Genomic DNA, 72,089 nt, shown 5'->3' with positions numbered 1-72,089 from the left:
TGAGGCAGGTGAGGCTCTGATCATAGGACCTGGGCTTGTGGTTAGACTTCTTTAACATGGCTCCTGGGCAGTCTCATGCTGTAGTGGCCATTGTACAGTTTGGAGAACATGGCCTCTTCCTATTTTCCATGTTTATTTTCTTTTAACAGAGTCCAGAAAGCTCTTCCCTCTTTGCTTGCTTCTATTCCTCACTCACATTTGATAGCAAAGATGTGGCAATCCACTGGGGATTGCAGAACTGTTAATTCAGCAAGTAATCTCCAAATCTTTATCCTTTTTCTTGGGAGAAAAGTCTGACTAACATGTATTTGTCTTAGTATATGTGGTAGGCTCAGGGATAATGTTTGGGGAGGTCTACAGTTACAAATTGGAGGGGAAGCTGGTTTTGTGAGGAATTTATTGTGAAAATGCCCATGCCTGTTTAGAAACAAACAGCCTTGTTTCAGTATTAACTTCATCAGAATCAAGTCGATACTCTGTGTCTTTTCGGCTTGTCTCATTATGTTTGACAACTTTTTCAGAGCCACAGGGAGGAGGGGTGTTACTCGCTGAGTCTGCTGGTCCTGTGTCCTGGTGTTGCACCCTCCAGTGTACCATCATGCACCCAGAAAACATGCTAGTGCCATCGGTGACACTGGATTTGGTCAGAGTTAACAAATCAAGGAAAGGTGTTAGAACAATTGCTAGAGTTTGAGATTCTAACCTGGAGCTAGTTGGATTCTGGAAAAGACTGCTCTCACTGTTGAGACCCATGCTCAAAATGACACACAGGTGATTCCTCAACATAAACACATTTTCTCCCTTCAAAGTACCATCCACAGTAGACTGAATGATAAAATATAGCTCGTGTTTGTGATAAGGTAGGTTATTATTATTATTATTTAAAATAAAATATTATTTAAAATAAAACATAAGTGTCCCCATGTCCTAAAAAACAAAACAACGCTCCCCCCCATATCCAACGACTGTGGCCTTGCAAAGATTGTGACCTGAGGAACAATAACACAAGAGAGCATCCCTGTCTTCCTCTCATGTAGAAGATGCTGTTCTGATTGATAAAACTGGGACAAATAACAAATGAAACCTTGTTCCAGATGTGGGATGGGGAATACCATGAATGTCTGTGCTGATGTGAGAACTTGGGTGGCTAAAAGCTCTAATGTCCGAGAGACCAGTCTTAAGGAGGCAAGTGTTGATAGTGGTCTCAGGTCTATGACATCTAGTTTCTTTACTAAGTGGTACTGGGGAAATCCATTTGAGCAATTTCTCTTCTGATATGCGAACATAACAATATATGATATCTTAGTTGGATGTCCTCCAAATAAACTCTGAAGCAAACAAAATTTGGGTTCAAGTGGTTTATTTAGAAGTTATATAGATAGAATACCAAAAAAAGTGGAGAAGTGAGTTGGAGAATGCGTAAACTATCTTTGAAATCTTGTAAAACATGGACATTCCATGAGGAGAATTAGGAACCATAGGCAGGATGGCATCTACTGTTAGAGGATTAAGCCTAATGATGGTCCTGAGAATGAATGAATCTATTCAGTCCAGTTGGTCCTCAAGTTGAGAGACAAATCTGATAAGGTTGGGCCTGTGTAACAGCTATATATATGATTTGTGACTTGGCAGCTTTGACAGGAGGCTGAAGCACAGTTCTGTCCTTGTTTATAACTCAGTGCTTCATCCCCAGTATCTTTGCAACAGCTGATAGTTGAATTGAAGGGAGGTTGAGAAGACCACCCCATGACAAATTTTATCATTGCTTTCTTTCTTGTTTCTTTTAAAAGATTTATTTATTTATTCTGTATACAGTGTTCTTTCTGCATTGTCTGCACACAAGAAGAGGGCATCAGATCTCATTATAGATGGTTGTGAGCCACCATGTGGTTGTTGGGTATTGAACTCGGGACTCCTGGAAGAGCAGTCAGTATTCTTAAACTATGAGCTATCTCTCCAGCCCTTATCATTGCTTTCTAAGTTCACAAACTATGCAAGGTTTCCTTTGAAGTTTGTGGGCATTTGGAAAACAGGATGTTTAATAAATATTGAAAAATCAAAATGAGATAATTTGTGAATTTCCTGCCATCTGGAAGTTTTCATGCTAATACTGAGTTTTCATGTTCTTATTCATCTTTATCTATTTAATTATAGCCATTGTACCAACATAAATAATTCCTTCCACTGACAGAAGTTATTAACTATTTTCATTCTTTATTTTTAATCTTCACAGTCTGAATTATATAATCTAATGATCTGAGATGATTCACTCTGACTTTTATATCAGTTTCCTAGTTTCACATCATCACATTGACCAGATGAGATTTAATGTTAGTGAGAAACATAATCATGTTGATGGTTAATATTTTGCTTACAGTATACTGTATCTAGTTCATATATAGTATATATGCACCCCCACACGTGTGTGTGTGTGTTGGTATTTAGCTTTGTACATACTCCTCCTGGTTCTAAGTCAATTCTGACCCATATACCAAAGATTTTAAAAAGTTCTTGGTATATTTCTTGACATTGAATTCAGATTTTTTGTTTTAAGCACTGGCAACAGAGGTGCTTGTACCCCTGGGGGTGTCACAAGATAGTGTTCAGAGAGGCTGTGAAGATTCACATGTGGCTGCAACTGTGCAGAGTGAAAGTTTGTGAACGATAACTTATGGTTATGGGGAATTTTGATAATGTGAAAGAAGACTTAGAGGTTTGTGAAGACTCGGGTAAGCCATGACCTAGCAGGCTCTCAGGACCTGCCCATTCTCTCTCCCTGCCTTGATGCACTTCTCAGGTTTCCTCCTTTGAGCTATCTACAGGCTGTAGGAGCTTTAGTTACATCTCTACTTCATTTTTCTGGCTGAGGACCACATCCCTACCACTTCTCTACCTCCTTCTAGTCAGTCCCACTGTGGCTCACCAAGTCTTCAAGAGGCATCCCTCCCCCATCATTTTCATTTCAGTTCAGGTGTCATTCCTAAAAATGTTTTCCTAACTGTCCCCCTTTTACATTTGCCCAGTTGTTTCCTGTCCCATGATACTAGCTTGATCCTTTTATTACACTAATATGAAGTAGGTGTTTGTGTTTTTATTGGGGGGCGGGGGTTGTTATTTACCTCTTTCTGCTGGCATACCTAATTGAGGGACTGGCTGCATCTGTAAGGGCCTGTCTTAAATGACAGTTGATATGAGAAGACCCAGCCCACTCTGGGCGGCATCATCCCTATTTAAGGGAGCCTGGGTTGTATGAGGAAGCTGCCTGAGTATGAGCCTGTGTGGGTAAGCCAGAGAGTGAAGCATCAAGCACTGTTTCTCATCCAGGGTCTTGCCTTCAGCTCCAGCCCTGGCTTCTTTCCATGATGGGCTGGGTTGGAAGTGTAAGAAGAAATGAATCCATCCCTCCTCAAGATGCTTTTGGTCATAGTGCTTTTTATCACAGTAACAGAACAGTGAGCTGGAATAGTAAACTACATAGCAAACTAAAGCAGTTTATTTTGACACAGAATCTCTTTCATCACACCCCAAAAAGAAGGGCTTTTATCATTCATATACTAGGGTTGATCCGTAGTGGGTGGCATAGAAATCCCTCAGATTTTCTTCTGATTATCTCAGGCTTTCTAAAGTCAAGACTTACATGATACATTTGAAGCAGCTGTCTATATTTAACAGCTGTCTATATTTCATTAGTCAGAAAAGACCCTCAAGTCCCCTATTTTGGCTACGAGAATTAAATATAATAACTATGTCAGGGCCTGGCAGGGGTGAATTAGCATTCTCAACCACTAGTGGAACAGGGACATGTTACTGTCCCTGATGGTTGCATCTGTAATTCCAGGGATGTTGAGTCAGGAGGATGGGCTGCTTGGGCTACAGACTGACTTTAAGCTTAGCCTCAGGAATTAAGTGAGGCCCTGTCTCAAAAATGGAAAAGAGATCTGGGATTCACTGGTACAGCCCTTTTCTGACAAGCGCAAAGTCCATTTCTAAACTCCTACCCACCCCTCTAAAAGAGGAAGAAAATAAATGAAGACAAGTCAAGGAATAAACTCTACTATCCAGAGGGAACAGGTAGACCCCACAGTGGGAAACTGCCCATAAACCATGAATTGCAGGCTGCTGTTGCTAATATGTATGTATGCATGTGTAAATATATGTATAAATTTTATATTATTGTTAGAAATATATAATATTTAAATAAAAAGGTATCTACCTTAGAGGGACAATCTTGCAGCCAACTTCCCAATTGGCAAGGAGGGATTGGTGGGAGGTAACAAGATTTCTCAGAACTTTCCTAAATTTTAAATGTGGAATATAAAATCAAAATTTAAAGCAATCAGACTCCAAGGCTCTTTGTTTTTTTTTTTTTTTTTTAGCTGCAAATGAAAAGGCAATGAGCATATCTCTGAACTCTATAGTAATTCCTTTTTGAAAGAAGAAATCCCTATGGCTCACAGGTGGTGGGAAAGGGTGTTCCAGAATCCCTGCTTGCTGTCATTGCTCGACTTCATTTCCTTTCAATGAAAAGGCTCTGAAACCTTGACCAAGACTTTGGAAAAAAATCCGTGAAGTCATTTTAGAAGGTCAATCATAGTTTGATCATTTTGAAATCTACAATATAAATTAATTATTAGAACAATGTCTAGGTGGTGAGAGGAGGTGATGGTAATTTCATATTACAGTCTTTTTTCAGCATGTCTTGTCCAATAAGGAGCAGGAACACATTTTAGATAGTAACTCACATGCCTTCTGGCAAAGGTAGCTGACACAGATGCCATTCTGTGTGGTTTACAACTTTATTACAATCTGTCCTGCCTGGATGCTGGACACTGAGTGTTCATACTCCCTACACATTCATGTGAAAACCTGATGTCTGGCAGAGTGGCTAACCAGAGAGAGAGAAAGAGAGAGAGAGAGAGAGAGAGAGAGAGAGAGAGAGAGAGAGAGAGAGAGAGAGAGAATTATGAAGTCAGGCTGAGCCTTCATAATGAAATTAGTGCCTTAAATAGGGACCCAGTCATCTCCCCCCATCCCACCTTGAGTTACATTGTATGAAAGGAGATTTCACTATACATGAGACTTGCTGCCAGCTTCATCTTTGACTTCCCACTCAAATAAGAGTAAATTTATTATAACTTACACATCTTAAATTATATAAATAATTTTATTTCTTATAATTACTATTACAAATAGAAAATTATATTTATAAACAATTTTTGTAATAAACTGTACATTTCTGTTATGTAGAATTCATTGTAGATGTATAGTTACATGTATACCAAATTATATATACAATTAATATACACACACACACATACACACACACACACACACACACACACACACACACACACACACTGTGTATAAGTGTTTCATGCATGCCAAACACTTATACACAGAAACTAAATATTTAAAGCAGTAAAATGCATCTTAAGGTTTTCATAGTCTTCTGTGAGCTTCTGTGAGAAAGTCCAGTATCATCAGCATTCTGAAAGCCAACCCCATGAACTCTAGGTGTAAGGAATTGTGTACCCATTTAAGCTTGTGGAAATTTGCAAAAGCCCTTCCCCTAATGTCTCCTCAGTGCTACATTGTTCTAATTACAATCTAAAAGTCCCGTAAATAAGCTTGCACTAAATCCCTCCTCTCTTTGTCTGAGAACTGGGGTCAGCCTGCAATCGCTCCTTCCATAGTAAGACTTTTTCTGTCATACATCAAGTCAAACTGTAGACATTTATGCTTTGCTTGATGCCATCTACATTGCCATGAGGTCCATCTAAAATATGAGTTCAGAATTTACAATGTCTGTGAAAAGGAAACTGAAATTTTGGAAACAGAAACAAAGGAAGATGATCATGCTATTATTACCTTCTGCTTCCTGGGTGGGACTACTTCCTTCTTGCCCCTGACCTGCCTCAGTCTGCCTCATCCACCAGGGCCTCCACATCACCTGCAGACCATCACCATGGTCTCCACCCCATCTCCAGGGATTCGGAACTCTCCTTCCAAGAGCGCCTGTTCCTAACACTCCTTGACCAATTTTCTGGCTTGAGTTAGTTTCATTTCTGAACCTGAACTCAGCAAAGGCAGGGAGAGGAGGTAGCAAGCACCCCTGTCCTAGTTTGGCTGCTTCCTGCCTTCTGAGGTCATGCAATTCCCTTTGGTCCACAGGCCCCTACCACAGGGGCTGAGGCTCCCTCAAGCTGCTCTTAGAACCAAGTGCTCAGACTTAGCAGTCTTCTGCCATGGTAATGATTGAAATCCTTAGAGCCAGCCTCTCCAGCCACCAATCCACATCCCGATTTTGTGCAATGATTGGTAATTGCCATCAATTTGTCCCTAATGTTCTTGTCAATATGTTCTTCTTTCTTCTGACTGAAAAATAAGATAAAATGAAAATTAGCTCTATGTCTATAGAGAGAGTGAGAAACATCTCCCATTCATGCCATCTGATTCTGATTCAAGAGAAATTCAGATCTGCAGAGGAAAAAATCAATAATATTAGACCCCCATAGAACAGCTCTGCATGTTTATTTTTGCCCTGAATAATTCTCTTTGTGGCCAGAAATAGAATTTTAATGATGGACTCATCAGTGCTCCATCTTGTGAAATTTACTGGGAAAAGTGAGGGTAACTACTTTCTCTTCTTAGAAGCCTAAAAATGCCAGCTCATATTCTTGTAGTATTTTGTCTGGCCTTGAAGATGTTTTTGGGACTCATGTGGACTCACCTTAATGGGGGGGAGGGTGGGCTCTTGTTTTTCAGGAGCTCACATCTCAAATGAGAGCTACAGCTCTAATCTCTCTAATGGCCTGAAGGCAATTTAGCCAACTGTGTCACCCATGGTCTCTGGCTTGCCCTCTGTGTATAACCAGTGTCAACAGAGATTGAGTATATCTCAAGAGCTCACTTCTCTACTATTGTCTTGATGAGCTTTTTAAATGTCTGCTTCAGTGAGATGCCCTCTCCTCTTCCCACTATAGCAGGCCGAGTCTTCCACAGAGTTTAAATGGCTGACTCTAGCCTGTCTCCTTTTTTGGAACCAAGATCCACTCTGCTCCCAGGTACAGCTTCTAAGCTTGAGTGTAGATTCCCCTCTCCTGGTTTCTGAATCACTTAGAAGGTAAAGAAGGCAGATGGAGTTGAAAACATTAGCTTTATCACTGGGAAGAGCTAGACTCAGGAGTATGGCTCACCTCTGTTGTTGCAGAGGGATTTTAAAACATGTCTTCAGAATTGAGCTTACTCACCTAGACACAGGAAGCACTAACAGATTGCAGACACATCTCACCCACTCTTCAAGGGGGTGGCATTTTAAAAAGTTATAAGATCGCAGACCAGACTAGAGCATATGTTTCATGTGAAGGCCACCTACAGGGAACAGCAATATGATGAGGCCTGGCTGAAGCAACCATATCTAGCATCTCTCTGAAACCCATGGGAAACAGAGCAGGCTAGAAGGTGTTCAGAATATGTGTGTGGTGTTTCAGTGGCTGCTGTGATGTTTTCTCATTAGTTTTGTGACTTAAACTACAGAATTTCATTATCATGTGGTTCAACAATCTGAAAATATCTCAGTGAGCTAAAGGCAAGGTGTTGATAGGGCTGCATGCCTGCTGATACATCTAAGGCAAACTATCTTTTGTATTTTTGGCTTATGATGTTACCTATGTTCACTGGCTTGTAGCTCTTACCCAGTGACGGCATCTCTTCAACCTATTCCATTGTCAGATCTTCTCTGAGCCCCCTGCTTCTCTCCCATTTCGATAGCCTAAGATATGCCCTACAGATCAGAAATCTTACTTAGCACAGTGGCCAGGTCCCCATTGTTAAAAAATCATGATATAATCACAGGTATGTGGTATGGACATGTGTGCCAGACACCATTGTTTGTGTTGTAGTCTTCATAGAATCTTCAAGAATTGGGATGAAATATCCCTAACTGGTCCTAGTTGGAAGTTTCTGGATCTATCTGCTAAGTTCCTGTGTAGAGAATGTTGTCTGGATTGACTGACATATTCATTGCAGAGGACTGTACATGGAGTTTCTGTCCAGCCTGGTCCCACCGCCCTTCAGCCCCAAATAAATGCACAGAGACTTACATTAATTATAAACTGCTTGCCTGATGGCTTAGGCTTCTTTTTTTCTTTTCTTTTCTTCTTTCTTCTTTTGGTTTTTTGAGACAGGGTTTCTCTGTGTAGCTTTGGAGCCTATCCTGGCACTCGCTCTGGAGACCAGGCTGGCCTCGAACTCACAGAGATCTGTCTGCCTCTGCCTCCCGAGTACTGGGATTAAAGGCATGTGCCACCAACTCCTGGCATGGCTTAGGTGTCTTACTGGCTAGATCTCTCTTAATTATTAACCCATAACTACTAATTTATGTATTTCTACATGGTTTTATCTTACCAGAGAATATCTGGACCTGTTACTCCTTCTGCAGCTATATGGCATCTCTCTCACAGCCTCTCTCTGTGTCTTCTCTCCGGAATTCTCTTTGTCTCATAGCCCCACCTATACTTCCTGCCTGGTTACTGGCCAATCAGTGTTTTATTCATCAACCAATACAAAAAACATATATACAAGACAACCCCATCAGAGCGCTGTCTGTTGCACAGTGAGACTGACCAGTCTTGTGATCTTGGTTCCTGATTGGATGACAATGCAGCCAGTGATTTAGGGATTTCTGTTTCTTATATTACATTTCAAACAACTCTGAAAGGTTAGTATGGATATTTAAAAAGTAAATATTAATATTTCTGTTTTATGACCAAGTAATGATCCTTACAATTAGGTCTTTCATTTCAGACCCTTGTGTGTTTTTTGTTTTTTGTTTTATTTTATTTTCCTCATAGATTCTCTGCTTTGCAGAGAAGAGAGGAAACCCCTCAGGTCTTGTTCTACCCATCATTATGAAAGGACCTAATTTATGTCTTGTTTACCTTTGCATAAGAGTAGACCCCTTAGGTCTTGTCCCACCCACCATTATGAAAGGACTTAATTTATTTCTTGGTTGCGTCTCTGTCATGTCTTGTTCGCAATGACAGAGAGTAGAAGTGAATTCCAGAGTGTCCTGTGTTCTATTCCTTATATTTTAACCTTCTGTTCTCTTTCCATCTAGCTCAACAGAGTGCTCTATTGGAGCAGCTGAGAATGCACTGTATGAGATAAAGGGATACCATCAAGAAAAGTGTGAGACTGGCAACTCTGTCACTGTCCATGGGAAATCTGATGGCTATTTCTTCCCAGGCACTGCATGACTCCAGTTCTCTTACCGAATAACATGGATGATTAACACAGGCAAGGCAGGGTGGAATTTAATGGGAAGAACTCAGACCATTTTCTACAAAGCTGTGACTGATACATAGAAATAGTTTAAGCATGAATCTAAACACAATGAACACATACCATATTTTTCTGGAAGCCCAAGACGTGGAATAAAATAGATACTTGGTGAATATTTGCTTAATGCATCTTCAAGATACTAGTCTGTGACAGAATTGATATTGACCATTATCATCATCAGATGCCTTGACTGTTAAGGTAGTAAGTGCAGAATCATCTGAATGGCATGGAATTTGGCAGAATTCCTTTCCTGTGTTTTATTATCAGCAGCATAGTATTTTCTGTGAGGACAAAAGTTGTAGTGTACTGAAACCCAAAAGGTATAGAGGTAATTCCATACCCTGGTCTAGGTGCCCTTCTATGAGGGATCATTAAACTCTGTCAAGTCATTTGGGGCAGAGTCTAGGCCCTTCCCTGTGTATCTAGGCTAAGAGAGTATCCCTCTAGGGGAATTGGGCTCCCAAAGTCCATTCGTGCACTAGGGATACATCCTGGTTCCACTGCCAGAGGCCCCATAGACTGCCCCGTGCTCCTAACTGACACCCACATTCAGATGGTTTGGTCCTATGTTGGTTCCCCAGCTGTCAGATGGAGGTCCATGAGTTTCCGCTTGATCAGGTCAGCTGTTTCTGTGGGTCTTCCCAGCGTGGTCTTGACCCCTCATGGCCAGTTGTGGTGGCACAAGCCAGTAGAATTTGCTCAAGGAGGCAGAGGCAGGAGGATCATGAGTTCAAGGCCAGCTTGGGCAGCATCAGTGTCTTTATCCTTAAGATGGTACAGCAAAAATGACATTGTGCTTTCTATATATCCATCTTGGCAGCAATAGTCCTAGGGTATGCAGTGACAGCAAGATTTCTTCTGCAAATCTAAGCTTTTAGATTGTCAAAGTTGCATTACCAGGCAAACATATGTTGCCCCAATGAACATAGACCAAGGACAATGGTTTTAGCTTAGCTTTCTAAACTTCTCTAAGGAACAAACTATCCAAGAACATTAACCTTGTTTTGTGACAAATGTGCCTGATTGTTTGAAATACTCAAATGCTTAAGAGGATCCATCAAGACGAGAAGGTTATACTGGTTTTCTTTTGGCCTAATTCCTCACAGTTGATACATTCATTGTTCTGTTTTAAAGCAGCTTTAACGTTTTAGGTAAACCTATTATAATCAAATATATACATGATTAAAGAGTCAACTATGTAGCCATGATATGCTGGAATAAAAAATAGCATTATTACCTTTCTATAGATCAGGCTTTACAATTGATTTCCAGGTGCACAAATACCATGTTTATATGATAGTTTTGAAAGTCTGCTTTAGATATGACCTGTTGAATTGTTACCATGGATGCTGACAAATTAGCTATTTTTTTTCTCTTATCCTGTGTCACCAGGATTACTTGTCTCACTTGCTTTTCTTAGTTCTCACATTTTTGTTAGATCTCCTATTAAAAAATAAGACTATACAAGGACAGATTGGTGCTGCTGTTAGTGGGCTGTGATCTTGGACCAAACATAGGACCAAACCATTTTCTTCATCTTTCAATATGTCCTTATCTTTCATAATGCCCTCTGTTTTGCAAATTTACTTAATTTTCCCTTAAGTAAACATAGATTTAATCCCAAACTTGTTCATAATTATCTAAATGTTGTCTTTGTACACACCTTCTCCTCCTCAAGACTACCTTTTGGAGACACTGCCCTTAGCACCTGTGACCAACTTTTACACAGGAAGCCTGGGTATTCTTTTTGTCTGACCTCGAAGTTGGATCTCCTGATTTTTTGCACCCTATGCCTTCTGTTGTTTTTTTTATTTACTTTTGGATATCATATGTTGTATATTGCCTTTGTTTCATGGAGCACATTTTCTGGGAATGGATGCATAAAGAAAAAAATCCTGGCATCTTACATTTCAATGTTTCTGTCTTTGCTTGCAATTATCCTCCAGGATTTTGAGACCATTGTTCAATTTCCTTTTAGATTCTAGAATTGCTTTTGAGAACTTTGAAATTTCTTCTTCCTGTTGCTTTAGGTGTGACCTACTTTTCCTCCTACACATATGCCTGTACCTGAGGTGACCTTGTGTGAGTCCATATTCACTTACTTGGGTAATTGACAAGACTTTGGTCTAGAACTCATGCCATCAGCTTTTCAAAGGTCTCAAATAATTTCTGTAGCAGTATTGTTGTCATTTCTATCTCAGTTTGAAATTCCTTATGTTAGTTGAATGGCATTGTCCCTTTAAAATGATTTTACTTCTCTAATAGTTTTGCTTTTCATTTTTTCTAAATTTTTTTTTCTTGAAAATCCCTTCTTCCAAGTCTTTACTTTTAGTTACTTTATAAGGCATCTAGTTTTCAGAGTCAATGAGACAAAAAGCTGTGGCAGTAGTTCTGAGATGGTTGTCTCTGCTTAGCTTTCCTGAGTGCAGTTTTCTAGAAATGACCTCATGTGCATTATCACAACAGATAGAACGCAGAAGTAGACACAGGGGCCCAGCTTGCTTTTATTTAAAACCATGTGCTACAGAGATTTGGAAAGCAATGTGAAGTGAAGCCGCCAGTGATGGGGGAAGTGCTTCTGTGTATGTGCTTGTCTTACTGGATGATAAATAAAATACTGTTTGGCCAATGAGCCAGTAAGTTAGACGGGACTAGGAGTCAAAGAGGATTCTGGGAAATGTAGTAGAGAAGTGGTGATCCAGGCAGGAAGTGACATAGCAAGGAGAAACAGGAAGTGTCCCCTTTTCCCCCTCCGCTCTTCCTCCAGCGGCACAATGTGATTCACCGGCAAGGAGGGACAACAATGGAAGGTGTCCCATAAGATAAGTCTTATAAAGCATTATATAAAGATTTATGATAATTAAGACTGAACTATCAGATGAGAATTCTAGTCATTGGCCAAGCAGCATTTGAACCTAATACAAATCTCTGTATTAATTTGGGCCCTAACTCAGGTGGGTGGCTGGCGTAAAACGCACACACGGCAGTAGGGCTCGGCGGCTTTTGGTGGAAAGATTTATCATAACATGCCAGTGTCACATAATTTTTTTTGTTTTGGATTTATGATTTCTTCCTAGAAATGTATTATTTGTATTACGTGTTAAGTATTTTGTATAATATACTGACCACTCTGCAAGTACTTACTTAGCAAATTCCATTTAAGCTCCTATATGAAGAACACTGATAGAAGTAATCTCTGTAAACAAAAGCTTTTCAGGATTTTCAAGGTTTTTTTTTTTTTTAAGACTACTATTCTGTAACAGAAGGTGTGAAACTACAACCATAAATATTCCTTATTAGACCACAATAGTCTTATTTCTTAGATACAATACTTACATTTCTCTTAGACTATAAATTTATGTTGTGTATGTGTGGTTCTTTTTGTGTGTATTTGTATGTGTGCAGTTTGCAGGTACAACTTGTGTGTACCCATAGATGGTCCTCTTTCCAACCCCAGAATATTATTTTCTTTTGAATTTTCCCTTTCCTCAGGTGGTCTTTCTGCTAAATTCTGTTTCTCTCCCTGTCTCTCTCTGTTTCTCTCCCTCCTTATTTCCCCTCTCCTCCCCACCATATCCTGAAGGCTTTCCAGAAGGTGGTCCTTCTCTGATCCTAATCCTGTAAGAATCAGAGTTCAGAGCATCAGTGTAGCAGGCTGTCTTTGGGCCTCCAATAGTTTCCAAATCACCACACAGACTTAATATTAGTTATGAATGCTTGGCCTTATCTTATGCTTGTCACAATTAAATTAAATATAACTTAATCTGTTTCTCTTCAGCTACATTTGCCTTGGGGCTTTTTACCTTTCTTTCATTCTGTATGTCCTACTCCATGTCTGGTTGGCTGGTGGCTGCCTGCCTGGCTGGCTGGCTCTGGGCCTCTCCCTCCCTTTCTCCCTCATTCTCTCTCCACTCCTCCCTAATTCCTAGATTCCTTCTCTTCCTTAGTCTCTCTTCCCACCAGCCCTGCCTATCTCTTTACTGCCTAGCTATTGGTCATTCAGCTTTTTATTAGACCAATCAGGTGCCTTAGGCAGGCAAGGTAAAATAAATGTAACACATCTTTGTTTAGTGAAACAAATGAAACACATCTTTACATAGTTAAAGTAATATTCCACAACACACCAGCCTGAGTTTCCCTAGTGATCTGACTGCTAAAGCAGCATTTTGTCTCATTTTCTAGAGTTTTCACCTTCTTAGAGAAGAATGAGGACTGAACTTGTTCTAGTTTGATTCTGTTGCTGTAACAAATATAATGACCAAAAAGCAACTTGGGAAGAAAAGGGACACATCTAGGTCACAGTTGATCAATGAGGAAATTAAGGGTGGAAACTCAATTGGGAACTGAAGCAGAAACCATGGAGGAATGCTGCTTGCTGGCTTCCTCACACTGGCTCTTTGTCTTAGAAAGCACAGGCCCACTTACTTATGTATGTACAAGCTTTAGTCGGTTAGGCCCTTTTGAGTCAATTAGCAATCAAGAATATGCCTCACAGCCATGCCCACAGGCCAATCTGATAAAGGAAATCTTTCAGTTGACTTCCTCCTTCCCAGAAGACTCTAGTTTGTGGCAAGTTGATAAAAACTTCTGCTGGGGTCCAGCCTATATCAGTCCCACACTACAGAGGCCATCTATTCTGGACTGATGTCTTTGGGGCTGCAATTGGAACCAGCTGTGAATCCCTGGGTCTGACCCTGAGTGGAGGAGTGGGGATCAGGAAACTCCTAGCTACCTAGCAGCATGAGACAAAGCCATTTTGTCATCTCAGGAGGGCTCTCAGTCTGCTGGAGTCCATGGTTTATTCAAGCATCCTGTTAAATAGCTTTCCAACAGTGGGGGGTAATAGAAGAAGACATCTATTTTCATGTATAAAGCTGATATCAAGTATTTCCTTTAATTCTAGAGACACCCCTAAAACTGCACTTCCTCACTAGCCTCTCACCAGTACCTGGGTACATTGCACCAGCCCCCAGGGGCCTAGGTCTATTTTTATACAAACTAGGAACCATTCTCCACCTTTGTCAGGCCATCCTGAGGTAACCAGCCTGCATCTAAAAGACAATGGGAGATTCGTGCTCCTGGGATTGAGCTTGAGGTTTGCATCTGAAATGTTATATTCAATATTTGGGCCCCGACAAACATCCAGTACAGGGGCCAGTCAAATGACCTATCAGGAGTTCTCAGCATTCAACACACTGAGCTTTGCTGTGAGGTGGCTCAACTTCTACACCAGTAATCTTCTCAGTCCTGGGATCCTCTGTCTTATTCTCTATGGAGAATTAACCTCCAATATGATGTGAGTCTTTAATATTAGGTAATGCTCTTGCTGTGTCTTAAATAAATTTGCTCATCAGCACATCCACAGGCCCTACCTGATGCTGGTTTCTTGGCTCTGAACATCTGTGTCAGGCAGGTTCTTCTCTACTTTGTCCACGGCAAGTATAGGGATTTTGGTCCTTTCTTCTTCAACATACAAGTTGTCACTTGCCCAACAGTTCCCAGTTTCCAAACACTGTTATGTTTGCCTTCCCTCTCCTTTCGGTGAGTTTACGGTTATAAAAAAAAAGTTCAATATAAATATCTCTTCCAAGATTTGCTAATCTATAGCAGAATTGCTTGAGCGTGTTGAACATTCCATCATTATACAGAACCGAGTCCAATCTTTATATGGCCCAGGCATGTGGCCAGTGTTTATTTTTGTGTTTCTTTCTGAAGAGTCCGAGATGATGTCAATTTTTGTTGCCAAAGTTATCTCCAAGTTGTCTACTCAATTACTCAATTCATTTTTAGCATAGGATAGATAGGATAGAATATCTAGTTTTAAGAATCTTCCCTAAGATTATTTTTTAAGCATCAAAAACTTAAATGAATACACTTGATTTCGCTGAAGTGGTAACAATGAAATTTCTATTTTTAATTTTTTATGAACAGTTTCAATATGATAAATGTCTTACCATTTTCAATACTGGTATCAGATGAGCACTGGCTGTGTCTAGAATTTCATCTCCTGTAGGAAATGACACAAAATGCAGATATGCTGGATATTCTATAGAAATATTTTTCAGCATGAGGATTCATTAATATTTATTGAACTCTGTAAGCCTTGACCTCTAGTCATATCTCAGTAGTATTTAGAGAGACTGTGTCACTTTTGAAGACCATTTAAGGCACAGCTGGTACTGGAAATATTTTTAGAAAAATGACTAACTGAAATCTACCAATAGAGGAAAATGTCAGTGCTCCTTGATTTGATCTTTAAAAAGAGACTTCCATTTTTTATTTATTAAAGTGAATCAGAGAGTGACAATTTCCTCACTTAAGGGTCTTGTATCTAGAACACCTTAACTCTAGGGATGCATTTACTGAGCTGTGTGACTCTCCCCACCGTGTTTTCCTGGCTTCTGTAGTCAAGACAGCCAAGCTCTCATCCATGTCTCAGAGAATTCAAGCTGGAAGTAAGAAGGAAGAAATTAAAATGTATGGCTTTTTTGACTATTCATTGGGAATCCTAAGGGGGGCTTTATTTGAGTATTTGTTTTGTTATTCTTTCTGGTGATTTTGTCATTGATGAAGTATACAGGAATGTTGCTCTGTTGAGTATGGTCTGTACTTAGGGTACTGTAGTGACAATGGGTATACTGACTGCTTAAGAACAAGAGAGGGATACACATGTCAGCCTCCTGGATAAAGAATCAGGTTACAAATTGGAACTAAAAAAAAAAAAAAAAGTAATTGGGGAAAAGTCGACAATGGAGAGCTCTGAAATGTTAGACTCCAGGTTAGTAGGGCTGATATGGGCCCCAGAACACCAACTTTATCCTTTATATAATTCTGATGAAAATTTCACTTTGTAGCTTAGGGACCATTTTTAAAACACTTATAAGCTCTTATCATATATTGATGCCTTTGACGTCTGCTTAAAATGAAAATGACTCATACAAATACAGATTGCATTTTTTCAAGATATTTGTGACTTTTGCTTTTGAAGTCACCTAGTTGTAATATGTCACTTAAATTATGATCAGCTCTCATTTCTCTTTGGTCATTGGGAATTATTGAGATGTTAAAATAAAATTAAGCTACAGATTACTTTTAATCTGTAATGATGCTTAAGTGAATATTGAATTTAATAATTAATGAAGCTTTCATAATTGTATGTTTGGATGATGCCTCCTGACCCCTTTCTAATCTCAAATCTTTTGGAGCTAACAGTTCACTGTTACATTTTCTTACCATGTATGTCTAAAGCAATGTGTCTAAAGTACCAGAGGGATAAAACACATGAGACATGCGTGGAGTTTGATCTTGGAGCAGGAGCTGGAACATCATTGCCAAAGACCACAAGAAAGATAGGTTTGATCAAAATAGCATGAAGAACACTGATTTGGGTGTGAAGATCAATAACTAACTGAAGAGGAGATTAAATTAGACATGACAATGACCTTCAGTTACTTGAAGAACACTCTCGCAGGAAAAAATTCTAACATCTTATGATGCACAGGCCAGACTTGGGATCAATAGATGTAACTGATGAGGAAGTTAATTTTGGTTCCATGTCAAGGAGTTTTTCAGCAATGAGGGAGAGGGTGGTTGAGGAGATAAGAAACCCTTTGACCTGTTTAGGCTAAAAATCTATCTTCAAAAATATTGTAAAATTCTGGTATATAGTTGACTTAGATGATCCAAGATATATGAAACTAAGATTCTACAAGTAAAGGCTTCAAAATATAGCTGCTATGAATAATTTATAAATGATTACATTTGAGCATAATCCCTCAGAAGTTCACCTTGGCTACATCTACAATTAATAATAAATCCCTTAGAAACTATGAGTGCACACTTAACCTTTTTTTTTCACTTAATCTTAAGTAACTTTATTTCCATGGCTGTTTGCTATTTCTTTTATTTTTCCTTATTAGAAGGTAAGAGGATTTAAAGGCAAAGATACCCATAACATTTTTCATGAAAATTGAAGAAACAAAAATACAAACACAGAAATGATTATAGATGAAAACAATACCATGGAAACAATTTACTTCAGATATGCAGTGTCTTGTTACAAAATCATTCCATTTTTTCTGACTCTGAAGGAGAACTTAACAAGGTAACCCCACCCCCAACATGTTGGCAGAAATGTTTCTGTCTGATGCTTTGCTCAGAGATGGGGCACACTCTTATCTGAATTTCAGGATGCCACACACTAATTTAAATGCTACGTGGATAACTGTATGCACTATCACTTTATCTTGGTCAGAGTAAACAGTAGTCCTAACACCTGCCATCCTACTATTACATTACCAGCAAAAACAAGCAATTGTTAACATTAAAATTTCTGGTATTTAATAGCAAAGATAAGTGAAAATTCTAGGTCTATAAAAATCTTCCAATGGATTTCAGAAATTCAAGTTAGAAGCAAAATGAACCCACCCTCATGCCCCCAAAATAAATCAATAAATAAAAATCTTCAGTCTAGAAGGGAAGTTGGCAAGACTGTGGGACTTGGTAGCTTGGTATTGAGTGCATTTTAAATACTGTACATTTTTGTTTAATTATTCCCCCCATTGAAATTTGAATAGTTAGGTTATAATGGTGGAGCCCCCATGAATAGGTTATGATCTTACAATGCAGTGGGGGAATCAGACTGCTTTCACTGGGTGAAGACAGAGTGAGTAGTAGCCATGTAAGAACAGGGGATTCGATCTGCTTTGACCTAAGACTTCCTAAGTTCCAGGAATCAGAGATAAAATGTTTTTGCTTACATAGCCTAATCTGTGCATTTCTCATGTAGCAGCCCTTATACTTCCACACACATGACTCTTCTTGTGAAGCAAGGGTTCCCCAGATGCCTGCACTGTACTCCATCTTGAACCACTTGTGATAGCCCAGTTGTAAGTTTGTTAACCTGAAGGTTGTTTTTCAGATCTTGGCCCCAGGGAGTCTTATAATCACATATTTAAGGGCCCAAAGCCTCTAGTGTGTGTGTGCGTGTGCGTGTGCGTGTGCGTGTGCGTGTGATGTGAGGTTTCTGGATTAGGTAAAGACCAATTACTGATTTGCAGAATATCTTGTGGGGATTTCTGGCCATCAGTCTCCAAAGGCGAGCACAGACATCACTATCAGAGGAGGACTGCATAAACCTACATTTAGAAGTTTCCGAGTTTGCACAAAGCTTTATCTCATTTGCTTCAGAAAGAAGTTGGATGAAGAAGGGAAGGAGAGAATGTGGGGGGGGGGAGGGGTTAAGAAAGGGATTGATTATAAGGACACTGAACTTTTTCCTGGTGGAGGTAGAATATAAACAAACCCTCCCTAAGTGGAAGCAGCTAGGACCTTAGGTCTTTTGCCTTTCTGATATAAACAAATGACTCCAGCAAAAGGAAACCAGAAAATCTTTTGAGAGTTGGCTTTAGCTTCCAAGATTTGTCTTTGGCTTCCAAGTCTTTACTGCCCAGAATCCTTTAACTCAGGGTCTTGGTGTTCTTTGCTCTGGAAGACTTACCATTTATATTCCTAACTGGCAGACTTCCATTAACAACCAGGATATCACAGGTGACCCTAGATTGAGTACAATGGAGATGCCTGAGTGAACCATTTATTTCATTAAGAAGAACCATGCATGTGAAGGCAATAGTACACTCCAAAGCTGTGCAGTTGCTGATGTGCAGTGATTTTATGGTCTCAAGGGTTCCCTAGAAGTTCAAATGGTCCACAGAGAGTTCCTCATGCTGTACCTCCAAATGCCATTGGTGTGCGCCTCCACTTCACCCCTATCCTCTCCTCCTGTATCCACTGATGGACCACAGATACCCGGGAACCCCTGTTTCCATCACCCTAATCACATTCCTTCTTCAGAAATCTCTACTTTGTGATTATTCAGCTTATCCCTAATATTTCAACCACACAAAACATCATTGACACTAAATTTCCTTAAGTGACTTATCCATTTTTCTTTGTTTAGTTTTTCAAAAGCAGTGTTTACCCATTTATTTCTTTATCTCCATCTTTCCCCTTACTTCAACTCTTTCTTGTCTTTTCCTCTAGGCAGAGATTGTTTCTCAAGGATCTCTGTTTTTTTTTCAAATTCAGTTTATTCTCCATGATAAACTCAGTCACTTGCATCAGAGTTGACTTCTCCACTTACCCCACTGGGCATCAATCAAGCCATGGTTATCCAATCTGCATTTTGGTTAAGGAGTTCTATTATATGTATGAAATACAAAAATCAATCAACTTTCTTTTAGGGTAATTTTCAGGCAATAAATCATGGATATGGTTAAGGAGAAAATAAAAGAAGGAAATTCTATTCTTCAGTGGTCATTACCACTAATACCCTTTTAATAGTCTGTAGCTACATGTGTTAATAAAAATTAACATCCTATCTTTACAGACTCCAGAAGTTCCTAACTGGACTGGTAGTGAAAAGGGCCCAAACCAACCCACATGTGGACTTGTTTGTGTTATGGACAGAGGGACTTGACATTTTAGGAACTCTAGTATTTAATAATGTAAGGTAAACTTGCCTCCCCTTTGGAGTGCTCTCCTTAAACAGCATTTTTTATCTTCCAACTCAATTGCTATACAACTATTATTTGAAAGATATTCTGTAGCAAAGGGGATGTTAAGTCTCTGCTAGCAAAGAGAGTAGAAGCCCAGAATATCCATGCAGAACTATTACCGAGAAGGCTGATCAGATCTCTTACCTTTCAAAGGTAAAGGACTCAATCTTCCTCGTGAGTCCCTATCTTCAGAGATCAGGAATGTGACTGAAATTGCTTATAATCTGAAGAATAAATCAATCAGGCCACTCGGTGTCCAGTGAGAAACAGGCCTCAGCAACCTCCTTAAGGAAAAGAGAGGACTATACGTAACCTGTAGTTATTGGCTGACACACGGGTACAGGATCTGAATTAAAGAGTGGTGTCACTGTATTAAGGCACTAATACTAATGAGAACAGACAGCACGGAGGCCATGTGAACACTTTAGATTACTCTCCATTGGCTAGGCTTGCTACCAGACACAGCTGTCTATGGTGCTTCTATAGGTCCTTTCTGTGTGAGTGCATACTGGGGATATCTTCTAAAACACAAAACTAGAGAGAAGAATATAGCTGGACATGAACACATCATGGATTTTAATTAGTGATTACCTCATAGACAGTGTCAACACCCCTCCCCTTCCATATTCCCATCACCCCTTGGATTACTTTTGAGAAATATCAGATATTGGATATTTTTATTTGCTTTAGTTTTTCTTAAGCAAAACCCATTTTTATCTTTTCATGCTTGCTCAATGTAGTCAAGGCTTTTTCAAGTGTGTGCCATTTGGCAGACAACCTTTACTAATCATATACTTGAATCTCATTAGGGGGCTTAGAATGCAAGTACACTCTGCTATATTTTTGTGTCCATCCTTTAACAGTATTTTTATTTTTGCCCATGATGTTAGAAGTACTGATATTTTTTTCTATTTGGGCATTGAAGGAAGAACATACCAAGTTAGGCATCTTACTTTCTCTCCCTCATCTCTCTCCTTCTCTCTCCCTCCCTCTCTCTTTCTTTTGGGTACAGACAGGTGCTATTTTGGAGTGATCCTCTTTTAACTCAGTGAAGCTGCCAATAAACCTTCCTCATCTGTTTATTCATGAGATATGTGGCCTTAAAACTCTTTGTAAAATCAAGTGAGGTGGCACATGCCTGTAATACTTTCTCATCAGAGGCTGAGGCAGGAGGATTATGAGACAACAGGTACCAGGTCAGACTGGGATAGATAGTGAGAGAGGACCTGTATGGAAACATCAAACAAACCAAACCGGAAGGAAAGTTCCTTTTGCTTGAGAGAACAATGTCTACATCTGGTCAACCTCCCAGAACTAATCATTCTTTCTGGGCTGTGACTTAGTGTTCTTGTTTTCTTGTGAGCCTTAGAAATGAATTGTCAGAAAGAAGCAGAGACTAGACTCCAAAGAAATGACCCCAGAACTTCTAATACCCAGGTTAATCTGATAGAAGGAAAATGAGCTGCTAGTACAGTTTGCAATTCAATTTGTTACAACTATTGAAGTTAATGACTCAGAAAAACAAAATCATGTTTTTGTTAAACACCAGACGTTCGCCAGAGATGCAGCGATTTGCTTATTACTATTTAGTGTTTGTATATGAAGTCCAGGGGTTGAGGTTGTTGCTGTTTGTTTTTTCATTTGTTTGTTTTGTTTTGAGACAGGGCCTGTCACTGAACATGGATTTCACTCTTTTCAGCTAACTGGTCAGCAAGAATCCAAGATTCTTTTGTCTCCACTCCTGTCCCTGGCACTGAGGTTACAGGTACATGTTGACATGTATGGCCTTCTCATGGGTTCTGGAAATCCAAACTCAGGTCCTCATGCTTAAGGAAGCCTTTTACACTCTGAGCCATCTCACCAGCCCTTAAGTGGTTCCAATACTGTTATGATATTGCAGCATCATAGGCAATTTTACATAGATGGGATGAGTAGGAGATAGTGGAGGAAACAAGGAGGAATATTCCTTTAGGCATGATGTTGTTGAAAGTGTAAGCTGCCAGACATCAAGTAAATCTGTGAAGAATGACTCTTTCCCAGACTATATTTCTTAACAAGAAAGAAGCAAGGCAATCTTTGTTTTGGCAAAGAATTGGAAGTTCAGTGTCCAAGTCCAGAGGAGAAGCAGTTCAATGGTGCCTACTATAGGGATCTGGTAACCAGGGAAGGAAGAAAGAAGTCATGGGTGCTGCAAATGCATGATGGCACCCATATGCAGCCACTGTAGGAGAGAAAGCAATGCTAAGGAACTCTAGTGAACTTGCTTTGTTAGTGTTTTTAAAATCTCTTTTCCATAGGCCTTATAAACAATTCCTTTTGGATGTTTTTTTTCTTCCCAAAGGCATATCAACAACTATTAATAATGTTATTTCTGTTGAGCATTACTACTTCATTCTAAAACGTATTTTCACATGTACTACGGTTCACACTCTAGCAAGAAAATCCTATAAGAGGTGATTTAATATTTATAACACATTGGCACTCAGGGATACTACTCAGTTTCCTCTTTTACGTCTTGTTAGGAAATTTTAATTAAGTGACTCAACTCATCCACATTGATATGTTTAGTGATACATTATCTGGCACACCCGTTGTGTGTATACCATGTAGTATTTGTACTTAATGTTTTTTTCTCTTTAATCTATCCACTACACAAATTGTTTTGATGATGACCAAACCTCACAAAAGTAGTGATTATCATACTGTGTCCTGTATGTGGCAGCTTTAGCTTTTATTCCTCGTCACAGGAAAACACAAGGTCTTTAAATAGAAGATTGAAAGATTCCTTTCTGGAGAGCACCAGCAGCGTTTCCCCAATAGCTTCTAATAATACTGAGTGGGAAAGAACAGTACACTGAATCATAGCCTTGCACTGTTACATAATGGCTTAAGGTCAGTTATGTAAGGCTAATAAGGCAGAAGCACACTCGGGCTACATCTGTGCAAGAACCCAACATGCACTGGGCAGACCTGGCAGCTGGATGCGGGTGGTCATAGTCAGGGTCTGATTTTACCCATCAGATCCTCAGCTTGCTCTCTGCAGTGAGATTTTCTGGGTAACATCTGCCTTACTGTCACAGGGGACAAGTTAATTCTAGTAATTAAACATTAAGCATGGTCATATCTATTTATTACGGCATTTTCCATAAGAAATTGACTTGGTCTCAGGAAGTCTGGACACTTTACTTAATTTTGCTTTTAAATTTTTACTTAACAAAGTTTTAAAATTGAAATACAATTATATAATTTCCCCTTCCTTTTCTCCCTATACCATTCAAGTTGCCCCCATCTCCTTTCAAATTGATGGCCATTTTTATTTTTATATTATAACATGTTTATGCATAGTATAATATGTATATATGCATATATTTATGTAGATACATATATGTGTATATTATACACACTCACATATATATATATATATATATATGCAAATATATAAATAAAACATTCTGAGTCTGATTTGTTTTTGTTTTTTGTTTTGTTTGTTTTTTGTATGCATATGACTTCAAGGCTGATCACTCTGCCTTGGGCAATTAATAAGGGGGTGATTTGGTTTTTTCTTTGTTTATGGGTGTTTTGCCTGCATATGTATCTGTTCACTACCTGTGTACTTGGTACATGCAGGGGCCAGAAGAGGACATTGGATCCTCTAGAAATGGAGTTACAGATGGGTATGAAACACCATGTAGGTGCTAGAATCTAACCTAGGTCCTCTAGAACAGCAATCATTGATCTTAACTGCTAAGCTATCTCCCAGCTCCCACACTTGACTTTTAAAAACAGGAAATGGAAATCCTTGGTGTGCCAGGTCTGCCTTGGCTATACTCCCCCCACACTCCACCACCTCTCTGACACTGTGTTAGGTGGGGCAGAATCCAGACATTTCTACTTTGGAACTAGTGTGTGGACATAGATCTTAGTCTATCCTTATTATCTTATGAGTTTTGGACCAGACACTTAACTTCATCCAAGCCTCAGTTTCTCTGTTATAAAATTTACTCAGCCTATATGAGAGGGTGTGAAGAGATGGCTATGTGGCAAAGTGCATAACTCTGACTACGAGGGTTTGATTCATAGGCACCCACATAAATTCTGGGCATGTTTGGCAGCTCAACTATGATCCAACACTTTGGAGGTAGAGATAGAATTAGATAGGAGGGTAGCTAGCTTGACTAGATTAATTGGAGACCTCTGGGTTCAAGTCAAAGGCCCTAACTCAGTAATGGGGAGATAAATCAAGGAAGACAACCAAGACTGTCTATGGCCTCTGAATGTGGACACATACATGTCTGCACACATCCCCATGTACAAACATTCCCCCAAACATGCATAGACATGTCAGACAAGGCAAAACAAGATAATATAAGTCCAGGTGCTTCAGAAGCTGAAGAGTGCTACAGAAACATAAGATGCTATACTCCTAGAAGTTTTTCCTAACGAAAATATATAGAATGCCTACCAGGGAACAGGGTTAGGATGGTCAAGTATTTCTTAATGCAGGCTTTTGTAGCTCTTGGTCTTGGATTTAATCCTGTCGCATTAAATTAGACATAAACACACATTTTTCAACATGTATACTTCACAAAATATCATAGCCGCTCTAGGATTATTTTAACTCTACAAGAACTTGAAAGAAAATGCTGTCACTCTTTGTCCCCTAAACATTAAAAGTTTACCTATGTAATAGTTACACTCAATCAGCTAGCTATTCAAGAATGTATGGTTTCACACAGAAATCTCATAGCACCTTGGGTGATAATAATGAACCATTCCAGTTGGGATTTGGCTTTTTTAGTTATGTTAAAGACCTTCATTTTGTTTACAATTAGAATGGTCTTTAGAGTGATAAGAAGTAGGAAATCCACAGGTTCTCTTGTGGCAATTCTTTACAATCTGTTTCATGGATATGTGAGGCTGGAGAAGTATTCAGAAATGAGAACCAAACACAGTGGCTTTCTAGAGGGGGACTTCCAGAGGCTATATGACTTAATAATTAATTTCACTGTCTAGTGTTAGTTGAGCAACTTTAAAGCTGTGTGTATCTTAGATGGTGAGTTGAGACCATTAGACTAGTATTAGCCACTCAGAAATGGCAAGGAAAATATTCATGTAGAAATCATTGGTCAGGACTGCACTGTGGCTTGCATCCATCCTCAGTTTGAGTTCGAATATGTAAACAAACACATTTGCTCTAATTTGGACTTCAGGACTGCTTTGCCTAATCTATAGCTATTTGTATTCTGTAAGGCATTGGACCAAACAGCCCATTAGTCTTTGAGGGTTCACAGGATAGAACCACTTTCATCCTTATCTTTCAAAGTTGAACACTACTAGAAAGAACACAGGTCACTGATTTTCCCTCTCATTCTGTGTTCTAATTGTAGATGAAAATTTGTGTTGGGGCTTCAAATGGTTGAGTTAATTATTTTCCCTTTTGCCAGGTCAAAATATTAGTACCATGGCTTCTTGGAGTGACATAAAAGTAACTTAATGAACTTATATTAACATAGACCCACGGCTCAGTGCCAGATATCTGGGTCCACCAAAAGATGAGTTTCCAAATAAAGAGCTCCAGATTGGATTATGACTAATGATTGAGCCCTGTCAGGGTACGGATCCCAACAAAAGTGCCGGTGGCACCCAGCTTCAGTTGTGAACACTGGGAAGACAACACAGCCTTTAGAGCCAGAGAGAGGAAGCAGACAGGCTGCTCTGCATTTGTAGGGTTCTATGAGAGCAAGTCTGAAGTTGTAGTGTTCTAGCAAGAGGCATCCTGGCAGCAATTATCCCACTGGAAATGGCCAGAGGCAGGCGCAGGGAAATATGGTTGTCTTGTGAGGTTTATTTCACTCAGTTAAGAATCATAAATATCTCTATGCGTGGCAGGAACAGACTCTGACATTTGAATTTGCATGCTCAAACTAGACCCCTCTAGCCCACTTCCTCCACGGTCAATACCAGTTATACCCAGGCATCAGGTGGCACCAAGGAGTGTCTGAAAAATTGCAGGTGTCTCTTTCATTATCCCAAGGACATTGTTCATATCTTTTGCGTTGTGGAGAAGAGACTTGAATTATCTATATCCCAAGGGTACGCTATTGTTCCTTAGAGGGAATGCAGAAGAAGACTCTGCAGAACCTAATGGTACCCATTTCAGGGTCCTACATTGCTTCCTTTCAGCAGACACCATGTTACCTTTCAGAATCAAACAGTTCAAGAAGCACTTCCCCTCTCCCTGTCGCTCAATTACATTTGACTTTAGGTGGAATTTCAATAGGAAATCAAATCATTTGTATTAAATCTCTCTTTAACTTAGCAGCAGGGCTGTAACGTTGAGAATAAAATACATTCGCTGACCCCAAGAAGGCTACCATTTAAGGATATGGGAGCTTCATGTCAAAAGAACCATCACAGCAGTAGAAGGGAAGAGCTACCAGGAAATGGGAACAGGCAAGGGGACCATACCAGGAATTGTTGAATGTGTTTCCTTAAGAAATCATGGAGAGGGACAGCTAACACTAAAGGCCATTTGAGAGGTCATACAGAAACCTACTACAGTGGAAACTTCTTTATGTATGTATGTATATATATGTATATATATGCATATATATGAACATATACTATACATATATATGTACTAGATATACGTGTGCATATTGAATGTATACACACACACACACATATATATATATATATATATTTATATATATATATTTCTTCCATATATGTATATATGAATGGAGTGGAATTACCAAATAACGGGAGGCAAAGCCCCACTAGACATCTCTTACCACCAAATGAAACATCCAGTGCTAGGAGTGCGTTATATTCAGTTGTTGGCCAAAGGAAACCCCCAAACAACTCAGGCTATTTCCAAGGCTACTGGCTGCTTTCCACAAACTGATGGTGAGGTTCTCATCCTGATACCTATCTATCTAATTGAGGAAGGAGAAGTTGAACTGGTGCCTACCTAGAGCCCTCACACCTACCAATGAGTGTTCATGGTACTGGAAGGTACCCTGCATACTACTAAAGGAAAAAGGTAAACACCAAGCCCTACAAACTCTCTAATCTACAATGTTAACCTGCTTAGATGGACATGCTGGTGAAATAGTGGCACATACATCGTGGGAGTCATCAAACCACGCTCTGATTGGATTTAAGGCCCACTCCATAAGATGAAACCTATGCCAGACACTGCTCCAGTGGCCTGGAACCTGAGACTACCTAGGCCATAGACCAGGGGAAAACCAGATACTATTGTTCTGCTGAAGGAGTGTAGCAATAAAATAACTCTTAATGACGTTATGCTGTACCCATATGTTTCAGTTATGGCTTTTATTGCTGTGAAGACCACAGCAACTCTTATAAAAGAAAACATTTAACGGGGGTGGCTCACTTACAGTTTCAGAGGTTTGGTCCATTATCATCATGATGAGTAGCACAGTGACATGCAGGCAGATGTGGTGCTGGACTAGTAGCTGAGCATCCTACATCTTGCAGGCAACAGAAAAGCAACCAAAACATTGGGTTCCCATGCTGAACATAAGAAACCTCAAAGCCTGCCTACATTGTAACACACTTCTTCCAAGAAGGCCATAACCATTCCAACAAAGCCTTATTTCCAAAAAGTGCTACTCCCTATGAAATTATTGGGGGGAGAGTTAATTACATTCAAACTACCATACCATAGTGTCTCATTATGTCATTATCAGAAAAGCTTCCTCCTGACATAGGTAATAAAAAGATCCATAACGGAACAATATGCAGAGGGTAAGAGACCTCAGAACATTCAGTCCTAAACAGGATGTCTTCGTTCATTAAAGCTCTCCCCTCAGGGGTCTGGGAAATATTTGAAGATGAGGTAGAAAGATTATAAGAGCCCAAGGTGATGAGTGACACCAAGGAAACAGTGTCTTCCAGTAACAACAAGACTGACACACATCTGAACCCACATCATGCATAGGGCCTTCGCTACCCCTAACCATTCAGGGTGCTGGGATGAAGAAGCAGACACAAGCTTCCATCTTGAACCAAGAAGCTATCTACACTTAACAACTGCTCGGGAAATAAAACTAGTTTCTCCAGGAACTGCCCTGTACCTATCCAAGCTTAGGTTCTCTAATCTTCAAGAACCGGAACATCTCAGAGGCTCCTCTTTCTTGATTCACTATGTAGAAACCCTGGCCCTCCGTGTCTTTGGGTCAGGGTGAAACTGAGAGTGGAATTTGTTGCCTTAGTCTTTGGCTTCAATGTCATAATTTCTTTGTTGAGGTAAAAACAACTCTCACCCCAAAAGGGAAGAAGAGTTAATTTATTCTGAGCCAAATTTGAGTGACTATGTTTCAAATGGTCGCAAATAACATGTTCCAGTGTGGAAGGGGTTCTGTGAACTTTCTAAAGTCAAATTAAGGCATTTACCAAATACATTGTGGGGATACCAGGTAGGTCGTTACAACAAAGGAAGGAGAACCTCTGGAAGTCCGATGGAGTGTGATGATATTCCTAGCATTGGAGTTGGTGGACTCTAATAGTTTATTCATACATTTCAAAGGCATTAGTTAAAAAGAAGTTGTGTCAGACACAGGAGTGGGCAATGGATGACTCTTAAGGAGACTAAAGATAGCCCAAGATAATTTTGCTGTGAATATGTAATATTCTCATTCTCTATAATCATGAGATTCTAATCAATCAGCCTTTTAAAATGTTTAACAGAGGTGTGGGTATTGTATGTGTGCTTGTGGGGATAAACTTCATTTTGTTCTTCTTTTCTAGACAGTAAAATAAGAATCTACATTATTTGTGTGTGTGTGCATGCATGTGCGTAGGTGTATAATGCCTTGGTGTCTGCATCTAGAAGTCAGACAGGTTCTCTCCTTGCAACATATGTGTTCCAGGGCTCAAACCCAGGTCCTCAGGCTTGGCAGGGAGTGTCTCCAGTTGCTAAACAGTCTTCACTGTGTTCCATTCCACATTTCTAAGGGACTTTGAGAATGATGGCAATTAACTAGTCACATATTTCAGATGAAGTAATATTTCTAAATTCAAGGAGTGATGCTCTTTTCACATGGGCCAGCACTGTGCACACACAGTTAGTATAGAGACAGTAAATAAGATGTTATTTTTGTTAAAAACAAAAAGAGTGGTGCTATGCCCCAGCCAGTAGGGTATAATTGAAAGAGAGCAATTTCTCAGTGAAATGCAGGATGATGAGGAAGAAAGTGAAGTTTAAAGACCCTCTGGTCTCACAGTGAAGACTCTTAAAGGCAGTATTAAAACAGGTTGACATTACCTTTTATCCACTGAGGAGTCATCCAGTAACTTCATTGTTTTAGACAAGACTGCTCCTCCCAGAAGCATTTGCATTACACTTGATAATTCTCTAATTGCTGTAATTTCGGGGACTCCACGGTCAGTCCATCTTCATTAATTCCCAGGGTGCAGCAGAATCTCAGACTGGTGATGTCTCTGAACACACACTGAGTGAATTCCCTAAATTTCCAGGGAAGCTATGAGGCATCCGTGAAGTTAACACAAAAAAAGACACAACTGGAAAAAGCAATTACTGTAGCAAATTACATCAGAGCTTCAACAAGATTCATGTGTTAATCTGCTCAGTTTTTACCTGTTGGGTGTTGGGCACTGTGTAACTGATAAGAACTATAAGATTTAAAGGAAAGAATGAGATAGCTGGGAATTAGAAGATTGCATTTTTTTAGGAATATGGTAAAATACACACCTCACAGATCTTTTTTTCTAATTTTTACATTAATTCTTTTAGAATTTTATAAGGCATATTTTGATCATATTTCCTCCCCTCCCCAAACTGCTTCCAGATTCATTCTCATTTCCTTTCAGCCCAACTGTGTGTCATATTAAAAAACACAAAAACTAAAAGTAAAAAAAAAACAAAAAACAAAAAACAATCAAGTCTAGTTTGTGCTACCTGTATACTCTTGGATTTGCAGTCTTCCATGGAAGCATGGTCCTCCACCATGTACATAACCTTAGAGAAAACTGACTCTTCCTCTTCCAGAAGCAAGCATTTGCCACTATCTCATCAGCTAGGGATGGGACTTCATGCCTACCCGCTGCTCCATGCTGGGATTTTTTTTTCTAGCTTGAGCTTGTGCAGGCCATTTGCATACTATCAGAACCATTGTAAATTCATATGTGCAACTGCCCTATGGTGTGCGGAAAGCCCATTTCCTTGTATTCATTTATATACTCTGGCTCTTATAGGCTCTTCCTCGTCCTTTTCTATAATAATTCTGAGGCCTGTGAGGAGAGGATGTAACATAGATATCTAGTTTAGGGCTGAGAATTTTGTAGTCTGTTATTGTCTGCATCTTGACCAGTTATGAGCATCTTTGTTATTTGCTACCTGCTGCAGAAAGAAAATTCTCTAATGAGGATAGAGAGAAGCATTAATCTATGGGTATAAGGATGTATCATTAGCATTCAGTCTAATAACACTCATTTAACAAAATAATAGTAGTCACTTCTCCCCTAAGGCCAATGACTGTCTGAATATAGGTTTTTGTCCCTGATAAAGGTGCCAGGTATGGGTTTTACCTTGGGGAGCAGTACTTAAATCCAAGTAGAAGATGTTTGATTACTCCCATGATGCTCACGCCACTGTTGTACAAGTAGCCATGTCTTGCCGGGACAGTCGCTATTGTATCTTGCAGGGTTCACAGCTGGGTAAGACTGATGGCGATTTTTCTCCTCTAGTTAGGTACATTGAACCTTTCCACAAAATTAATGCTAGTCATTTGGGACAAAGCTTCCAGGTTTCTCCATAATTTTTATCACTCAGGTATATACTGTCTTTAGCAGTATTGTTTTGCCATCAAGTCTAGAGGGTAACCAAGAACACTGACAGTAGCCTGTAATTTGGGGGCAATCTAAAGGACCTTCCTAGCCAGCAGCTCCAAAGAGATAACCCATTCCTGGCATTGAGATTCTTTATGTTAGCCTGTGCTGTCTAGTAGGGGCATTGTCACCCTGTTACAGGGTAAATGCTTTTTAACTATTTTTATAAGCACATGTATGTATTTTAGGGGTCCTCTACATTAGTAAGTTTCAGTATGACCTTTCTGAAGGTCTTGGTGTTAGTTATGCACTCCAATATTCCTACTTTTACTTTGCCCTCAAACCCTGCCCACCCCCATGCCCGAAGCCATTTAACCTCTCCTGTTCCATTATTCCCATTTAATCTTTTAGGCAACCCTATCCTACCTTACCTCCCTGAAAAGCACCCCCAGCTCCTCCATTTACTGAGCTCTGTGGGAATTTCTAATGAAACACAAATAACTGAATATTTTAAACATCCACAAATGAGAGAAAAAAATCCAGTGTTTGTCATTTTGGGTCTGGGTTACCTCATTCAGAGTGATTGTTTCTAGCTCTGTCGATTAACCAGGGAATCTTATTTTTCTTAACAGGTGGAAACTATATCATTGTACAAATGTACCATACTTTAGTTACCTGTTTACCAATTGATGGGCATTTAGGCTGTTTCCATTTTCTGGCTATTTCCAGTAGTGCAGCGGTGACATGGACAAGCAGCTGTCTCTGAGCTAGAACATGAAGTCCCTTGAGAATATATGCAGTAGTGGCATAGCTGGATCATCACTCACAGATATTTAAGGCAACTCCTTTCGCTAAACTAAGGTAGGCTTCATTATGACGCTAGGTATTTGACCTTCCCTTCTGTAGATTGTTTACATTAGAACACTTGTATCTTGAAATCCTTTCTATGTTCCTTTGAAATATAAATCTTCTCTTCTTGCCAGCTTTATATCTCAAGAATACCTTTTTCAAGGATCAGAGAGTCATGTCTTTGAATTCTAATCATTCAAGTAGATATCAGCCCTATCTTCAGTTTGTTGGAGGGTAGGTTTTTTTTTTTTTTTAAATAATAAGAAAGCATACAGTGAAAGCCACTTAGAACGGCTGCTTTCTAGTATCCTTGGATACTTTTCAGTTAACTCTTGAGTGTTTAATCCCCTGCTTTTTCCAACAGTGGAGCAGAATTAAAGGACCAAATTTCATTGTTGTTTAGGATGTTTCCCTTCACTCTCTAATGTGTCTCATGCACTATTTCTTAAGGCACATACACATAGACAGACATGCGCATACAAATCAGAGTGCCCAGGTAAAATTATCATTGTTACCAAGAAATTGAGATTCCACTTTGTGGTGTTTTAGGCATATTGATAATTTTTTTAAAAATAGACCTAGGATGAAGATCACGCACCATTTTATTAGAGTCAGAAAGAAAAACAACGGGGAAAACAAGCTGTGACTCTTGGGAGCTGGCTAAGGGATATAGACAAGAAGAGGTCATGCCTTTTGAGTTAGGCATGGAGGTCAGAGAAATAGTGAGACAGCCCAGAGTACCAAGGAAAGCCTACTTAAGATTGTGGACAGTGTCCAAAGAAATGACAGAAAAGAGGAAAAGGAAAGGCTGTATTTCTTAAGGTTAGAATGTAGAGTAGCATGTAGGCTTGATAGCACTGCATGGTGAAAGTTCCTTAAGTAACTGCCTCCGGGTGGGGCTCCTGGAAGGCTTACATACCTTAGGAGGATAATTATTCCTCCCATTGCCTTAGCATGTCTTCAGGTGAATCAGCTTTCCTGTAGAGTGGTTTTCTGGTAACGTGATTGACAGGTGTAGGTGGATTAACTCTCCAGGGAGGAGACAGTAGTATGGGATGTTCTAGTCTTTGAAGCACCCAGGATGTCAAATTTCTCTCTAGCAAGATGTGGAACTTTGATTCGTTGACCAGGAAGGAGTAGCTTTTCCTTAAGGGGTTCAACAAGGAACTGGAATCTCTACTTTTTTATACGATATTTGAAACTCTAAGAAAGGGTAGCTATGAATGTCCCTTTCTAGTTACCAAGGGAAGGGGAGGTGGGATCCACACCCTACCTATCATGAAGAATGAATGGGTTCATCCCTAGTGGTCTCTAAGACTTCCAGTACCTGTCTAGCAACCTAATAGGATCAGATATACTTTATAAACAAAACATTGCTCAGTTAGTGTGGCAGTTAGAATAAAAGAGCATGACCCCTATAAGCCCATATGGTTGAATGCTTGGTCCCCAGGTAGTGGAACTGTTTGGGAAGGATTAATAAGTGTGCTCTTGTTGGGATAGGTGTGGCTGTATTGGAGGAGATGTGCCACTGGGGCTGGGCACAAAAGCCTATGCCACATGTTCTCTGTCTCTGTCTCTGCCTCTCTCTCTGCTGATTAGGATGTAACTTCTTTTCTTTTTTTTGGTTTTTTGAGACAAGGTTTCTCTATGTAGCTTTGGAACCTATCCTGGCACTCGCTCTGGAGACCAGGCTGGCCTCGAACTCACAGAGATCCGCCTGCCTCTGCCTCCCGAGTGTTGGGATTAAAGGCGTGCACCAACAACGCCCAGCGAATGTAACTTCTTAGCTACTGTTTTAGCACCATGTCTGTCTGTTTGCTTCTGGGATGATTATAGATTGACCTTCTAAAACTCTAAGCAAGCCCCCAGTAAACTGCTTTATAGGAGTTGTCTTGGTTGTGATGTCTCTTTAGAGCAATAGAAAGTGCTCTTCACAGTACCCATGAGAGTCAGCCACATAAAACACAGCATCATTTGGCTCTTGTTAGAGAATGAAAATGAGCCTAGGTTCTACAGTCTTAAGATGACACTGAACTATGAACCTTGAAACTAAGAGGAAGTCTTGGTTACATCAAAATGATACAGCTTGTTTCTAAGGTAAACTTATTTAGAATAGATATGATATCTTTTTTTGTGCAATGTTGAAAATTGAGCTCAATGGCTGTGTGTATAACAGGTGAGCATGCTACTTCTGAAACACATCTTCAGCTATATACTGATCTTTCAGTTTTTCAATTGCTTATAGATATGAAATATTTCATAGCTGAATAATAGCACATGTTTTTTGAGCTTGGTAATGTAAAACATGGAGATAGAAAAAGCAAGAAGGCAAGATGAAGTGGTCAGGGTACAGTTATATATATGGCTAGTATAAAGTAAGGGTTTTTTTGTTGTTGTTAAGGGTGTATGGAGTTAAGTAGAGATGTAGTTCAGGAATAGATCACTTGCCTAGTATATGTAAAGTTCTGTGTTTGACCCCTAGAATTCTATGAATTTTAATGGAAGAAGAATTTGTAAATAAAACAAAAAAAAACCCTGATCTAATGGTAGTGTGATATTTTAAAGTAGAGGAATAAGAATTTGGTATTGACAAATGACATAAAAAGTTGGTACTTAAAATATAAATATAGTATATGAAAAGAAATACAAAAATAATTCTAGAAAAACTTAGAAGTTGCTGTCTCTGAAGCTGTATTGCTGTTGCCATCTCCTGGGCCCTTGGATCTTTGTGATCTCTACTGAAAGAATCCAGAAGACACCCAGTATAGTGCAGAAGATAGGCAGAGTTTATTCAGGGAAAACTGAGGGACCATCAAGTGAGGAGGGCCATGATTAGATCACATGGGAAAAAAATTCTCTAGAGTCCAAGTGTGGATATTGGTAAGGAAAACCATTCATCTAACCAGCATTTTTAGGCAGGCTTTGTACTATTTATGAAGTTTCTAGATTACACAGCTTTTCTAGGGGTATTTCCTGTCCAGGTAATTGACTGGCCCATTTGGGTTAATTCTTAATGGATTAGGCAAAGACAAATCTTCAGCAGAAAGTCCAAGTTATATAGGGGTCTTAGTTCAGAATGTCATGTGTCCATCCAGGGAAAGACACAATAGCTATCCTATTCTTTGGAGCAGGTTTTATAAGCTTTCGATTTTGAGGGAGGGGTCATCCTTAATGACCTTCAAACCTGCTGATATCCTCCCAGGATTAGATTCCCAGGAGGATTAAGAACTACTTGGTAGGATGCTGTTTGTGAATTTTTTGTACTATGTAAAAAGTTATTGTTTATTATTTTTATAAATTATATTTGTGTAGTTGCTTTTTGGCACCTGCACGAGGTCTTATTTTCTTCTTAAAATCCTTGGTCCAGATAGGACTGGACTGCCCACCCACCTCATCCTGCTTCCTTGGGGACCAAGTGAGCCTTATGATACCTCTGGGCTATTCTTATTTGGTGGAGATGGTACATTCATTTTGCTCCACCCCTACTGATGCACAGCAGGCTTCTTAGAAGGCAGCAGACAATGACAAACTAAAAAATAAAGAACATACCAGGAAGTTTATTGTTAAAATCTTTTTTTTCACAACTCCAAATATCTTTTGATGGTGCTTGGAATATTTGAACATTGATGGCTGCTCCTTTCACCTCAGCTATTTATTTATTTTTTAGGTTTTATAAGAATTTATTACTAATAAGGAATGTGAAGAAAATTCCAGAAAAGTGGACTGTAGAGTACCAGTGAAATTCAACTTCACATTTCAAATACAATAGTGAATACATGCAGTGGGAGAGGGTGTGTGTGTGTGTGTGTGTGTGTGTGTGTGTGTGTGTGTGTGTGGTGTGTGTGTGTGTGGTGTGTGTGTGTGTGGTGTGTGTGTGTGTGTGTGTGTGTGTGTGTTGAATGTGTGTGTATTGTTAATTGAGACTTCAATTTTAGGACTTCATTATTAACAGCTTGTATGTAGTAGGATGGTTTTGTGACAGGGATCAAAACTAGCTCAAACTAGTGCAAGTCCTTAAAGTCGAATTTACTAACAAGATACAGGCATCCCTCTGCACTCAAAGGGCAGGAGTGACATCTCGCTTGCTTACCTCTTATTTCTGCTTTTGGTTATTCTCTGTTCTTTTGTTTTGTTAGAATTGAGTTGTTGGCTTTTTCTTTACAGATATTCATCTTTACAGCTGAAGAGTGTTGTTAGATACAGTAAGTATGTAATTGTATATTAGCTTTAGTTTAGTTCTGAGTCCAGCTATGGCAGCCTTGGTGCTAAATTCCTTCTGCACTGTCCAAATTCACCTCAGCTTTTTAAAATTGGTCTTCTTTTTTCTAAAATAATGTGTTTCTAGATTCTTTGGAATTAATTTCTTTAATCTTTATTTTTATTTAATCTTCTCTCATGAAATACATCTGATCACAATTTGCTCTCCCTCCACTCCTCCCAGTCACCTCTCTCTCTCCCCCAGATCCATGCCTCCTGTTTCCCTTCAGAAAAGAGCAGTCCTGCCAGGGATATCAACTGAACATGGTGTAACAAATTACAATAATATTAGGTACAACATTCAGGCATCTGTACTGGCCTGCCCTTGGAGTTCTGACAGGATATGTCCTCAGCTGCAGCCACTAAGAGCACCACCTGTGTACATCCACTATATCCCCTTTTTAAAGGGTCCTGCACACCTCCTGTCTCTCTCTGCTTCTCTGCCTGTCTTTCTGTCCCTCTATCTGCCTCTGTTTTGTCTTCTGCTTCTCATGTACCTAGATGCTAGTCTCCCCCCATTTTTCCCACCTCCTTGTGCGCTCTGTCACATGGAGACTTCCTCTCTCTCACACTGCTTTTTAAATTATAACAGGCAAGCCAATAAGAATAAAAGTGTTAAAAGAGAAGGCAAAAGAGTCAGAGAAACCCACTCTTCCACTTTTATGAATCCCACAAAAGCACCAGTCTAACAGCCATAACATATATGCAGAGGACTAGTAGGGTGATTGCCACTTTACTTTCTGTGAGTCCCTGTGAGTCCTGCTTAGTTGATTCTGTGGCCATGTTTCTAGATTGTTAGTTCTATTTTATTTTTATTTTAGCTCTGTGTAATATTATAGGACCTTCTTTGGCCTATTTCTTCTTGTCATCAGCTTCTGTTCTTTTGTTTGTTTTTGTTTGTTTAGATCCTGTATTTTGGTGGCTCTGAGGACAGAACAGAAAGTTCTTAATGTATTCTGTCACACAAGGCCAGATGGGAAAGGACAGAACAACCCTTTTGTTAGATTCAGATGTTATTTGCTCTTTATTTCTTTTTAGAATTTTTAAAATACCTTTCCTATTAAATTTAATTTTAGCTAATACGTAACGCATAAAATTGTACATACTCATGGAATACCATTTAAAGTTTCACACACACAATATGTATAGTACTTAAAGCAGATTTAACAATCATTTCTTCAACCAGCCATCATTTCTTCAGGGCAAAAACTTCTCTCTTTTAGTTTTTGTAAAAAAAAAAAATGGCACAGTACATTGTCATGATCTATTATGAGCACAAAACTGTTCAAAAGCATAGAAGGAATTCCTGCTTTCTTCTTAGCTAGATAGTGTGTGTGCATGCATGTGTATCTGTGTATGTGTCCATGTGTGTCATTGGCCAGAGGTTGATATCAGATGTCTTCCTCTATAATTGTCCACCTTAGTGCTTGAGACAGAGTGCTGTTGTTTAAATGAGACACATCCTCCATTGACTCATGTGTTTGACTGTTTGTTCCCTTCTGTGGAGTCATTTGAGAAGGTTATTGAACTTTTAAGATGTAGAACCTTGCTGGAAAAAATTTATCACTAGACTTTCAAGTGACATATGTCATTTTAAGTATGCTAGTGGGCTTGAAGAGCTTATAGCTTCACCAACTTCTAGTTTGCTCTCTCTCTCTCTCTCTCTCTCTCTCTCTCTCTCTCTCTCTCTCTCTGTGTGTGTGTGTGTGTGTGTGTGTGTGTGTGTGTGTGAAGTTGTAATCTCTAAGATTCCTACTCCATGTCTCCCCACCATGGTGGACTCTGCTTTATAAGTTGCTTTTCGTCATGGAGTTTTATCACAACAATGAAAAGTAACTGACATATAGGTTTCTCGCCAGCACTCATCATTTTGGCAAGATTAGTTGGTAAGTAAGCTTCAGGGAGTTCCCTGTTTCTGTGGCCCCCAGCACTGGTTTATAGACCTTATAGACCTGTGCTGTTACACATGGCTTTTGTGCCGGGGTGGAAATCTGAGATCATCTCTTTATGCTTGATTAATAATCATTTTACCAACTGAATTATCTCCCCAGCCTCCATAATAGCCATTCCCATTTGAGTAAAATGGCAAGACTATACTAATTCCAATTCTCTGGTAGAACATATATTAGTGTGGTAAATTCTGTGTATTTATCATTCCTTAATATCTAATAAATATTAATACTTAGGGAAAAGCATATTTGATAATGAAAGAAATATATTCTTAATAGGAGAGCCCCTGGGAAGTCTAACTATATACAATGTCACTTTTCAACCTTTGTTGTATTACTCTTTTGGTCAGTAATATTTACAATTTTATGAACCTAGATTCATTTCACTGATGCTCCCCAACTGAGGGTTTAGTTTGGGTTACAGATGGGAAGGTGTGATAATTACAGGAGCAATGATAGCTTGTATTTTCAAGGAAAATGAAATTGAGTGTGAGCTGATCATAGACAACTGGAAATTATTCTTGATGATTGATGTCTCATTGGTGAATCTGTAATATTTAAAAGAATGGCAGAAGTTTGTCAAAAGTGAATGATCTAAAATCTGAATGATTGGTTGAGAACAAAGCATTACAGTGTGCTGTTCACATTCAGAGCGAGTTTTCCTACTTCTGTTTGCACCATTAAGAAAGCCCCTCATAGCCAGGTGCACAGATACATCTAATCTAGATTAGTGGTTCTCATCCTGTGGATCATGACCCTTTGGGGGTTGAATGACACTTTCTCAGTGGTCACTCACCAGATATTCTGCATATCAGCTATTTACATCATGATTCATAAAAGTAATAAATTAGAGTTATTAAGTAGCAATGGAAAATTTTATGGTCGGGGGTCACTACAACATGAGAATATATGTTAAAGGGCTGCAGTATCAGGAAGGTTGAGAACTACTGATCTAGACAGTTCTACCCATACTTTCTTTTGAAGTGGTTCTAATTGTATCAAGTTAAGACTAACCATCACAGCCACCATTTTTGTTTGCCCAGGGTTGGAAATTCTATTTCACAGGAAACATATCAGTTCCATGCTAACCAGGACTATTAGTTGTACAGAGATCAAAGAATGAAAGGAATTTCTTAGAAAATATGTGAGAAATATCCTTATTTAAAACCAGGTTAGTAGAATATATACATGGTGAAGTTACTATAAAAATGTTCATGTACATAATACAAATATCATTGCATGACCAAATGAATTAAGAGATCAGCATGATGAAGGGCTTTTAATTATATGGCCTCAATGATCCTTTCAACTTGAATATTCTGTAAGTCTAAACTTGGATCCGTCTACCAATTTATGTGATAGATACCAACTCAGCAACACAAATGAAGAACAAAGAAGTTACTTGCAAAAACAAACCATGCCATAGGCAATTCCTCAGTCACCACTTATTTCTTTTCCATCAGTCTTAACTACTGACTATTTCAATTTTGTATCTTCATTTCTCTACACCCACTTTCAATTACTGCTCTATTCTGGGGCAATGGCTGCCCCTTTATACTGTCAGTTTGTCCTGATATTTCTTTCCATAGAGTCTCAACTCTGCTTGTCTTGGTTTGGAAATCCTCCAAAGAATTCCACTCATGTGAGCAGGATTGGGTTGTGTTTCTTCAATATTCATATTCTTTGTCACATTTTGTCTTCCTTTATATGTTGTAAACATTCACCAATATTACTATTTTTATTTCTCTATTGTCCATTAATATCTGTTTCTGTTTTTGTGTTCTTTCTTATACTTCAAATATTATACCAAGAAGATTAGTGACAGTCACACTGTGGGTATTTTGATTGTTTGTATCCTTAACTTACAGAACTGTGTGTAGATTTGAGAACAATCTACTAACCTTTATTTTCTGTCTATACTTCATAGCTACTCTTTTGGCTTTGTAAAATAGACCTTGATCATCAATTCAACCCTCTCTTTGGAGTTCCAGACCTGAACACATAATGAATTGTTTTGTGAAAATCTCACACTACCACATTATTATGTTACACTATATACTCTGTGTCAGATCTTGTATTTCCAAAAAAACAGTAAAAAAACAAAAAGTCACTAACCATTATTTTCAAGTAATATAGTGTATATATAAATATATTACATTTATACAATTCTAGAAGTTGTATACATTTTTGATGAACAAAAATTTAATTATAAGTTAAATCTTAACTTTTAACTTTAGCAGTATAAAAGTTACTGGTTCAACTATTAAAATAGCATTAGCTAACATGTTGAGCATTCACCATGACCAGGGAACTGAATTAAAATTTCCAGCATGTAAAATAATTGAATCACAAGAACCACTCTATAAAGTAGAAAATAGCACCTTGATGACTTGCATTTTAAAAGCAAAGAATCTGAAGCACAGAGAATTACAGCACTCTTTCCAACATCATACACAGAGGAAAGTACCTTAGAACTTGAATCTATGCCCCCAATTAAGGCTGGAGTTCTTGGTCATCTTGTTCTACTTCCTCTTAGAAGAATTCAGAGTCTACAGGAAATTGCTAATGAAACATTTAGAAGATATTAGAATATAGATCAAATAGATGATTAGATGAAATGACTCTCTTTGAAGATGAGACAGAGAAGGACTCCAAAAATAGAAAAAGACTGAAAATATTGGGAATTACAACACAAAGCGGAAAGCTTCAGCAGCGCTGTGATCAATAAGGGAAGTCTTTTTTTGCAGCATGCCCACAGACAACCAAATCTAGACAATTTCTCACTGAGACTCTCTTCTTATGTGATTGTGAGTTGTGTCAAGTTGATACAATCTTGGTTTGCGTAGGGTTAGAAGTCTGTGTTTCAGGAAAGCATTTACTCAAGGCAAAACAGAATAGTCAGTTATATGTAGATCTAACTCCATAAATTATACTTCACGTTATAAAACTCAGGCACATCCTTTTCCTTTCCAGTTTGACTCTGCTAGCCTGGGAAGCGAATCATCTACTTGCCTTGAGATGTGTGCTTCACTAGGACTCAGGGGTTGGGGTAGGGGTGGCTTGGTATGTTTCTCTGCTGCGTGTAGAATATTCATACTTTTTCTTGGACTTCTTCCCACTGAAGATGAAGGGTAATTTCTGTGACTCAAATTGTTTTCTTTCCTCTAAACCACAGTTGATACCTGAGAGATTTTGATTACTAAGTGTGTGTTACCCATGAGTCTAGGAATAGAAAAGTTGTAGTGTGCATGCATTTCTCTGCTTGAGAAGTCTAAATCTCTTGTCTAAGTCATTCTTCTTTGTAACTCTCTGCCTGATAAAAATATTTTCTTAGTTGACCATGTCTAGTGTCAACAGGATCCAGGCAAAGACTATTTGGAGATGGCAGGGCAGTGGGTAGAATTAGTGCCATGACAGGACATAAAAGACTTCATGGGCAGTATCTTTCTTGTGCTCTGCTATTTCTTCTGAGGATGAAATATCACAATAGCACCTCTTTTTTTTGAGATTTGAAAATGGTAAATATTTACCTTTTTCATACTTTCCCATAGTCTTCAAAATCATCTGATTATTCTTTATCAGTATGAGATGAGGTGGGGGGGGAAGCTGATTGATTTCAGAAAGAAAGAAGTGGTTTATTTTAAGTGACCATTAATGGCAGGATTGGAATTACATGTTGTAAAAATTACAGGGTTGAAGCTATGCACCAACACATAAGGAGAGCGATAGGAGCAATTTTCACAGATGCTGCATGAATGAGCTAAAGAAATCAATGGAGCACAAAATCCAGTGACCTGGATATATTTATATTTGAAAGCCTGGGTACCATATAAATGTCTCTATTGAGGGAGAGTGACTAAGCACTAATTTAACTTAAATGTCAGAAATAATTTGAAAATTTAAAGGCCCATATTATATACTATAATTCTGAGGAAAGATATAATGCCTATATACTATGCTATTCTGTTGGCTGTCTGGCTTACTACTTTTTTCCATGGGAGTAGAAGCCACCTGTATGGTGACCATGTTAGTATCTGCTGTTAGTCACAACAACAAAAAGGATGTTTTCAAAAGCCCTTTTCTTACCGGGGAGAAAAGTCCTGTTACCATATATTGGAAATGCAAGGCAATAATGCAAGTCTGGAAAAGATGCTGAACACATACATCTGCTTGACACAGAGTTGGCTTCAGAAAAATAAAGGATACCCTGTAATGATCCTTATCCTGGCTTCAGTAATAATTGCTCTGAAATCTGCAGAGTCATCTCAGAAACAGCTGCTGCTGGTCACAGGTGAGCAGGCAAGAGTGTTGATGTCTGGGGTGCATCTACCAGAAGTGCCTGGGAAATGCGGATGCCGATGAACCTATCAACTAGAAATGTTAACCCCCTGCCTGGCTTTAGTGCATTCTGAATCTGCCTCCATGAATAATATTTTTTAAAGTCACTTTTTCATTTTCCCAACCAGATTTCTTTATTTTTTGCTCTGAAGAACATTTTGCTTAAAATAAAACGTTATTACATGCACACAGCTTCCTACAGAAAGGGCTGTCAAACCTTGAAGTGCAATTAGTCTTTTCTTTTCCTTCTTAGCAATGTAGCCTCTTGAAGGAGGAGTCTGTTGACATATTTTGCTGATAACACCTTACCTTTGAGGTGTCTTATATGGCCCCAAATAGAGTGAAGAAGGATACTTTAATTGGGGATTTCTGATTGCCTATGGAATCAAAATGGTTAAAACAAAATTCTAAACGGAAACAGTACTGTCACTTCTCAGCCAAAACTTCTTGCCTTGCTTAGGGTAGTGGGTCTTATCCCTTGCAGATACAGTTGTGGCATTTGGGACCAGAGCTAATTTCCCAAGTTGTGTCAAACACACATCCCAAGTGTGGCTGCATTTTCAGGGACTCCTCTTTGTTTTTCTTCATTCCTAAGACTAATGTTTTAGGATTCCACTCAGAAACAGCTCTGCTCAATATGCAATATTTTTTTCCTCATGAATCTTATGATGCAATAAACACAAACACAGCTCTCACCTCATGCATGGGGGTAAGTAATTTTGTTCTGGAGCTAACTATGAGTGAGCATGGTTCAGGAGCACATATTGGGGTCATCCTAAGTACCATGTTCCATCATGGTAACAATTTCATGGTTTTCATAGCACAAGAACAAAGAAAATTAGAAGTCAGGACATTTATAAGATACTGGGGAAAGCATTGTGTAGATGGGTTACAGAAAAGTGGGCACATGCCTGTTATGGACCCCAATTCCCTGGCAATTACTGAAGTTCTGATTAGCTATTCATTAGAGAATGCTTAATATAGGTGTGGCTTTTCTCTGAGAACTTTTCTTAATATATCATAAGAGTGTAGATTTATATATCATGTACTTACCAGTGACTATGTTTTGACCCCTAACTTGATTCCAATGTGTGGAAGTTAAGATGATCCAGTGGAAAAGGCAAAGATAGCCAACTCTCAAAGGTAGCCAGAGAAGATAGATATGAATGTAAGTTTGGAGTTATGTTAGCATATGTTAGCATATGTTAACAGAAAGCAGGTATGGTAGGAAGGAACAGATATATATATATATATATATATATATATATATATATATATTGTTACCATGCTGGAGAATTTAACTTTTGACCTGAGCAGGTGGAATTTGGAGCAGAGATTTGAAAAGGTTAAGGATACTGAAGGAAATGGCTCCCAAAGCCAGGGAACACTACAAAAATCCCAATTTAGGAACTCTGTGGCTGGGGTAGAATGAAGGCAGTAGTATGGATCCAAAGTATGAGAGGCCGTGAGATCACTTCCTGTAGGTGTGTTAGGATACATTGAATTGTGGTTCCTCCAAATTTATATGTTCAATTCCTAACACATTTGGAAATACAGTCACTGAAGAGGTGATAAGATGAATTCATGCTGGGCTCATTCACAGTGAGAAGTGACTACGTGAATTTAGATATATGCAGACATACCCAGAGAGGCTGCTGTACAGTGATGAAGTCACAAGTTGTTTAGGTTGTGCTTCTGTAAGACCACAGATGACAGTGGTCTTACCTGCAAGCCACAGAAGACAGTGGAGGGGCATGGGATACACCTTCCATAACAGCCAGCAGAAGAGAACCTGCACATGCCTTCATCCTGGACTTTGGATTGTAGAATAGTAGGGCAGTACACTTCCATTGTATAAGGAAACCAGTCTGTATGGTCATTTGTCATTATCACCTTCTCTGCTAAGAAAGAACTTGTAGGATATTGTAAAGACTCCAGTGTTTACTCTGGGTGAGATGGGATCTGACTTATCCTTTAAGACAATGGTTCTCAGCTGGTGGGTTGTGACCCCTTTGGGAGTCAAATTACCCTTTCACAGGGGTTGCCTAAAATGATATGCATATCAGATATTTACATTATGATTCATAACAATAGCAAAATTACAGTTATGAAGTAGAAATGGAAATAATTTTACAGTTGGGGTCACCACTACATGAGGAACTGTGTTAAGTGATTGTGTAATTAGGAAGATTGAGAACCACTGTTTTAAGAAGATATTTCTAGATGCCATCTGGGCAATGCATGCTTAGGGGACAAGGGTGCAATATTGAAGTCATGTGTACAAGCCAGATATGATGTTAGTTAGTGTAGTAAGTAGCATTACATGGGGATCCGTGATTGTTTTGTAGATTATTAGAGGGGTAGAGCAGGCAGGATTTTCTTATGGGCTGTTTGACAAGCAAGACATGCAAGAGAAATGGTAGGCTGGAATTACTAGAAGGCTGAATTAATATCCACTGAGATGGAGAAGGCTATGTATGGTGTCGGTTTTCATTTGGCCTTAATGGGTGAAGGCTAGAGTGTGCTTTGGACATGTGAAATGGAAGAGCATGAGACTCTTAATCTCAGGGTGGTGGGTTCGAGCCCCACGTTGGGTGCCAATTGTTCCAGACCAATGTCTTCAGGACTGTGAATGGAGCCAGCTGTACAGTTCCAGGTCTGATTCTGAGTGGAGGTGTGTGGACTAGGGAAGTTTAATTGCCCAACTAAACTAATGCTAATGATGAGACAGGAAACACCATATCATCTCAGGAGGGCTCCCAGCTGATGCTGAGCAGCCACAGTTTATTGAAAAGTCCATTTAAATAGTCCTCCCAGGGCAGGGACAACATCAGGAAGCATCTATTATAATGCATATAGCTAACATCAAGTGATTCTATTACCTAAACAACTCTTGGTCACAGAGTAGGCAGAGTCCTCAGCCCAGGCATGGACCTACTCAAGGCTTAAGCTACAGAGATGCAAATTAGGAGGCATATTACCCTGAGGCCATGGTAAACAATAGTAGCCCTACTGGCAATTAACAATACAATCGTGACCGGGAGCTTTCCAGTGCCCCTGTTTACAGGAGCTAAAGACTGGGCCCCAAAATATTCCATAACAGAAATGTTCGGTCCCCCACAATTTCTAATGAAAGCTCAGAGAAGGTATCAGCAGATAAACTATCTACCATAAAGGAGATGCCATAGAGCTAACAATGTCCATTCTGACACAGTTATTGTTGGCATTTTGGCATTTGAATGCCACAGTAACACTGCAGAATTCTGCAATGATGCAAGATGGGATCCCTTCAGAGATTCCTGTTTTCAAGGCTGGTCTGCATTATTTATGCTGTCTGTATGTGAGAAGTGTCTGAAAGAGTCTAGCGAGAGCAATTAGTCAAAGAAGTGTCTATGATCGTCGTCTTTATCACTGTGGACATCTGTTCCTGGTGAGCTTACTTTCACACACATTGTCCCACCGGCTTGCATCTTTATTCACTTATAGTTAATTTTGCAAAATATTTTTATTTGGTGCTCCTATCATCCTGGGGGAGGGGGTCAAATCTTATCAGCATTGGTCCAAGTACCATGTCCATGAGACATTTTAAAGTCTACCAAAATGTAAGTGAAAATAATTCCCAACTTGATGGATTAAGAATTAGGAGCTTTAGAGTTATTTTGATTTTGTACAGACAGTGTCTCCTAGTGCCAACCACACTTTTGTCTAATATTTTGAGCACTGCTTTCTTGTGGGTGACAGCAGAGGCAGCAGATAAGAGGGAACTGGGGAACCAGTGGTTCACAGGGCTGTGATTGGCAGGCAGCCAGCTGGGGTGGAGGCTGTAGGGTGTAGGTGTGTGTGGAAGCTGTGGGGTGAGGAGGTATGAGGAACAAGACGAGGTGACAGAAAATGTTCTAGGACATAAAGGAGAACAACTATCGAAGTGGGTTGAGCGAGAACAAGTGGAGGGGTGGGGTTGAGGGAAAGAGTTTTCTTTTTTTACAATGTGATGGATGTCTCATTTGTCTAACTGGTTTGAGGGTTGCTTTATGATGAAGATGAACAGAGCAAATGCTGTTTGGGTGCTAGGCTTGATGTGTGACTTGTCATACAGCAGATCCCCTTGCTGGGGGGGATGGGCTTTTCATGCTATTGCTTTGGTGAACTTTGGATATCCTAGATGCCCCCATCTTCTACCCAAACTTTGCCAGAACACCTGACAATGTTTTGAGGTGAAATATGTCACATGTAGTATTATTATCTGTCACACTTACCTGTAGTATGTAGTAGATTTATCTGTTTCACAGACTTCCAGAAGGAAACCAAACATGCCTAGGTCATGAGTCAGTCCTTGCCTGCTATGTCCACAATTCATAAGGGTGAATGGACATGCATTTCAGCTCAGCCATCTTGTGGAATTCATTCCCATTCTTTATAAGCAATATGTGACTTCAGTATCTGCTGTCTGAATCCCTGAGACATAAAGCCATTGTAGTGGAAGGAATCATTAAAAATTTGCAATGTATGGGCACTGGTTCCTTTTTTTCTGGGCAGCACCAAACTTATTCCTTTTCAAACTGTCGTGTCCTGTTGATTTTACCCTTTACAACCTGAAGCACTTGGATTCTCCTGTAAGAGTCCTCCATCTCTGTCAGAGCTTGGACTCCTTATTTCTTCATTGTACATCCCTCTGACACCTCACTGGCCACCCCAAAGCACCCTAGGACGTTTTCAACATCAGTACTTCATAGATGGTGAAATGTGCTCAGTAATAGAGCTGGAGCGACAGGACACTTGGAGCCGGAACAATTCAAAGCATAATCTGCCCATCTTCCATCGCTCCACTGCATGGTAAGACCTGGCTAAGCAGACAGGATGGAGGGGAACACTCAAAGCAATGGAAGCTTGTGAAGGATGTAGCTTGATCAGCCATTCTACTGAACAGAAAAATCTAGAAAGTCACAAGTTCCCAACTTACAGATTTGCTTCCAAATGTGAAAGGAAAACACACTGAAAAACTGACAGCTGACTGTGTAGGGACTGTGTAGGAGAACTCACTGACTGGTAGGTAAATAGGTATTGAATGGCCAGAAGGTCTTGAGACTATTTCCTCCATAGAAAACAAACAAACAAACAAACAAACAAACAAACAGCCTTCTGAAGGAACAGAAATGTACTGACTAGTTAGGTGAAATAAATGGCTCATGCCCATAATGTAGCACTTGTGTGGCTGAGACAGGAGGATGGCCATGAATTTGAAGCTAACTTAGGCTATGTAGTGAATTCTAGGTCAGAGTGAGATACAGAGTGGTGCCCTGTCTTAAAGGCGAGCAAGCAAACAAATAACAATTTACTTGCTGGTGGAGGCAGACCTGAGGCAAGAGAGTTCTAAGAGAAGAATGAAGAACCCTTAAAGAACTGATTCAGTTGGGCTGGAGGCTAGACACTGGGTACCAACAGATAGGTTGGAAAAACAAGGAAAGATGAAAAGAGAACAGAAAGGCTCAGAAAGTTCGTGAGGATGGTGCTTGTGCGTGTGTGCGCGAGCGTGTGTGTGTGTGTGTGTGTGTGTGTGTGTGTGTGCGCGCGCGAGCGAGCGAGCGTGTGTGTGTGTGTGTGTGTGTGTTGTTTGTAATGTGCCAAGGATTTTAATTTTTTCATGACTCTAGTGGGGAATTTTTGAGCTTTAAACTAGAAATGACAAAATAAAGACTTACGAAGAAGGATCCAAGAGGCAAAGAGGAAAGCAACAATGGAAGTATTCACAAGTTATTACAGAAACGGAAAATGTATTATATAGATAAAGGTATGTGAATAAGAAAAAACAGTTGACCCAGCCATACTATATCACAGTATGTCATAATATATCATATATTTACATTCACATATTCTTGTGGGCTCCCTGAGGGTGGAACTAGATTCAGTCACTGTGACTTGCATTCTTTCTCCCGGGCACTTCTTAGGGTCTCTGCCTCACTGTATGTCACTGACAAACACCGTGTTTTCTTCACTCCCCATTTTCTGTAGGGTTTTCTTCATCCCCCATTTCTATTGGATTATCTGTCTTTTAGGAAAAATGGTGAGTGAGGGCTTGACAAATAATTGAATGGAAATAGTCTAATAGAATGACAAGAAGTGATCAAAGGCAGCAAAAAAGTGAATCTAAGGGCCTGACCATGGAAGGCAGGGGTCCTGAGGTCAGATGCAGTTTAGAACCCAAAATAAAAGTATGAATCAGACCTTAATCAAGGCTATTATTCTGATGTTCTGCCTCGATAAGTCTAATAATAGCAGACATCGGATGCTGCCACCAGGAAGTCTTCTGAGCATTTATAAAAGCTTTTATTTGAGCATCACAAAATCTCATGGAGTGTACAATCATCATCACCGCCATCATCATCATCACCGACATCATCATCATCATCATCATCATCATCATCATCTTTTACATAGGGAGAAACTGAAGCACAAACGTGTCAGTCAAGTTACAAGGTCACTCAACTTTCAGTATTGCATTTGTGACATCAACTGAAGGAGCACTTGTTTTTGTACACAGTCCTTCACTTTTCTTGCCTCCTTAGTGCTTACAGTTCTTCAGAGTCAAGAGTAATGTGACCTATGTACCAGCAGCCAGAGCAACACCTTGAGCACTGTGATAGATGCTCACTCTGTGCTGTAGTTTTCTCACAAAATTGTAGAGTGGGAGGGAGTGGCCTGAGTTTTAATAAAGAGAAATCTGGAATAATTAAGAAAATCTCTGCAAAACTAACTGGTGAAATGTTGCATGGTGTGTTTAGTTAGCTTCTGACACATGACTTGTGTTGATGCAGAAACAGCTCTTAACCTCATCTGGAGTAAGAAATGGTTGGTTCTGGAGCCATAGCCCAGGAACACAGGATCAGATTAAACCCAATACCACATTCCAATGTTGTAACAATTTAATGAAGATTTTACAGTTACAGAACAAAAAAAAATCTTAAGTCACTGGCCAAATACATATTAAATCATCAGGTAGGCATGTTACAGCAAAGCAGAAGAATCTCTGCTGTAGATCCCATAAGCTGTGTGATGGTATTCTTAGACTTTGGATTGGTGGAAGCTATGACTCTGATAATAGATTCCTAAACTAGTTATCTAATGGTCATAAGACCTAACACATAGGTGGGCCAGGAATGGTTATAAAAGGCTCTAAAAAGAGCCCAAGATATTTTGGCTCTTGATTTGTAACATCCCAACACTTAAGAGACATGGATGCTCTACTTAGTCAACCAGCCTTGTACAGTCTTTAACATAGGTGTACTTTCTCCTAAACTCTTGTTCACAGCGTTCAGAATTTAGAAGAGGCATTTTCATGAAAGGTATGGCTTCCGAGGCCATATTTCATACCTGAGTTCCAGAACATGAAAAAAATAAAAAAACACTGATGTTCATAGCATGAAATGAAGAGAATTAATACTTTTATTTGAATTGAAATGATTTTTTGGTACTAGAGTTTTCAAAGTTTAGTATTGAGAAACAAATTTCTTCCAGAGGTGCCTCTGGATAAAGGAGTTTAAAAGAGGCCATGAGGAGATGTTATAGGCTGTGGTGAGTGGGCACTTTGGGGAAATGGTATTATATTCATTTCCCTAAGATACAGTGGAGCAAAAGCCATAAAGGGGTGTAGGGAGACACCCTAGCCCCGCCCAATAGTCCTGAGACAGGTACCAGGTGGACCCGGGACTCGCCCATAAGGGTGTGGTGAAGGAAAGCCGGGGTGACGTAAGGGAGCTTCTTAAGGGGCTGCACGTGGGGACCCGGGCCCCTTTTGTTCTGGCCGTGCTTGCTGGGTTCTATAACCTAGCTCTGGCCTGTGTTTTGCCTTGGTGTCTTCTTGAATAAAGAGACTTTAATCCTAACAGGTGGCGCCCAACAAACTTTACGACCCTGAAGAGCCAAGGGGCACCCAGGAGAATCCAGTGAGTTCCGTTGCACGCAGCGCATCCCCTCCCCCGCCCTTTCCTCCCCCGGGCCCTGGTGCAGTGCTTGCGCCGCTGGGACTTCTGACTCCCGCTGCAGTTTTTCCACACTGCCGGCTTGAGGCCCACCCACCCACCCACCCACTTGCGGGTCGGACTCCTCCACTTCCCATGGAGGGCTTCTCCATCACTTGGCAACAAGCCAAGGAGATAGTGAGAAACTATCCTACTTGTTCCTTTTATAACCAAACTCCACTGCCAGCAGGATGTAATCCTAAAGGCCTTCGGAGGAATGAGATCTGGCAAATGGATGTCTTTCACTTTACAGAATTTGGAAATTTGAAATATGTGTATCATACCATTGACACATTCTCAGGTTTCCAATGGGCTACTGCTCTCAACTCCGAAAAAGCTGATTCCGTTATTACACACCTACTGGAGGTGATGGCAGTTATGGGCATACCGACTCAGATAAAAACTGACAATGCTCCAGCATATGTCTCCACAAAAATGGAAGAGTTCTTCAAATATTATAACATTAAGCATGTCACAGGTATACCACACAATCCTACTGGATAAGCAGTCGTTGAAAGGTCTAACAGGACACTTAAGGAGATGCTCCATAGGCAAGCTGGTAAGTCAAAACCCCCCAAACATAGATTGCATAATGCTTTATTAACGTTAAACTTTCTTAATGCCAATGACAGTGGACAGACAGCTGCGAAAAGACACTGGACTACGGAAAAAACTGCTGAACTGAACCAACCAGTGTATTTCAAAGATGTGCTGACCTCGGTATGGAAACCTGGACATGTGTTATGTTGGGGTAGGGGTTTTGCATTTGTCTCCACAGGAGAAGAAAATCTTTGGATACCATCAAAATTGATCAAGATTCGAGTTGAGGAAGACAACCCTCTCGACAAGGATGACTGACAGGTATTTTCTGAGGAACCCCCCTCTAGAAGTCAAAGGACACTACATGAATGGATACTTAAGGAAAGAACGTAGCTATAACCATCCAACAAAAGGAACGTGCCATACGGTAAAATTTACAGCTGTCTCTCGAATAACTCTATGTCTATTCATTTCCTAGTCCCTATTCAACTAAATCGATGCTGGATTTAGAGTTGGATTTGGCTTTCCTACTCTAAAATCCAAGCATGTTATTTAACAACATTTAAAAGTTTCTGTGTTATATCAAGAAGCCAATTGCTGTAATACAGAATAAATAAAGAATAAGAGGACTATCTTTGTCTTTTCTTGGCTTTTTCTTTCACACCCTCTCATAATCGTTGTTCGTCAAGGTTTGCCTTTCCCGGTACACATACATGAACAAGCGAACATTTCTCTGATGACACTTATGTTTGAGTCCCATACAGACAACAAGAACTAGCCTGACAGCAATCTCTGCATGCTCCGGAAAAAGAATTGGACTACACCTCCCCGACTGCACTGGATTCAACTCACTCCATTTCGATTGACACTCCAACCAGAACCTCGAGTAATGACTTCAATCAAGTTGAGGATTTCAACGTAGATCTTCAATCAAACAAATCTCATCTAACATGGACTAGACATAACTCATTAGAGACTTTCCCTGTACTGGCATTTTTTTCCCCACAGGGCCCCCACATGACTATCATCGTTCCATTTCAGCAGGAAGTAACCTAGAAGATGCTAAGCCCCCGTTCCCCATTATTGTTTATTAGGGTAGTGTGAGTCTAGTTAAGAATAACCTTATTGTTTAGAGTTGGGATTGGAAGAAGGTGTTCAAGTTGGACACTTTTTCCACATGACTTTAAGACCTAGCTAGGATAGACATAGGATGTACCATAGCAAATTATTGTATCTTCTTATATTTCATCCTTATGATTGTTAGTTTTGGATATTTAAGTTTTAATCCTCTTTTAGACTAAAAGGGGAATTGTAGGGAGACACCCTAGCCCCGCCCAATAGTCCTGGGACAGGTACCAGGTGGACCTGGGACTCACCCATAAGGGCGTGGTGAAGGAAAGCCGGGGTGACATAAGAGAGCTTCTTAAGGGGCTGCACGTGGGCACCCGGGCCCCTTTTGTTCTGGCCGTGCTTGCTGGGTTCTATAACCTAGCTCTGGCCTGTGTTTTGCCTTGGTGTCTTCTTGAATAAAGAGACTTTAATCCTAACAAAGGGGTGGTTCCAAAAGATGCAGAAGTATCTAATGAAGTCCAAAAAGCTCCTACCTATATAACCTTCACTCCAAAGTTGAAGTTGCTGGAAAATCTGAGCCAATGTTTGGCAGTATTTGTCAAAATAACGTTGCTCATGATAGCCACAATTAGCGTCATACCTGCAGGCTTTGTCTGTCTATTCCCACAGGAAAATCACATGTTATCTTGGAGCCAATGGAAAGAAGAGTAACATCATTTTTTCTTTTTTATTTAAATCAGAAACAAGCTTGTTTTACATGACAATCCCAGTTCCCTCTCCCTCTCCTTCTCCCCTGCCCCCATGGACCCCCTATCCCATACCCTTTCTGCTCCCCAGGGAGGTTGAGGTCTTCCATGGGGGATCTTTAAAGTCTGTCATATCGTTTGGGTCAGGGCCTAGGCCCTCCCCCATGTGTCTAGGCTGAGAGAGTATCCCTCTATGTGGAAAGGACACCCAAAGTCCATTCTTTTGCTAGGGATAAATACTGATCTAATACTACCAGAGGCCTCATAGGTTGCTGAGGCCTCCTCACTTACACCCATGTTCAGGGGGTCTGGATCAGTCCTATGCTGGTTTCCCAGCTATCAGTCTGGGGTCCATGAGCTCCCCCTTGTTCTGACCAGCTGTTTCTGTGGGTTTCTCCAGCCTGGTCTTGACCCCTTTACTCATCACTCCTCCCTCTCTGCAAGTGGATTCCAAAGTTCAGCTCAGTGTTTAGCTGTGGGTGTCTGCTTCTGCTTCCATCAGCCAGAGATCTACAAGGTTGAATCTAAACAATAGTTGAGAGGCTACCTTAAATGTCTTTCTCCTAGAGCCTTTATCTAGTAGGATCTTTTTTAATAGGAGAAAAATAGGACCATAGGATCTCGAGATGGACAGACAATGTGTTCAATGTCTGTTCACCATCCTAATCAAGGATGACAGTAGAAACAGGCTAGTAAGGCCCTGGCTGTTGTCCCAGAGCCTCTGTATTTATAAGGCACACTGAGTGGTGGTTGCACAGGGTGAGAGGACCTGTGCATTTGGAGAACTTTGAGTCTAATACACAAAGGTCCAGTCTACAGAATGATATATTGCTCACCTGACAGAATTCATTCCCCTCTTCCCATAAACATGGATAAAGATTATGCTCTTTTCAAGTAGGACTTGCAGCAGGAAAATAACACATATATGTGCATGTGCACATGTACAAACATGCTGGGAAGTTCCATCAACAAACAGATAATGAGCTCTTATATATACTTCTCCCCCCATGAACCTCTGAAATAGAGTATGAATAATAGCCAGGAGCCAAAATTGAGGATATCTATCTCTTTTAAAAATCCGTCTTGGAAAAATATGTGGTCAACAACATGGATAATCAGTGTGTAGAATGTCAGGTATGGCCAGCTACCACAGCCCTGCCAAATGTCTACTATTCTGTCTTAAGTGAAATAGTATTCTGCCATCTAAGCATCCCAAGGTTGCATAGGTCTTATAAAATTGGAAGTGGAATGATATTGCCCCTCTTTTGCAACATGCCTTTGAAAAATGTTTTTAATTTATATAAATATAGTCAATTGCATATGTGAAAGGTATACAAGTTAAAATGTTTGGACAAACAGGTACCCTGGGATGAGAAAAATCATCACAATCCCTCTAAATTTGATTTCCTCAGCCATCTTTTCATCTTCTTTCCTGTCTGACCCTTGTACCTGCCTTCTTCCCTAAGTTACCAGCTGATCTTTCTGAGACTATGGATTATCTTGCAATTCCAAGAATTGTGTTAATAGAACCTATTAACAGTTAATAACAAACTGTCATCTGGGGAGTTGGTGGAAGTTTGAATTTCTATCTGAGTTTTCTACTGACTTTTCCTCTGTCTTAAGGGAAATGGCTAAGTCATTGAACAGTTGCTTTTTTGTTACTGATAAGTTTTCTTGTGTGATGTGTGTACACAAATCATTTCATTTTATGATTGCATTTTTTATACACTGTTGGTTTTTCAAAATCTTCTGTGTGGTTTGGATATAATTCACTCTACAGACATGTGCTTTTTAAATATTTTCTCTTAGTACATATGTCTCAGTCCCTGAATATTTATGAAAAGATCAGAAGTTAACATTTTTGATGAAATCTGATTTCTGTTTTCATTTATATAATGTGTGTTATGTTGTATCTAAAACATTGCTCAACCAAAGTAAAAAAAATTTCTCTTCTGTGTAGCTTACTAATTTTATAATGGAATCTGTGCTCCCTTTGACCATTTATTTTAGCATATGGTACAACAATCGGGCCGATTTCTTCTTATTTTTCCTTCATCTGGTAGTTATTAGCTTTGAGCTACATTAGTGAACAATACAATTCTCTCCCACACCCCTGGGAGGAGGGAGCTAGATCTCTGTGCATAATGCATGTTGGTGTTCATGGAAGCCAGGCATCAATGTCAGTTGTCTTCTTTATTCTTTACCAGGGTTACAGGCATGTTTCACTGCTCCCATCTTTTAATGTGGGGACTGAGATTCTAATCCAGATCCTTGGGTAGAAAGCATCCCCTCAGCTTAAGCATGGCTTTTCTTTCACCCTTTTAACACAGAAATGCAGGACAGGAAATGCAGGAACAAGGTGGTGACCATTTCCACTTCATAAAGTGACTGGTTTCTTGGATAGAAAAGGTGGTGTTGGGCAGATTTCAAATCCTTTTATCTTTCAAGTTCTCCCATCTTAATTTTGTTTACAAGTCTTTCCAAATTTCATTCAAATTCAGTTTCAATGTTTAGACTTTATAACTCTACAACAGTCATGTTTCTGCTGGCTGCAAAGGGGAAGGAAGCTACTTTGCAGTGGTATTGATGACTGCAGACTCAAGGCTGAGAAAGAGGGACATAGAAGGCTTCTGTGACAAGCCCTACCCCCTCCACCTACCTAAAAAAATAACATCCTAGATGGGAAACCATTGAAGAGCACTCTTAAAAATTGTGATAAGGATGCTGAATTAAATCATTCCATAATTGATGGCTACTGGCAGGGTTTGAGAAGGGAAGGACTCAGGTTTCTTTAACTGTCTGGCTACTGGGAGTTTGACCATGCTCCAATGAGTATATGCTTGTGTCTTCTTCTTGCTCCTCCTCCTCCTTCTCACTCTCTGTCCCTCTCCCCCTCCTCTTCCTCTTCTTTAGGGGGGAGGCCACTAAGATGGGAAGCAGACCTGAGAGGACTGGGAAGTAAGTTTGATCTGAGTGCATGACATGAAATTCTCAAATAATCAGTAAAAAATATTACATAGGAAAAAAACCCTCTAAAATCCTAGTTAAGGACAAAAGGATTAGGAAGACAGAAGGTTAGAATAGATTTTTAAAATGTACTTATTCCCCACAGAATATGTGCCAAAACAATAAAAACTCAAGGAACTAATACGATAGTATAGAACATTTTCAGAATATAAAAATACATAAAATCCCAGTTTTTCTGGAGAAACAACAGTAGTTGGATGTACATGTACTTAATAATATCACACAACAGAAGCAGCAGCACTGATAGAGGAGACACAAAGACAAACCTACAAATATAGCACATTTGTTTTAAAAGAACTACAAGATTTTAATGCAATCAGAATAAAATGAATCATTGGCCAGCCATCACACTGTACATCCTGGTTCTTTCATTGGATTACTTTCTTCTTGAACTCTTACTCACCTTTCCCCATTTCTTGTTATATTTGTACTTTCCAATTATTGCTGTGATTGTTTGGGCTTTGCTACTTAAATGATTGATATGATTAATACATTGGTTTTAGTGTGTTGTGGTTATGGGCATGTAGGCTATGACAGATATATGAAGACTAGATCACATCTTTTTTGGGAGTGGTCTCTCTGCTCTCTTTATATGGATTCTGGGAACATGCTCATATTAGCAGCCTTGCATAGCTCACAATTTTTTTTTTTTACCAAGCCAGCTCACAGGTGTGCAAATAAGATTTGTAGTAATATTGTATCCATGAAGGTTTAAAACTCTAAAAAAATGTTCTCTATCCTTCAGCAAGACTATAAATTTTAACTAGCTTTTTACAGAAAAATGAGCTATGTCATTGTTACAGATATCCTGAGCTTACTGAAGACAGCACATCTTACAATTCCTAGACCATGACAATTACATACTAAGAAGGTATATATAGCTTAGCTATGTGCCAGGCACTACCACTAAATAAAAACGATGTGTTCAAATATACACTAAAAACTAAATTAACCTCATATCATAATACACATGCCAGTGTAAGATGTAAGCTTCCAGAAGGTGTCAAAGACGTCCTGTTGCCTTCTCAAAATATGATTCTTGTTTTCCACATGGAAACTCTCCTTCAGCCAATTTTAGTAACTTAGACTTTGGCTTGAAGATTGTGCCACATATGCAACCTCTTCCAAGGACTGTCTTCATGTCTTGGGAATTTATAATAAAATTTACCTTAAAATGGAATAGATGAGGTACCTAATATTTCAAGTCTTGTTGGAATTCACATCACATGGTAGAGACAAATGTTGATGCTTACTTCAGATGAAATGGCTAATGTGTCTTCTGAGTGCACTTCCCTAGTTTGTGTTCGGATCTATAAGGTGGTCATGAAAGGTCTTAATCTTTTAAGTCCAGACAGTGCAAACAATGAGCTACATTTTCCTGCAAATCCCCATATACAAATAAGTGAGAGTAGACTCATCATGGCAGAAGTCAAGACTAGGGGTTACTTGCCCGTCCATCACTCCAGGTTTCTGGGGAAATAGAGGCTTTGCTCCGAGGCAGCAGTGAAGCCCCACCCCCAGGCTGCTTCCCAGAGCCTCACTCAGATGCCAGCACCATCACCTGCACTGCTTTTTTCAATCCTTTCTCACACACTTGAAATTTGTTCTGCTTTGCCAGGTGAAGCTAGGCTCAGATATTTCTTACCCTTATCTAATAGCCTTCTTTTGTGGAAATACAGCCTAAAGTGTAGTTGTGGGCAGACCGTTTTGAATTCCGCAACCTCTCTAAAGACAGTCAAGGAATTAATCTTAATGCCAAGCTTCTTCCAACTCAGTTCTTAGGATGAGCTGATCATTTCCCAAGGCTTCTGAGGCTGAACTTAGTCTCTCTGCTTATCACCTTGCCTGAAAGTACACATACTTTACTTCATAAGAGAAAAAGTCATGTGACGAAGAGGAGAAATTACTGACAGAACTCAATTTAAAAGCTTGTGAGAGAGATTTAATCTCAAGAGAACAGGGAAAGGATGGTCCAAAGGAGGGAGATGCTAACAGCGGCTGTCCTAGATACTTGGTTAAGGCCCTGAGACTTCAGATGACCAATGACCTGACTCTTCCTGAGGTTTTCTGCTGTTTTACTAAGTAGTAGCTGTTTGGCTAAGGTTGGGTTTGTACTGTTTAAGATCAGGATATTATGGTTAGCCATGCCCACACAACCAACACAATCTGATGGTGGTTTATCGAGGATGGCCAGCATGTACCAGAGGATTCCCCTAACATTAAAATAAAGTTGAAAAATTCCCATTGCCCAGTGACCTAGGACCTGCTGGTAGTTTGTGCTGCAAAAGCATTATCCATGTGTTTATGGCAATGGTGCTGTAAGCAAATCTGTGTTACTAGTAGGAGAATACTGCCGAAATATAGCTATGGGCAAAGCACAATATTTGCCAGTGGTCCCGGATGTGTGTGCTCCTGGTTTATTTACTATGTTAGGCTTTTTATGGTTACTTTAGAGTATGCCCCTGATAGAAAACTGCTTGCTATAAGGTGCCATGCTGTGTCACAGCACTGGTGGATCCACATAATACATGTTTAGTGCTTCTCTTGACTACATCAAAAGGCATGTTGGGAATTGACTGATATGGCATCCAGGGCTGTGCTAGTGTCCTCCATCACATTCACACATTGACATAAGTCATCTAGTGATGAATTTCTCACAGTGTAACTAGCAATGAATGGCTATATTTTAAAAGATAACTGCATTCAATGAATAAGCCAGCCTAGTGGATATAAGTGAACTTAATCAAACTCATGGGTATTTACTAATTTTAAGGAACATTTGGAAAGCCAAGGGTTAGGAGCACAAACATTCTCAGATTCAGTTGAGTTCACCCAGAAGTACCAATGCTGGGTACACCATACCATGGTCTTCTTTGTTCACCACTTTCTGGCTACATGTTAAGTTCCTATCTAGACCCTAATTCTGGTGGTCAGTTGGTCACTCTGGCCTCCTTTGTCTTAGCATCTGGGCAGCATGATCACCACATGATCTAAAACAGTTACACAGGAGGGCCACTGCTGTGTTTGGTTAGCTCTGCTCCTCTCCACCTACCTACTGGGTCTCTTATGCAATTATGAATGTGTCTTAGGCAATGATATTTGATTTTCTAGATCACTGGAGTAGTTAAATGATGGCTAACCATCCCCTCATCTTTGAAGACTTCAAAATAAAGACCTAAGAACTGTCTTAATTTAGTATATATGTGTGTGTGTGTGTGTGGGGGTGGTTATAAAATGCTAAGGTTCAAGCCAAAGATAAGACAATGGCAAATCTATGAAACACAGCCTGAATTTTTGGCAGGATTGAGGATACACAACCATTTGGGGATATTTCCTACCTGCACATATGCTAAGCTTCCTCCTTCCTCTATACACATTGCCTGACTTGACAGGGCACATCTGCTTTTTCCCCATCTATGGATTTGTGAATTGCACTCATCCAGATTTCCAACACTGGAGAGGAATAGCCTTGATGTTATTACTGGCCCATGGGATGCAGCTGGAGATTTCTCTGGCTGTTTTAACAGATGCCTGGAACTAACTTAAGGGCTTCAGATTCCACCTCTTGGGTGAGTGTTAAAACTAACTTCATTATTTTATGTTTCCAAACTGGCAGCCATCGAAGCTCTACAATTTGCCTCATAGGAACAAGCGAGCACCAGCTCTTTCTACATATTTGCCAGGGAGGTAGACTTTTTCCTACAGTTATTATTGCCACATAAGCAATTACTAGAGAATAGATTATTTATGGAAGTGAGAGAAATAGTGGCCACAGTATATGTGCTGTTAACAAAGGAACAAGGAGAAAAGAGAAACACCATCCAAAAGCATCCTCTTCAGAATTTGGATAACACTGGAGAGGCTTTCCTTTGTATTGTGCATCTTTCTCTATTAAATGACTATGTAGCACAAGGCGTTTGCTCTAAATGCTTCTAACAGGTCCTTTCCACAGGGAAAAATGATGAAGCGGTATACATACATGCTAGTATACTTTACTATTTCCACATTGTTCTGTCCATTTATCTGGTCCTCTACACAGGTATGAAGAACAATTACCACTTGGTTATTTTATGGGGAATTTAAAGGTTTAACCTAAACATAGTAACTAAAGGGCATAGATAGGATTTAAGCCTGGGCTTTCTAAACCCAGAGCCTTTTACTTTGCTTTACCAAACATTTGTGAGAGGTTCAGAAAGAAGCAGATGTTTAGAGTCCTTGGAGGCTAATGAATAGTGGCAGCAAGAGTATCCAGGCTATCAGGGGTCAGTGATGGTAAACTGAAGTTACCCTTGGGCCCAAAAATGGTGAGCCACATGTCCAGAGAAGTCCCCTTAAGAAAGTGTTGTACGTGGGAGAAAAAGGTGGCATGGGAAGGAGGAACAGTACAAGCAAGGGCAGGAGACCAGAAATGACAATGAGGCAGTGATTTGATGGAGTGAGCAGGGCTTCAGTCACACTAGAAGATTGGTAAGAATCCAACTATTCTTTAAATCATACATATCTAAAAGTTCCTCACATGTTTGCTATGTTTATCAACTGAAGGAATGCCTTCACGCCTTGCAAGATGGCTCAGTGGGTAAAGGCACATGTTTCACAAGCCAGGCAGCCTGAGGTTCAACTTTGGAAGCCACATAAACAGAAGAACCAACTTTATGAAATTGTTATCTGGCTGCTCATATGTGTGCCTCTCTCACTACTAAATAAGGCTAAAAATACCTTCAAAAAAGTAGCACATGAACCCTCACAACAGAGTAGCCAGTGAACAATGACTTCAATTCATGCCTACATATATTGTATCAGACCCATTACTCACATAATTTATGATCCTTGGAGCATCTTGTGAAAGGAAGTGTTGGCCATCAAAGGAAATGGTTGTCTATGCTTGAGAGAATCGATGCTGCTCATCACAGCTTTTCTATCCCTGTGACAAGATGCCCAAGTAAAACAGTATAGGATGGGGAAAGACTGACCTTAGCTCACTGTTGGAGTAGTTTTGGTCCTTAGAGACTCAGCTCTCTGACTTTTTGGTCCCTGCATGGGACAGCAGAACATCCCAGTAAAGAGCAGGTGGTAGAGGACAGTGGCTTACCCCATGGTGCACAGAAAGAAGAGGGAAAGGTAGGTGGATACCTACCTTTGCTTATACCTGGGGGCAGGGTATAGGGTACATCCCCATGACCTACTTCCCCCAGTTATCTCCACATCCCAACAATATCATCATTTTATGAAGCCATCAAAGATGGGGTCCATTATCTAGGACACAGGCTTCATGATGTAACTGCATCCATCATCCAGTGGCCAAGCTTTCAACATATAGCCATAATAGTAATTTAAGTGCACACAGGCAATGTAGAAGATGGATTGTGTGCTACATGTAACTTGCTCCAAAGAGAGTTCTCCTTTTCCAGACAGCAGATGCTTTCCCTATCTCTGTCTTGCTCAGTTATGCTGGCCTGTATTTGTGCAACTCTATTCTGAACAGCCATCTTCCTCAGCTCAGGAGATAGAAGCCACAGAGAGTGAAGCAAAAATTGTTCTCCATACACTGTTAGAAGGTGTCAGAGAGAAATGAAAATTACTGTCAGACTCAAGAGAGTTCTGCGTGTTTGTGGCTTCATCAAGATTAAGATCAAAATTTTATGCAAACAGATGAAAATATTGTTAACTAGATAAAAATTGGAAGAATGTCTTCTTAAGATTATTTTACTTGAGAAAATAAGACATATTAAATGGAAATATTACTATTCAAGGCAACAAATCTTCAGGAAATTCCCAATTCCCACCCTGAGCCAACGTTTGTTCATATTGATTTTCCTTGCACCATTACCTTGAATCATGTCTTGTCTCCTTCATCTCTACTAAGGTTGAAAATATTTATTGTCTACCCGCTATCAAAGGTAATAGAGTTTTTACTTGTTTAGAAATGATTTCTGAATTATTTTGAATTCTTAAAGGTTAAGACTTGTTACTTCTATTTTGGGCTCTATTATAACAAAAGAGAAAATTAATTAGAATGGTTAAAGGTTGTCACCAATAGACATACCAGAGTGGCCAAGGGAGATCCCATGAGGCCTCAAGCCTACAAAAGGAACTATTGGTAACTAAGAAATGCAGAGATCAAGAGAAGTACCTAGGGAAGAGCATGTCTGTTGGCTGTTCAATACAAAATGGTCAGCCCTGAAAATAATACAAGTAACATTATACAGACTGAGCAGGCTGCTGTATTTAGAAATATATATGTACACACATATATGCATGTAATAGCAATTAATGAAAAAAGAGGCCATGAATTTGAAGGAGAGCAAGGAGAGGCCTATGGAATGGTTTGGGGGAAGGAAAGAATTATGTAATTATATTATGATATTAATTTTTTTTAGAAAAACAGAGAACACTGATCACTTTTAATACAGGTATTCTATCAAAGAGAAAGGGTTGCATCTTCATATTTTCTGCCAAAATAAATACTTTAAGCTTTCCTTCACAGGGGCTTTGTCTGACCCCTAATGAAGATGTATGTTTGGCATTAGAAAGGTCAGAGTGAGAAAAGAGGGGAAATACAAAAAAGGAAGGAGAAGGAAGTTTATAAAACAAGATGGGGGAGAATACATCATTGCAGAGGTGAATGGATCCATTTTATCATAAGACAATTTCAACCTCTATTTGTTACTTTTAGTCCTAAAAGAATATGGTGACTATATTTATACAATTATATAACCTGGAAGTGATTTTGATGATCATGATCATTCATCCTATTTTATAGATGAGGAAACTGAGGCTCAGGGCCTCACTAAAGTATGTAGCTTCCCAGTTCAAATGACAGGGAGGTCCAATCAGAGTGTTGAGCAGACAGAGGTTTTGACTCCACCCATTGCTTTGTCTGAAACTTGCCTCCATCTAATGAGAAAAGTGGCCTGCACTTAATTGGATCTTCGTTTTCTGGAAACGGATGCTTCGAGCTCTCATTTACTAGACACAATTCATCTTGTTCCTGTTCTTTGACCTCTGAAGGGTAGAAAGAGCCCAGAAATGCCTTGTGTTGATTTCTCCCATGGCCTTGGAAAAGAGTAAGACCCCAGTGATGAGGAGGCTGACCCCATATCTACATGACCCAGGAACAAACTGAATTAAGCCTCCATAACCCCAGGTGACTCTTCACTATGGCTCAGACAAAGCACTAGGGGAACCAGGGAAAGCTGGAGGCAGCTGGCTCATATTCTTGGCAGTCTCAGGCATACTTGCAGCCCTTTGGCCATATATCACTGACAAATGCTTTTTCCCCCTTGGCTGACTGTACAAGGTGAATGTTCTCTCAAGACATTGCTACTGTGAGTTGTTTAGTACTAAAGAAAAACTTAAGCATGGTCACAGAGACTTTCTAATTTGGCTTTGTAGCCACTGCTTTCTTAACATTATTTCAAAGTACCATGTAAATAATAATACACTATTTACTCCAACTTTAATCAAAAGTCCTTCTTTTTACATATGGGGTATAAAATATCTCCCTGTCTCACAACCCTGTGTTCTTTCAGAAAAGCTACAACTAATTTCCACCCTGTATGTTACAAAGGGTTCAGTATCACATATACTGTATAGCCGCAGCTAAACACCAGTGTCTAAATCCAGGTACTAGAGTTGTTTACGTCATTCAAAGTCTCTCTCTCTCTCTCTCTCTCTCTCTCTCTCTCTCTCTCTCTCTCTCTCTCTCTCTCTCTCTCCCTCTCTGCCCCCCTCTCTCCTATTGGCAGGAAGGTCTAAGTTCTAGGATTCCTCACTCACTGGGATTCCCACAATTTAGATGTTTAGTGCTGGCATGCCCCTCTGGGACTCTTTCTGCCCTGGATCACAGAGGCTTTTCTCTGTAGAAACTGTTGTCCCCATCATGCTTGGGCTTCAGGGATGTGACAAAGTGAGTGCCTATTAGTGGGCCACAGAACTATGGCTTTCAGGTTTTCCAGAGCATCATAAGTGCTCCCTCCTCAGAGGACCCTCAGTTTCTCTTTCCCAAGGAACTTCTTCTGGCCTTGCTTCTTTTCAAGGGTACCTCCAATCTCTGCCTGTCGCTGGGAGCCACACTTCCTGCGGTAAGAAAGTACCACATAAGGAAACCAGGGGCAAAACTATTCTGTCTTCAATATGACAAACTCAAGTACATGTGGACATACAACTGTGTATGCAATATCTATCTATCTATCTATCTATCTATCTATCTATCTATCTATCTATCTATCTGTGTATGTAACACATATGTGAATATGCTTATACACATACATATATAGCCATACACACACAAACTTGTCCTCTGTAAAGTCCTAAGTCCTATTTTCCCTGTCCAGCTAAAATTTTTGGATCCTCTGAACAGAATGTCCACAGTCCTCTCCAACCAGACTGGCACCCTCCATTATATGCTGTACTTTTGCATAAACATGAGAGCACATTGTATTAGTCTTTCTATGCCAGGCTATTTCACTTAGTACACTGTCATTTACAGTTCATTCATGTTTTCACAAATGCCTTTGTCTTTTCAGTATCATTTGATACATGCCCCTTGTAAAACAAAGGCTTAGTAAATCCAAGAACACCATTCATTCTGTTACCGAATTTTCCTATATTTCCTCCATTTTCTTTTAAATGTTGACCTGTTAAAGATGTTTTATTACATATGCACATATGTATCTATTTTTTGATGCTTATGCATGTAAAAGTTATCATTGACAGATGTTCAGGTTACATCATTCAGTGCCTGCCTCACTGCTCTAGACTATATTATACTCAGAAGAGACTTGTGACTTAGATGAGGTGTCTGCCAAGAGAATTAGATAAAGTGACTCCTGAGAAGAATTCAAATGGGAAAATAAGCACTGCTAAAAGCTAAGAAGAAGTTGATATACAGATAGGCATTAAAGGTATTAGATAGGGTTTTGAAGACAAAGTCTGTCAAGAAGGGTTAACTTGATGAGGAAGCTGGCGATCTGAAGAGCCTTGGGATACATTATTTGAAACCCCAGGGTTTGTCTTGACATTTGAATGATCTCACAATTGAGAACATTTTTACTTATTAAAAGCAACCTTTTTCAGAGAAAGTAAAGAATTTTAGCTCAACTACTATCACCTCTGTCAGAAGTGTGCACCATCCCAGAGAAAGAGAAAATAATCACTTAACACCTGGAAGGAACTGTCAGTTTCAAATCCAGGGACCCTCAGTAAGTCAAGGTTTTGGGAAGAAGTGGCTGAAAGTATTTAAGGAGAAATATCCAGGGTTCTACAGTCCCAGCTAGAGCAAAACCCTCTGGCCATCCGACTGGTCCTGTGACTACAGACCAGAAACTTGAGGTAGCAAGAGGAAAAAGTACTATATTCTGGAGATCATGGGTCAGTAAGTGAGGTAGGATGAGAATATGGAGAAAAACAGCTGATCCAAAGAGATTTAAAAAAACACAGGGGTTCCTTGGCTTTGTCTTCAGGTTGTTGAATTCATTTCCTGTATTGTGAGGAGGGGAGTTAAACTACTTACTGAAGTTAATCATAGGATGAAATCTCAGGGTCCCATCTTCCTGGGTTTTCACCATTATTGAAAAGTGGTAGCAAATAGGATACTCAGCTATTTCCTGATTATCTAAATGACTCCCAAGAAAGCGAAGCTAAAAGAACAAGCAGGGTTGTGGTTAATTTCTGCCAGATTTTCACAATCTGTCTCCATGTTTTCTGGAGTCTCTTCTTCTTGTCTCATATAATTCTCACTTTGGAGAGAAGCCAAAGCTTTTTTCTCCTAAAGATTGATCTGCTGTCAGGGATCCCTCATTGAAAACAATATACTGAATTATATTCTTAAATTCTCTATGGTGTGCTTTTAAGGGTTTCCCATTGTGAAATCCAGTTGACCTTGGTTATCTTTTCTGAATACCTCTTGAACTCTGATAGTGTTATTCAAGGTATAGGCTTAATTCTCAATATCTAGACCCCGAAAAGAGCTTTGATTCCCACTGAGCATGTGACATAGCAACTAGCTTATTGGAAAGCTGTAGATGAAGAATTATAAATAACAAAATAGCAGAATTTCACCATGAAAATGTGTACCCTTATGATATATGTTAAAACTCCTCGGCTATCATCTGTCAATGAGGAAGCTTTTTGCTATTCACAAAAATTGTCTGTGCTTCATATGTTTATATAATCCAATGGCTTTTTTCCATTATTAGAGTGGTTGCAATTTTCTGAATATTAAAATACTACTGTGGTTCTGCATAAACAAGAGGGAATCAATCTTTTTGTGTGGCTTCTTGTTCTGATTGGAAGAAGGGGGCGGATCTTACAGGGCCCAGGAAATAGACAAAACTTATATGGCCCAGGAAGCTCCTGAAACTTAGAAGATTTACAAGTCCCATCCACAAAGTTTAAATATTTACAATCCCAAACTTTACTATGTTGTAACTGTAGTAAAAATTACTAGAGAGAGGTGAGTCTCCAAATGGAAGTGTGGACTGCCTAAAAGTGGTACGGGAACTCAGGGGATGTCATCATACATACCAGGTGGGAGTTTTGGTAATCAGCTACCTTGAGTCATCCATGATCACTGGTTCACAGAACTAGACTTGAGCAGAATAATTTCTTTGGTCTGTTTTAAATGGCCCATCTTGGTATGAGCAGACATTTGCTCACTTCTCCATCATCCAAGTTCATCAGGCCCAACAATCTCACAAGAGGGATTCTCTGGTCTCATTTTCATTTAAATGAATTGAAAATGAACAGAAAATATCATAGAATCCTAGGGTAGACATGCACTCTCTCTGTCTCTGTCTCTGTCTCTGTCTCTGTCTCTGTCTCTGTCTCTGTCTCTGTCTCTGTCTGTCTGTCTGTCTCTCTCTCTCTCTCTCTCTCTCTCTCTCTCTCTCTCTCTCTGTGTGTGTGTGTGTGTGTGTGTTTATGTGTATGTGTTTGTGTGTATAAAATCTGTATATAGACAGATACTGGATTAGAATAAAAAGAAACTTTATCAGGTGTGTTCAGAATTTGGAAGTCACTGAATTACATGATAACATACATTTCAATATTCTGCTAAGTAGATGTTTTAGAAAGGATAGGATCCTGGAAATGGAGCCAGGCAATTTTGGGGCTTGGTTCTTCTTGCTAAAATAATTCCTATGTGGCCTATTAAGTCAAGTGAACTCTTTTGCCTTATGAGTCTTGTTCCTGTTTAACCCTTTGTTTCCTTTACTCTGCTCCCCCTTTTCATGTATCCTTCAGGTAGAAGTACTTCTTACCCATGCTCCTTTGTGTCTTGGGTATTATCTGTCCCACATCATCTCAAATAAATATTTAAATGTGCTTATATCTCACCACTCTCCACACTTTAAAATACAAATCAGTTGATGTGTCTGACGTCCCGTCCCCAAACCATCACACATCTATGGGTCCTCTTCATGGCTTAAGTTTTAAGTTTCAAACCACTCAGAGTATCTTCATATACTGGGAACCCTAAAGTATTTGCTCAGCCAATGGGTATTTCTAATTTCATTTGTTTCCTCCTTTTACTTACTTATTTGTTATTTATTCATTTTATTTCATCTTGGACTCATTTTCAACATATTCACTCATATTTTTTGCCTCTCATCCTATTTCTAACATACATACCACAAGAATAATATCTAGCTAAACAGTGGCAATTACCTTCTTTATTGCAGCATCTTCAGAGTGTCAGCATCATAGAAGTGGATTCAGGAAAGAAGAGCTATTGTAGAAGAGACCTGATGACTGAATGAGAAAGGTGATAACGTAAGGCACTCACATGTTCTGATATTTCAATGGGAAGCCATACATAGCTCTTTAGAGGGAGAAGAGCCGGAGGGGAAGCTTGAAACATACAGATGAGTAGCAGGATGGCCAGTATGGTATTGTCCTCTGGGCCTTTTCCATATCTTCTCATTATCCTTAGGATGGGACAAAGGTCCTAGGATCACCATGACACCCCAGTTATGTTCAGCCCTGTACACTGACAGTCTGACCCTCAATCATTACCCTCACATCCTGACCTCAAACTTTCCAATTTCTCATCCAGCACATAAATAATTCACAAAGCAATTTCTACAAGGCCATGGCAGTGTGACATAGAAATCAATGATGCCCAGGCACAAGGACAGACCGTTTTACAACTCACAGACCCATCAGATGGTTACATCATTCTTCCGGTTGTTGAGTATTTTCCCTGATGTCACTGCCAAGTTGCTGGGTTCATTCATCAGGAAACAGAGGTAATGGTCACCTTCTTGTCAGTTGTAGAAGACTTCTGGGAAAGAATGGGCTGCACAACACTCTGGTCTGTCTCCCTTGCATTTATCTGTTTATTCATGTGTAAAATTTTGTTCTGAGGGTAACTCAAGCATATAATACTCAGAGTTTTAATACACTGAAAATTGTTCCTGTTGAGATTTTGACAAATTATTTTCCTGTTGGCATTCAGTCATAACTTTTGACAGAATATTTAAAGTAGCTTCTCCTGTCAGATTGGCTGTAAACAATCTTCACTGTCAAGCTTCAAGGTAGCACCCTATGCTTTTAAAAGCTCCAGGCCACCCAATTTACTATTTAGTGTATGTGATCAATAATGGTGCTTTATCTGCCAACTTCCCTGAGAGTTGTAATAATAATAATGGTGTCATGTAGCACCTTTCCTGGCTTGTGAAGCTTCGTGAGTCTGCAGATGGCAGAAGCTGAGAGCAGATGCCCTGCTGTCACTCAACAGAGGTTGCACCTGCACCTCTCATGTAGCAGTTGACAAAGCAGTTCTGCATACCTCATCTTTAATCCCTGTAACAGCGTACATGCTTGGGAGTTACTTTTGTTCATTTTCTGTGGCTAATGCTAAAATCCTGTAGGCTGCCTACTCTCTACAAGTTTCTTTGGATTCATGGTTCTGACCCAAGGTCAAGTTGGATCAGCAGATGAATGGTCTTATTGCTCAGAGAGTCCCTGAGCAGAAAGGAGGAATGTGAATGGGTGTGCAATGGTTCTGGTCCCTCTCCTTTTTATGCATTCTCAATATTCAGTTGTGAAAACTTCTACAATCACATCGATCCTATCCACAGCTCCATGGACTCACCTCTAAACACTACAGTCAGGTTAAATTTCTACCCTCTTAATACCTTTTAGTCAGGTTCAGAGGGAAAAGACCATATTTGTGCCAGTGCTTGAATGTATTTTTATCTCCAGTGTGATGATGAGCCTTGACTTAAAGGTGAACAATATGAGCAACTATGGCCTTGAGAAAGAGATGGGATCAGTGTTTAGGTGCCTTCACAGCCTCTTAAGCCTATGGCACATTTCCAGTAGGATCTCCGACACCCACAGTCAGGCTCTTGAATGCCAAGAGGAACTCAGGATTTGTTCTTCTTTCTATGTACCTGGCTTCATGGGAGAGGTCACAACTGAGCTAAGCATAGAACAGCACTGTGGACTGGCAATCACTCTCAGAGTGGATGTGGGACTACTGGGGAAGCCACTGGTAAGCACGATTTTGAAGGACACTCTAAGAGAGTAGAGTAATGGAAAGGAATGTGAAAACATTTGGAGCTGTAGTGAGGCATTTTGCGACTAGGTAGGTGGAAGATATTTCTGGTATAAAAGAGCTGGAACCATGCTAGCATCGGAGAGCTTCAAACCAATTTCATCTGCTTCTGAACATCTTTTAAAATGTTTTTAATATTATTATTGTATGTGCCTCTGTGTGTGTGTGTGTGTGTGTGTGTGAGAGAGAGAGAGAGAGAGAGAGAGAGAGAGAGAGAGACCCTTGAGAGAGAGAGAGAGAGAGAGAGACCCTTCCCTGATATCCCCATTGAGTTCTCTCCTTCTATCCTGGGTTCTGGGAATGGAGCTGAGGATATCAGGCCTGCATAGCCAGCTTTTACCTGCTGAGACATTTTTCCAGCCTCTCTGGACTTTGTGTTAAATGGAAACATGACTTTATGTTTTAAGTGTAACTTCAAGTGCAACTGGTCCATTCTTGAGACATTGATGAATATGACTTCCATGGGGCTTGGAGCTTATCATGTTAAGGATACTGGCAGGCACTTACTTTATCTTGAAGACTGCCCCAGGCCTGATTGCAATAGCTCAAAGAAAATCTCTAACATTCTCTGTGGAGGGTTGGAGGGGTGTCCAACTTACCCTGGGGCTTTGCCTCTCTCACCCTGCCCTTCTCTCCATTTCAATTTCTAAACATCAGCGTTTTTCAGATACTCAGTTTCTTTGTAGGACCCTTTTCTGCAGTAGTGCTTTCTTCCTTTTTTGGCCTGTATCTTAAACCTTGGTCCTCCTTTGTTTCTTACACTTGTATTTATTTGATTATGACTTTGCTCTGGATGCTTGTATGGGAGGATGAGGATGTGACATATACTAAGTAACAATGAGAGAGTTCACTGCATTTAATCCTTAAATGAAGCCTGTGAAATGAGTGCTATCTCTATTTTATATCAGAAAAAAATAGCTTGGAATGTGGGAAATTGTCCAAGATTGGGCCTGTAGAAGTGAAGTACTAACTTAAAGATTTGGACACCAAAGTCCATGTTACCCAGCTATAACAGTATGAATGATCAATCCTGTCTTTATTTTATTCCTCCTAATCTTCTATGATTGTTTCACTAATATTGTTTATTTATGATTACACAGTATTCTTCTGAGACAAGACCAGCCATGATTTCATGGCAGGGATACATTCTGAGACAATTTAATCACTGTGTGAATACCTCAGATTATACTGAAACTTAGATGGAATAGCCTACTTCATACCTTTATCATTCCTAGCCTAAATCTCATGAAGTCTGCTCTATAAGTAAAGCTGAAGGAAGTGATAACACATGGCAAATAGTAGATACCTAAGCATATGAAAGGAAGGACATAGGTGCAGTATAAAATGTAAGACATATTGGCACACCTGCCTAGGGTGCCTGCCATGAATGAAGCTTACATAGTGGGAAGCTGTTTTTGGTGAGTATTGGGTTGGTGGTGAGTTAGTGAGAAGGCAGGACATGACTCTTCTTAGCTGTACACTTTAAAACACTCTCCACTTAAGCTAGACTGAATTTGTTAAAATACTCTTCTTCAGTAAAAAAAAAATAGCATGTTGTAGTATTCTTACAAACTAATTTATTTTTGTCTCTTAATAACAGCTTAAAACACAAACACAATTACAGCTATACAATGCAATTTTTTTTTATTTTGTAAAATTTTGCTGCTTGTGATCGATAGGAGACAGAGCCTCACTCTGTAGTCATGGGTAGCCTGGTACTCACTATGTAACATGTTCCTTCCTCAGGTACTCAAATGCTGGGGTTATAGGCATGTAGCAACATGCCAGGCTCTCTACTTGCAATTTTAAATTTTCTATTGTTTTATTTTTAAAGCCTTTTGGCTAAGAACCAAGTTGCAAGGATCTCAGTGTAGCTCAAGTCCACACAAGGAAACAACTATCAACATCACTGTCATCTACCTCCATGCCATCTTTCTGAAGGTGTAAAGGGATGGTAACACAGGGGTGGGGGGCTGTCTTCTGTGATAGCATGGATTTTTGGAATAGTTTGTGAAGGATCTTTAAAATTACCTTAACATTTCTAAGTCTAAAATAACAATGAATAGTGTAGGATGGCCAATAAAGCAGTAGTATAGTCTGTTATGTTTATGAACTAGTGCCCTAGTTAGTGTTTCTCAATTTCAATTTTGTACCCCAGAGTTATCTTGGAAAAGAATCCTCAGTTGAGAAAATGTGTCCATCATATGGCCTGTAGGCAAGTGTGCAGGGTGTTTTCTTGATTAATGATTGCTGTGGGAGGGCCCAACCCACTAAGGATGACGCCATCACTGGGCAGGTGGTTCTGGGTAGTATAGAAAGCAGGCAGGGCAAGCCATGAAGAGTCAGCCAGTAAGCAGGATTCCTCCATGGTCTCTGCTTCAGTTCCTGCCTCTAGGTTCCTGCCCTGACCTCTCTTTGTGACGGACTTTAACTGTAAGTTGAAATAAACCCTTTCCTCTACAAATTGCTTTTGGTCATGGTGTTTGTCACAGCAATAGAAGGCAATTTAGGAAAGATATTGGTTTCAGGATCATGGAGTATTGCTGTAACAGACCTGAATATGTTTGGGGGAGGACAATGTGGGCTGGAAAAGGCATTAAATGCTTAGAGCTTAATGAACTGCTGAAGGAACTTGGAAGACAATGCTGAAAGCAGTCCAGACTAAGGAGGCCTGGCTGGTACTACTATTTCAGGGGGCACTTTAAAGGTCATTCAAAGAGTCCATTGAGGCCATCTGTGTGATATTTTTAGATATATTATATATAATATAATATATTTATATTAAGAACCTGTGGTTTCTGGTCAGGTGGAGCTGCAGAGACATCTGTGATTAACAAGAGACCAGCAACACTGTAGTCAAAGTATTCCTTTTCTGGGAAAGTTGATGGTGGTCAGCTGTGACTGAGAAGTTGATTGCTTTTTAAGAAGAGACCAGAATCATCTGGTAAAATCTGGAAGTATTTCCTTGGGGTCAGCAACCAGAGGCTGTGGCTCAGATGGGTCTTTTGTTAATTAATGCATTT

The 72,089-nt window shown here is 39.8% G+C and overlaps 1 protein-coding gene across 1 annotated transcript; it reads left to right on the top strand.

Annotated features, from left to right (window-relative positions):
* Positions 1-12,098: 12,098 nt before the first annotated feature.
* On the top strand, positions 12,099-50,639 carry LOC113832678 (splicing factor 3B subunit 4-like). Its single transcript, XM_035453112.1, has 4 exons — positions 12,099-12,152; positions 21,563-21,663; positions 49,993-50,243; positions 50,603-50,639. Exons 1-4 carry the CDS (start codon positions 12,146-12,148, stop codon positions 50,637-50,639), a joined length of 396 nt encoding a protein of 131 aa, XP_035309003.1. The 5' UTR covers positions 12,099-12,145.
* Positions 50,640-72,089: the final 21,450 nt, after the last annotated feature.

Source organism: Cricetulus griseus (genome assembly GCF_003668045.3).
Source record: "Cricetulus griseus strain 17A/GY chromosome 1 unlocalized genomic scaffold, alternate assembly CriGri-PICRH-1.0 chr1_1, whole genome shotgun sequence".
Classification (NCBI taxonomy): Eukaryota; Metazoa; Chordata; class Mammalia; order Rodentia; family Cricetidae; genus Cricetulus; species Cricetulus griseus.
Note: the sequence above shows the minus strand (reverse complement) of the source record. Positions and strands in the feature narration are given on the sequence as shown.

What these genes read in the sequence shown, in the direction of transcription:
- LOC113832678 (XM_035453112.1), top strand. An exon ending in CCCTGGCACTGAGGTTACAG is followed by an intron (nt 21,664 to 49,992) that starts GTACATGTTGAC and finishes TAATCCTAACAG; the next exon opens with GTGGCGCCCAACAAACTTTA. An exon ending in GAGGGCTTCTCCATCACTTG is followed by an intron (nt 50,244 to 50,602) that starts GCAACAAGCCAA and finishes AGCATGTCACAG; the next exon opens with GTATACCACACAATCCTACT.